At 40.1% G+C, this 72,089-nt stretch overlaps 1 protein-coding gene across 7 annotated transcripts; it reads left to right on the top strand.

Annotated features, from left to right (window-relative positions):
* The first annotated feature begins 16,635 nt into the window (after window positions 1-16,635).
* Window positions 16,636-68,481, top strand: INTS6L (integrator complex subunit 6 like). Of its 7 annotated transcripts, none has more exons than XM_031445674.2 (18): window positions 16,636-17,097; window positions 17,239-17,316; window positions 40,070-40,219; window positions 41,034-41,123; window positions 41,362-41,545; window positions 41,829-41,957; window positions 44,186-44,349; window positions 46,504-46,656; window positions 50,039-50,171; window positions 55,374-55,468; window positions 56,460-56,570; window positions 58,790-59,008; window positions 60,107-60,230; window positions 61,260-61,402; window positions 63,040-63,274; window positions 65,894-66,268; window positions 67,058-67,121; window positions 67,510-68,481. In XM_031445674.2, the coding sequence occupies exons 1-18, from the start codon at window positions 16,987-16,989 to the stop codon at window positions 67,616-67,618; spliced, it is 2,667 nt and encodes an 888-aa protein (XP_031301534.2). In that variant the 5' UTR covers window positions 16,636-16,986; the 3' UTR covers window positions 67,619-68,481. The 7 variants fall into 7 exon arrangements, with proteins under 7 accessions (XP_031301534.2, XP_031301533.2, XP_031301538.2 ...); XM_031445673.2 differs by having other exon boundaries at window positions 16,637-17,097; window positions 67,028-67,121; XM_031445677.2 differs by having other exon boundaries at window positions 16,638-17,097; window positions 63,040-63,142; window positions 67,028-67,121.
* The last annotated feature ends 3,608 nt before the right edge of the window (window positions 68,482-72,089 follow it).

Below are 72,089 nucleotides of genomic sequence, written 5' to 3'. Positions count from 1 at the left end.
GTATCTCTTTGTACAACTTCCTAGTGGCTGCTCTATGTATTTTATTATGCATACATAGCTTATCACAGTCTACTGATATCATCATTTTAAAAGTTCAGGTGAGTGTAGAAACTTCGTCTCCCTTTATGTCCCTTTCACTTCCCCCATCTATAATATAATTGTCTTAAATAATTGACAACCAGGTCAAGGTAGTGTTATATAGTTTTTGCTTCAACCATCAAACATAATTTAGACAACTCTAAACAAGACGAAAGTCATTGTCTATGAGTCTAGGAGTAAAAGTATTTACTCATATATTTTGCTCATTCTGCGATTCCTCCTTCCTGATAATCTAAGACTTCTTCTATTATTTCCTGTCTGTTGATAGAAGTTCCTGTAAACATTCTTTTCCACTGGCATCACATTCTCTTAGCTGATCTTCATCTGAGAGTGTTTTGATTTCACCTTCATTCCTGGAAGATATTTTTGCTGAATATAGAAATTTGGACTGCCAGTTCTTCTGAAAATGTTGTCACTTCCTTTTGCCCTGCATAGTTTCTGATGAGAATCCTGCTGTTATTTGAATTTTTCCCCCTATTGGAAAGGTGTTGTTTCTCTCTTCTTGATTTCAAGATTTTCCTCTTGTATTTAGTTTTTATTGAGGTTTATCTTGTCCTGAATTTCTTTGGATTTATCCTGTTTGGGGTTTGTGCAGCTTCTTGGCGTTGTAGGTTTGTTTCTTTTGCCAAATTTTGGGAATTCTGCCAATTATTTTTCAAACTACTTTTTCAGTCCCTCCCTTTTTCTTCTCTGTTGAGAGCCTATTGCCATAAATGTTAGATCTTCTGTTATAGTCCCACAGGTCTCTATTACACAAGTTTTGATAAAAGGAAATTTTTATTGCTTTATTTTTAACTTCAATGCTTTTTTCCTCTATCCTGTCCATTCTGCTGATTGGCCATTAACTGCATTTTTTGTTAGTTTTTGTATTTTCCAATTCTAAAATTCTAATTGCCTTCTTTTTTATATCTTTCATTTATTTTCTGGGATTTTCTATTTTTATTTGTTTCAAATGTGTCCTTAATTACTCCTTGAAGCATTTTTATGATGACTCCTTTAAAACCTTTTGTTTTTATTTTTTAATTTTTTTAGTGAAGTACAGTTTCAATGTGTCGACTTCTGGTGTACAGCACAATGTCCCAGTCATGCATATACATACATATATTTGTTTTTATATTCTTTTTCATTATAAGTTACTACAGGATATTGAATAGAGTTCCCTGTGCTATACGGAAGAAACTTGTTTTTTAAAATCTATTTTTATATATAGTGGCTAACATTTGCAAATCTCAAAAGTCCCAAATTTATCCCTTCCCACCCCCTCTCCTCCAGTAACCATAAGATTGTTTACTATGTCTGCAAGTCTTTTTCTGCTAATTCTAACATTGCTGTCATCTTGATATTGGCATCTACTGATTTTTTCCATTGTTGGAGATCTTCCTGGTTATTTGTATAACAAGTGACTTTTTTTTTTGGCTATGGACACTCTTTATTGTGTTGTGAGACTCTGGCTCTTACAGCTTCTGTTTAAGCTGGTTTCTTTTGACATTGCTCTGGCAGGGGAAGGAGAGACACTACCACCTTACTTACACGGGGAGGTAGAAGTCCAATTTCTCCTCTTGGCCTCCATTGACACCTGGGGTGGCTCCTCATTACTGTTATGCAAAGATGGTAGTTATGCCTACTCATATAGTCTCCATTGATAACTGCTTGGCTAGGAGAGGTTGGAGGGCCTTGATACTGCTCCTCACATGGCCTTTACTGACACTGGGGAGGGGTGGGTGGTGTGGGGTGACCGATTTTCCACTGGGCAGTGGTAAAGTCTTGACTCTTCACTAGGCCTCCTCTAACTTCACCCTAGCAGGGGGATCAGGGCACCTTGTTACAGCCTGAGGAGGGTGGAAGTCTGGGCTCCACACTAGAACTTCACTAGCATGGGTGGGTTGGGGCCACAGTATTTTTCTGTGGGGTGTGACTGAAGTAGAGCAGTTATTGTCTAAAAGGTTTCTGTCTGGCTAGGCTCCCCCTCTTTTTGTCCTTTGGCTGGGAGAGTAGGTTTTCCTTGGGGCTTTTATGTCTCTGCCTTTGGCATTTTGGGTCGCCAGCTTCTTCAGCACCCAGTCTGGGATAGAGGAGGCAAAAGGAAAACAGAATTCACCACTGTTTAGAGCCTTGCATCCCCCAGGTTCCTACTCCATCTGCCTTTTCCTCTCTACCTTTCAGTGTGTTTGCAGGTTTGTTTTTAAAACAAAAATGTCCAGAGTTTTCAGCTGTGCTTTGTGGGAGGAACAAGGGAAAGCACATCTATTCAATCTGTCTGGAAATGTGTTTTGAAATTCTGAATTTGGGGGATTTTAAGATGGTAATTTGATGCACAGTGGTTCTCATACTTGAGTGTGCATCAGAATTGCCTGGGGGGCTTATTAAAGCACAGTTTTCTGAGTGCATCTCCCAGATATAATGATAGGGTAGATGTGAGGTGGGGCTTGGGAATTTGCATTTCCTATAAGTCCTAGCCAATACTGCTGGTTCAAAGACCACATTTTAAGGCTCCTCCCTTAGGGATATCTCGCCTGATTATTCTCAATTCTGGCTGCTCATTAGAATCAACTAGTAAGCTTAATTAAAAAAAAAAAATGTCCAGTCACCACCTAGCCCCACTCCCACCCCTCAGATACTTTTATTCCATTGGTCTGAGGTGAGAACTGGGAATTTGGTAGTTCTAAAAGCTTCCCAGACATGAATGTTCATAACAGCATTAATCATAATAGCCAAACAGTGAAAATAACCCATACATGCATTGACTGATGAATGGATAATCAAAATGTGTTATATCCATACAATGGAATACTATCCAGCCACGAAAAGGAATGAAATACTGATACATGCTACAACATGCTTGAACCTTGAAAATATTATGTAAAGTGAGAGAAGTCAGATACAAAAGGCCACATATTATGTGCTTCCAAATAAATGAAATATCCAGAATGGACAAATCTATAGAGCCAGAAGTTAGATTAGTGATTGTCAAGGCTGATGGGATTGGGAGGAAATGGGGACTGAATGCCATGGGGTTTCCTTTTGAGGATGATGAATTATTCTGGAATTAGAGAGTGGTGATGGTTGTACAATCTTGTGAATATGCTAAATACCACTGAATTGTACTCTTTAAAAAGATAAATTTTATGATATGTGAATTATATCTCAATTAAAAAGTACTCCTCTTGGGTAATATCTAACATGTTCCAATAAATGGAATAGTGCAGTATTTTACCACACATGAAGTTGCAAATGCTGACAGGAGTCACAGAGATTTTTTAAATGTCCAGGTAAAGGATCTGTATTTATTTCTGTAGATCCCAAATTTAGTTTTATGAATTTGTCTGATTAGAAGAATTACCTGAAAGCTTGTCAAAAATGTAGAATCTCAGATCCCTTCAATGAGGATTTAGAGTCTGGGTTATAACCAGATTCAGGCCTTGAGTGGTGCTGGAAAACCAATTCTTTTAACAATACCTGGAGTGATTTTGATGTTCAAATGAGTTTGGGAAACACAAACATAAGTGATAGGGAGCCACTAAAAGATTTTTTCTCTTCTAATTAAAAAATTAGTTATTTTCTGAAATGTCTCATTGTTTCAGCAGCTTATTAGAATTTAATTTAATCAGAATTTTGATTTACCACAGATGTTTGCCAAAGAGCAATGAACTGTTCTTACTTATATTTGAGCTATGTTAAACAATGGGAAATGGTCTATGTATTTGTAAAGCCCATTTATGTTAAGTCTAATTATGTTTCTGTAGTCAGCTCCCACACTTAACCGATATGAATCGATGTCAACTGTAGATTTCGAACTGCTTTCTCATTGTTTACTCCATCTTGTTCCTTTTTTCTTTTATCCATGTGTAGCACATTTCTAACATTCACATCATTCATGCAGTGCTTTTCAAGATGAAAAATATCTTTCCTTTCTGACAATATTAGAACAAATTTTTTAACTGTAAAGAAAAATATTAAAGTTCTCCATAGACTTGCCTACTTCCCAGAAAGAACTTCTGCTAATGCTATAGTAGATATACTTCCAGACATTTTATGCATATATACTAAGATGGACTCATACCGTGCCTTCTGTCTTATTCGCTTATTTTGGTGAGCAACTTTTCATGTCAGTGCTTTAAAGATCTACCTTATCTATTTTAATGACTGTCCAGTATGTATGTGTACTCTATAATTTACTTAATCAGTACCCTTTCAAGAGACTTAACTTGTAATCCATTTGGTTGCTAATGTGATATGTGATATTTTTTGTCTTTGGAATAAAGATTCAATCATTTGAAAAATAAAACCATGAATGTACTGGGAGAAAATATAGAACACTTTTATAATCATGGATTAGGGAGAGCTTCTTAAACCCCAACAATACACCCAGAAGCCATAAAAAATGTCAATCAAACTTGACAGCAGAAAAGTTAAAACTTTTAGCAGACACCATGAACAAAGTTAAAACACATATCAACAGGTTAGATTAAATAGTTACAACATACAACAAATTGAGAGTCATACAGTATAAAAAGCACATAGAAAGTATTAAGAAATACTCAAAATTCAGTGGCGGGAGTGGTGTAGCTCGGTGGTAGAGTGCATGCTTAGCATGCAGAAAGTCCTGGATTCAGTTCTCAGTACCTCCATTAAATAAATAAATAAATAAACCTGATTATCTCCCCTCTCCTCCTCCAAAAAACTAAAGAAATATTCAAAATTCAATAGGAAAATGGATAAAGGATATGAGTCAATTCATGAGTAGGGAAATATAAATGGCTCATAAACTTCTGAAAAGCTGTTCAACTGCATTAATTAAATAAATCCAAATTAAAACAACAATGCATAGTACGTTTGCCTATTAGCTTTGCAAAGTTAAAACTGACTAATAGTATCCTGTTATGGCTAGTGTGGGAAAATGGCACTGACACTGTTATAAGGGTGAAAATTGGTACAGCCACATTGGAAGGACGATTTTGCCTTCCGTATCAACATGTAAATTGTCCACACACTATGATCCAGTGGTTGCATTTCTAGGACTCTAACCTACAGAAGCGGCACAAGTACATAAAGATATTTGCACAACAATAGTCATTGCAGCACTATTTGATAGCCAAATGTAGAAACAACCAAATGTTTTTCAATAGGGAAATGGTTAAATAAATGATGGTGCAATACTGTGCAACTTTTAAAATGAAGTAGATCTGCATTCTGCTGTCATGAAAAGATAACCAGGAAGTGATATTAGGTAAAAAACAAACTTGGGGAACAATATATGTGAACTGTGATCCTATTTTTATAAAGAATATTTCTTGAATGTATCTATCATATATGTAGCTATATCTATCATAATGTGCCATAAATGTATCATAACGTATAGCTAGCTCTGTCTCTCCCTCTTTTCTCCCACACACACACACCCCTAGAATACACACAGATACTCACATTTACCAAAAAAATGTCTGGAATGTAACATAGCAAATATGAACAGTTATTACCTCTCATGAGTGAAACATTCACTTTTTTTGTACATGTTTGTAGGGTAACAAATATGAGTTAGTTACAATGAACAAGCAAAGCATTATTTCTGTAAAAAAATATATATAGAGAGAACATATACATATTTAGAATATATGTATATATTCATATGTACATTCCAGGTGGAATTATAAAATTCATCTTGAAGTTGTGTTTCTGTGAAAGTTGACAGTTTTAGAGTAGGGGTATGAAAATGATTAGAGCTGGGCTTGAGTTTAATCTGGAGAGAGACAAGTACCAAGGAAATGTATGGACGGCAGAGACATTGTAGAAAAGAAAATCTATAGGACCTGACAACTAATTACATGTAAGTGGAGAGATAAGGGTGAGTTAAAAATAGCTCCATCACTGAAAAAACTTGGAGATACCATTAACCTGGGTAGGGAAGCTAGAGGGGCTGATTTGAAGGGACAATCATAACTTCAGAGGCTAGCCAGGTGCATGAGTTGTCTATCTACTGCTACAAAATAATTTACTTCAAAACTTAGTGGCTTAAAATAACAATCATCATGTATTATCTCTATGGTTTCTGTGGGCTGGGAATTGAGGCTAGGCACAGTAGGGAAAACTTGTTTCCACCACATGATGTCTGCTGGGAGCTGGAGTCATCTGATGGCTCTTTCACTCACATGTCAGACGATTGAGGCTGGTGTCGGCTGGGGGCTTACCTGGGACAGTCTGCCAGCACAGCAGCATGTGGCCTCTTCATGTGGCCTGGCTTCCTCACAACGTAATGGCTGAGTTACAAGAATAATCATCCTGAGAGGCAGAGGGTGAGAAGGGTGGGGGAGGGGGAGAGAGAGATCCAGGTGAAAACCATATTGCCTTTTCTGACCTTTCCTTGGACATTGTCCAGCATTGTTTCCACTGCATGCCATTGGCCAGCACAGTCTCAAGCCCCCAGCCCCAGATTTAAGGGCAGGAAGCATAGATTCCATCTCACAGGGAGAAGAATATCAGTAACAGTGTAAGAGCATGTAGGTGAGTTAGATACATAGGTGTGGCCATCTTTGGAAAATACAGTCTCTCACATTCCATCATATCTTAAGGTGAATTAGACTGGTAATGGCTCTAAGTGATGGATTATTACTTCCTGAGAGATTTGTATTTAACTAAGGAACCCAGTAGTCCCCCATGCCTCCACCAAAATGAATAAGTCATTAAAGGTGAGGAGGTTACATCATTAAAGGTGGAAAACATGATTTGAGGAAGAATGTTTTAGTCTTTAATATAAAAGACTCAATATATAAAGACAATATAAAAGTTAAAAAGACTCAAAGTCTTTAATATGGCATACAAGGTTCTCTATGAGCTGGTTCTCATCTAATTCCTAGATTTAATCTTCCAATTATTTCTTAACTCACACCTTAAATACAACGTATGCCAAAATACCAGGTATGCCAAATTTCTAGAAGTTCATCAAACATCCTATCCTAGGTCAGGTTCCCTGGGAGCAGAGCCTGAGACAAGGATCTGGGTTCTTGTCATTGACTCAAGGCGAGCTCTCAGGAAGAAGGAAGAGAGAGAAGCAGGCTAGGGAAGGGAATGGAGCTAAGCAAGAATGTGGCCTCATTCGGAGCCTAGCTTGGCCAGATCCCTAAAGCTGTGAAGCACTTAATGACACCACAAGGTGATCCCATTCTGAAGCAAGGGGACTGTGTCAGTCAGTCATTGGCTGCAGGCTGGGGGAGGGGAGGTGGGCAAGCTGCCCACATGGCATTGTGCCTAACCGCTGGGCCAAGGCGGCTCTCCTTCCTGAGGGTAATTTTCCGGAGCAGGGGGAGCAGCTCTGAGCCTTTAGCAGCCCACGTTCACAAAAGGGGACCTGGGCCAGGCACCAGCAGGGGCCATCACACACATTAATCTGTTTCAGGGCCTCAGACCCTGGCTTGTACTTGTCCTTTATCCTGGGATATCACTGCCTCTCCTTTCCTTCACTGGTATCACCTCCTCTAGGAGGCTTTCCCTGATAACTAACTGGCTACAGCCTACCCTTCTGGGCTCGAATAAAACCCTGTGCAACTCCCTCTCTAGCTCAACATTTACCATATTGTGTTGAAAGTATCTGTTTATATAACCAGCCTCCCCCAGGGGAGTAGAAGCTCAGATGAACAGGAACCATGTCCTGTTCATCTTTTTGCCCCAGGCACTTAGCCAAGTGCCAAGCAGAGCAGGCCTAAGTAAATATCTGAGGAACTGAACACCAGGTAAGTGACTTCTTAGGTGGTGGTGTAAGGCCAGCCTGCTCTGCTATCAAGAGCTCTTCCAGGGTTGCAGTGGGGAGGGTATAGCTCAGTGGTAGAGCACATGCTTAGCATGCACAAGGTCCTGGGTTCAATCCCCAGTACCTGGAAATCTAAAAAAAAAAAAAAAGTATACAAATGAATTTATCTACAAAACAGAAATAGACTCACAGACATAGGGAACAAACTTATGGTTACCACTGGGTAAAGAGGGTGGGAAGGTATGAATTGGGATTTCGGAAATTGCACCTCTCTATCTTGATTGTAGTATTGGCTTCATGGGTGTATATATCTATCACAATTCATCAAATTATACATTTGAAATATGTGTAGTTTACTGTACAGGAACCATGCCACAACAAAGGTGTTAAAAATAAAAAATTTTAAAAATAAATAAAATGATTTTTTAAAAAGAAAGTAGGTTCTAGGAATAGGGGTACAAAACAATCAGTCAGTCTTGGGAGGACTATACTATGTTGGGTAAGCTGTGAGACTTATGGATGTTATCTCGTTTCCTCTGTGATTAAAAAACACTGGGGGATGATTTCATTCAGTTAACAATCATTTATTGAGCAGATACTATATGTTCTTGCTTGGCATATAGGTATGCAATAAATATATTTCAAAAATCCTTAAAAAATACTAAACCAACCTTACAAAAAATGTTAAAGAGTCTTCTTTAAGTGAAAAAATAAATGGTTACAACAAAATAAGAAAATACAGGAATGGAAAAACCCCACTGGTAAATTCAAATATATAGTAAAGACAGTGGATCAACCAGCTAAATAAACTAGTACTAAGATTAAAAGACAAAAATTGTAAAATCAATTATAACTACAATAAACAGTTAAGGGATAGGAATGAAGATACCAAATATGACATCAAAAACACAAAACGTGGCAGGGGGAGTAAAAAATGTAGATTAAAAAATTTTTTTAAAAGAGCTCTTCCATCCCCATGTAGTGGGGGAGGGGGAACAGAAAAACTTGGTAATATATTTGGAACAAATTAAGTGATTTATGACAAATAAACTAGCTGTAGAGGTTCTTGCTACACCTAAGTACAAATACAGTTCTACCATTGTTGTATTTCAAAGGATATGTTCTAACATGTTTTAAATGCTGTCAATTGAAAAAAACAGTCTTAAGGAGAGGGGAGAGTTATGAAATCTATGCCTTAGCAGGACTAGAAATGTTTCACTTTTTTGTTGGTAGAAAGAGCTTGGTGTAAGGGATGTTGAAGAATTTTTCACAGCACTAATCCTCCCCAGAAATTAAAAGCAAAACTAGAGGTATGGCAGTACCATGGGCCAACTAGGATGCAAAGCGCCTAAACCAAGAGGAGTGAGATGAATATGACTAATATCTACAAGGTGAAAACTCACCAGTACTTGATGGCCTGGTGGATATAAGTGACCCATAAACTTCTGAAAATCTGTTCAACCAATTAATTAAATAAATCCAAATTAAAACAACAATGCATAGTACATTTGCCTATTAGCCTTGCAAAATTAAAACTGACTAATAGTACCTGTTATGGCTAGAATGTGGGAAAATGGCACTGACACACTGTTATGAGGGTGAAAATTGGTACAACCACATTGGAAGGACGGTTTTGCCTTCCCTATCAACATGTAAATTGTCCACACGCTATGATCCAGTGGCATTTCTAGGACTCTAACCTACATAAATGGCACAAGTGCTTAAAGATTATTTGCACAATACTCATTGCAGCACTATTTGATAGCCAAATGTAAGAACAACCAAATGTTTTTCAATAGGGAAATGGTTAAATAAATGATGGTGCTGCGTACAGAAGCAGAGGGTTCCGAGTGGCTGGAGGCTGAGAGGCACTGCCTGCCCCACCGCTGTGCTTGCGATCACTCCCTGTGTGTGACGTGCACCCCTGGAGCTCCACAGATGAGAGAGAATGCTCTTGCTTTGTGAGCTTCCGACTGACTGAAGTCCCATACCACAGGTGACATGGGACAGTGGCCTCAGGGCGAGGAGGTGGAAGGAGGGAGCACCATGGAAGACATGAAGGGGAAAGACAGAGATTCCATGACCTCCACTCAGAGGCTCCTATGCCCTGACTGCTGACAGGAGGTTGCCCAAGTGGCAAAACCCGCTGGGGAGCTTGTCTGGGGACTGCCCTGGGCCAAGTTTCATCACCAGCTATTTTTATTTTTAGCCTATGCCACCTCTCCGAGTAATCAGGTCTATAAATGTCCATACAACTTGCTGTCCCTGGGCCCAGGGCAGGAGGGAGCAGCTGAAAAAGCTTGTGCTAGCCTCATGCTGGGCAATTTGCTGCCCTCAATTGGCGGATGCCTGGCTCCCTGGTGCTGGGGTTACCTCCTGAGGCACGGCCCTAAATTCTTTGGGCACCACACTATCACCATCACCCATCACCCCTCACCATCTCTCCTCCAATCAGGTGTCAGAAAGAGGGTTCCTTGAGCACAGGTAAAATCAGTGGGTGTTAGTAGGCAGATCACAGCAAGCCCAAGTCCCACACCATCCACAGGATGGGTTCTCCAAGACCAGTCTTTTGGGGAAGAAGAGGGCAGTCTTCCAGCCTGGGTGATGCCTGGAGCTGGTGGACTGGTTCATGCCCTCCCCTCTCTTTTGGTCCCCCTGCCCCCTGCTGGCGAGCTGCTTCCACCCTGGGCTGCTTTGAACATGTGTCTGGGCTCTCAGGTACCCCACACACCCCTCTCATTCTGGTATTGTTCCTGCAGAGTTGGGGAGGCAGGGTTGGGCTCCGGCCTTGGGCAGGTGACCAGCTAGGGAACCTCAGTTTCCTCCCCTGGTAAAATGGGAAGAAAAATCATAGGCCTTACAGGATGGCTCCCCTTGAAATGAAGGACTCGCAATTCTAGTGTCTGCCACCCCCCCAAATGTGCCAGCTTCTCCCCACCGAGACTTATTTTTATGCTTTACTCAGCCAGCTTGTGCCCTTGCATGCAGACTGACATTTCCCCTCCTTAATTTTCCTCCACCACGTTTATCACCATCTGACATACGAGGGATTTGCTTGTTTATTCTCTGTCCCCGAGGGCAGGGATGTGGGTGTGTCTTGTTCACTGATGTGTATCTGGCTCCTGGAACAATGCCCAGCACATAGTAGAGGTTTAATAGACATTTGTTGAATGAACCCCCCTCCAAATATGCATCTCTTCTTTTGTCGCATGTCTTAACGAGTGGCCCCACAATTTCCCCACTGCCCAAGCCAGAACACTGGTCCTCCCTGACTCCTCCCTTAGCCTCACACCCCATATGCCGCCAATGGTTAAGACGTGACCAGCCTACCACCTCATGGTCCCTGGTCCTTCTCTCCATCCTCTCATCACCACAACAGTTTGAGCCATTTAGATGAAAGAAATAGACCTCTAGCTTGACTTCTGGAGTCATATTTTGCCCTCATCTCACTCATTCTCCATGCTGAAGATAGAATGATGCCACCGGCACATGATGGGCTGAGAATCACCCAGTGGTTCCTCATTGCTCCCAGGATAAAATTCCAACCTGACTCCTCTCACCTATGCACGCTCATCTCTAGCCAGCTCTCCCCCTATCCTACTCCCCTGCCCCCAGCTTCCCTACACTCTAGCAATACAGAATTGTCTTTCCTTCACTGGGTTTCTTTCCCTGTCTCTCCCCATCTGCCCCACCTCATCACTCCCTGCCTGGAACATTTTTGGTCCTCCCCGCACTATGCCTCACCTCCACCAGCCCTCCTTTGCTAGGCTGCTTCCTACATTTTCTGCAAGTCATATCCTCCAGGAAGCCTTCTCTCTATGTCCCCCTGACCTCTCCACCCGTTCTAGAATACATGCTCTTTCCAGTGCTCCCATAGCACTATGCATTTCCTTTCCTTTCTCTTAACATTTCATATAGCATTGCACCTACACTTTTATTTTCCCCCCTAGAATGTAATCTCCGAGGACATGAACTATATCTATCCTTACTTTTACTTAACACTTTTATAGAGCTTACTGTGTGCTAAGTACTTCTATAAATGCCTTGTAAATATTAATTTATTTAATCCTCACAACGATTCGATGAAGTGCTGTTGTTATTCCCATTATACAGATGATGACGCTGAGGCAGAGAGAGGTTAAGTAACTTGCCAAAGGTCACACAGCTAGTGAACAGCACAGCTGGGATTTGAACCACTGAATCCAAGTTCTTAACTGCTATAACATGACATGCCCCTTGTTCAATAATGTATTCTCATTGCCTGTCACATAGAGGGTCCACCCAAGGAACATTTGAATAAAACAAAGGATGACTAAATGAATGGATTGTGGAAATAACAAAGTCCTTTGTGGGAGCAGTGGGAGGAGAAGTGGTAGCCACAGACTGAGACAGAGATTAAGTTTGGGGTCAGGGAAGTTGAAAGCAAACAGTCCAAGGGGTAAGGAAGACGCCAGGAGAAGTGGCAGGCGATGAAAGGCAAGGTGGCGGGGGCAGGGGGAGCTCAGAAAGGCAAGTGACAAATAGCTCTGCCGTCAACAAAGGAAAATATAGAACAGACCGTTGGATTTGGCCAGGAGCTGGCCCCTGGGACCTCAAAGTCGTTTCCAAAGAGTGTTGGGGAGAGAAACCAGATTGCATGGGCTTGAGGAGGGAGTGAATGGTGGAGAAAGCAGACAGTGAGGTTTTACTCCCCTCTGAGCCATGAAAGGTGGAATTTGGGAGGGGGGTGTAATCAGGTTAAGTCAGGTCTTCTTGTCGAGTTGTGGTGATTAGGGCCTGCTCAAAGGCAAGAGGTAACAGATCTTTGGCGAGTGAGAAGTCAAACCAGCCATCACCAAAACAAAGAGTCCGCTGTCTGGTGGTGGACCACAGCGCGGCCAGCCACGTGAAAGGTAAACACGGGCACAGAATGCTAAAGTCTGTGGTCAAGGGAATGGAGGCCGGGAGAGCAGTGCTGGGTAGGAATTCCTTCCTGAGAGATGTCTGGTAACTGCAGACATGAGGTAGAAAGGTCTGGAAGGAGGGAGTCTGGTGAAGTATTAAAGTGAATTGATTTAGAGGCTACGAGCAGAAGAAAAGGGAATAAAGAGTAGAGACGTGAAGAGAAAAGAGGCAACTATTGTCAAAGAAGCTCAGCAGTCAGGAGAAAACCAGAAAGAAGTCAGGGTCATGGGTGTCAGTCATAGAGCTACCATGAAACAAGGATTCTGTCAACTGGCCAGAGGTGCCGGCGACAGTGAGCCTGAACTTTGGAAGCAGCTGGGAAGAGGATTTGGCCAAGGGAGCCAAACACTGAGCCCAAAGAAGAGTCATTTCATAAGGAAGCAGGACTAGAACAACAGGGAAGCTGCAGGGGTTCTGGATGGGGGGCGGGTGTCAGCTCAGGGGCTCGGTCCAAACTGGTCTACTGGGGCCCAAATCCCAAAGACCCTGCCTCCACAGGGACAGGGAACTGGCTGACTGCCCTGCTGGGGCGCAGGGCAGTGGTGGGGGAAGAGGGGAAGGAGGGGGAAAGGCAACGGAGGGGGGTTGGTAACAGGATGGGCCAACAAGCTGTGAGGAAAGGAGAGTCTGGGAAGACAATGAAAGGGTGGCCACAGCATGTGCAGCAACTTCTTTCAGCAACCACTGATTGAGCAGGCCCTTCACACCAGGCTGCTGGGTATTGGCTCAGCTTGCTCTCTGGGAGTTTATACTCTAGTAGCGGACAAAGTCAGAGCACAAACCAACGAGAACAGATAAAGTCAGAGCACAAATCAATCTATAACATGAGGGGGCTGATGTTCTGTAGCAGAGACAGATGCAGCAAGGCCTGGGGAGGGGGCTGTGGTCAGTGTCAATGTGTGCCAAAGAAATGCAAGACAAAGGTCTATACCCACTCCAGTAATACAGGGTTTACTTTCCTCTAGGGAGTGAAGAAGAGAGGCTTCAGACTAAGGGCCTGGAATTTGGTTTAATCTGAGTAAACCCAAAAATCCACTAGATGGTTAGTTTTGATATATTTTCACTTTGGTAGTTTATAATGAAGACATGGATATTTGTCAGAGTCTATATTTACAGATTTTCGATTTCATTTGCACTTAGGGCAGAAAAGATCAATAATAACATGCTGTGTTAGAAAAAAAATACATGAAAAGGCCTTCCCCAGGAGCACGGGGTGACTGGAACCACTTGTGTTTCCTTAGCATTTTGGGGAAAACTGTTTCAATAGAATTCACCCTGGAGGGATTTTTTTTGGAATACTTTGTAATTTTTAACATAACCTTTTTTCTGATTATAAAAGTATATATGAAAATGAATATATGTATGTATATGCAAGACTGGGACATTGTGCTGTACACCAGAAACTGACATATTGTAATTGACTGTATTTCATTAAAAATTTTTTTAAATACTTAAAAAAATAAAAGTAAGGCACATTCATTGTAGGAAAGTTATGGGGAAAGTATAAAGAAGATTTTTTTTGCCATTTTAAAATACTATCTGTGACCTGGGGCATATCACAGTCCATATATATATTTGTAATATAATATATAATATTTATTTACATGTTGTAATTAAATATCTTGATTATATTTATTTATGTAAATGTATATGTTTGTTTATATATATTTAAGTACATAAATAAGGACTGTGAAAAAAATAAGGACTGTGAGATGCCCCAGTTCACATATATATGTGTGTGTGTGTGTGTATAGATATATAGCTCCTTATAGGAAATCCTGTATTTCTTCACCAAAGGATAGTTCAAACAAGCAATCAACCCCATGTATGCGATCTGGTGGGCTGATAGTGCTATATTACAAGTTACAGTTGATTTCAACAAAAACTGTGAACAAGGCAAAGTTTGTTTCCAGGTAAATATCCCATCCTCACCTAATGCCAGGCAGAATTCTTAGATGGCCCCCATGAGCTCCACTGCGTGGTGATGCCTTTTGTGTAATCTTCTCTCCCTGAGTGTAGATAAGACCTGGGTCTTGCTTCTAGTCAATAGAATCTGGCAAAGGTGATGGATGCCACTCTCATGACTAAGTTAGGTTCCATAAGGCTTCGTCTTAGCAGACTGAAGTAAGTGATTGCCCTGCTGGCCCTGAAAAAGCAAACAGCCATATGGTGAACACCCTATGGAGGGGGCCTCGTGGCAGGGCGGCAAGCGCAGGCAGACCCGCAGACAGCCACAAGGAAATTAATTCTGCCAACATCCATTGAGGATTCAGCTTCATCTTGGAAGCTGATTCCCAGCCATGCCTCCAGATAAAAACCCAGACTGGCTGACACCTTGATTGCAGTCTTGTGAGACAGAGCAGAGAATCCAGCTGCACCTGACTCACAGCAACTGTGAGGTAACAAATGTGTATGTTGCTTTAACCTGTTGGATTTGTGGTAACTGGTTACACAGCAACAGAAAATGAACACACCGGCCCCAGAAGCCCTGCACTTCTAGCACCCAAGCCCATACAGGCATTGCTCTCTCTAATAGTATTTGTATCAGAATGAAAATGTGGACTTCTAGTGTCTTTTTCATCCTTATTTCCCCATGAATTCCTGCCAGGCATATCCCACCACACCGGCCTGAATTGTGCCATGCACATTACAATCTCTGGCTGAAATTTTGTTCAACCCTTTCAACCCAGAATCCCTCCCTTCCCACTTAATGCCTCATCCAGGAAACCTGCTCTTCTAGACCACCGGACCATTGCTTCCACCGCATTTTTTATTTGCATCTCTTTCTTGTCCTTGATTCATATATTACTATGTCTTTTCTGAGATCCTATTTTATGAAAGTGTTATTGAATATGAATTTCCTATATATTACAAGGAGCATATAAAATGAAGTTGTAAGTTTACTGAAATTCAGGATTCCACTTGTGCATAGCATACTGCTAGGAATACACTCCTCCGTATTTAAAATTCGTGTTACATGAAGCAGTCAGCCAGGTGTGGCTGGCCACTTACTGAGCCTCCCCATACAGCCAGACTTGAGAAGTCCATTGTTGCCCTCATCTCGCTGTGCTGCACTTTCCTTTACTGAAAATTGAATATAATGCTTTCTACCACAGTTATTTCAAAGACTAAATGAGACTAACGTGGGTGGCTGACACTTCATAGGTGGCTGAATCAGAATCCAGGTTGGCAAACCTTCCACGTGTAAAGGCTGTGCAGCCACAACAGTGGGTGGAATTATCACACGCAGGCCAATACTTCAAAGCGCTTGATGAAACTGAAGAAACGTGTGCACACAAAAGGCCAATTTAGGTAACCGTGTTTAAGTTTTACTTTCCTTTCTCAGCAGATATACGTGGAATGCCAGGCCAGCAACCGCCTTACAAATACTGACCGAGAGTGGGGAGGGATCTGAAGGAATGCGAGTAGGTCTTGCCAGGAAAAGAAGTTTGCTGCTTCTGAAATGTTTTGGTCTTAGCCACTGGCAGGACTGATCGATTGCAGCTAGCAAAGCGTTTTCTGAGCAGCCTGTCCAAGCATCTGTTTCTGTACTTCTGCACAACTGTTGCTCAGATTCACTCTTCCATTCGAAATGTCTTCGAAGAGCAAGAGAAAAAAACATCCAAGCCACCCTAAGTATCCTAATAGCTTCCAAGTCCTTTAAAGGAGGGTCCTTAACATTTCCCCTTACCCCCTGCCTAGGTTCAAACTTCAACTCCCAGGGTTCGCCCAAGTCCCTCCCCTTGCCCTGTCATCTAATGAATATGCAAATACAACATAATTGGCAGCCAATGGCGTGGGTTCTGGTCACATGGTGCCCATGGTAGGTGAGCGGACAGAAGTTGTGTGTCGGTGAACAGAGACAGCTCTCAGTCTGGGGCGAGCGCTTCAGTGAGCGTGGACGGATGCTAGGGCAGTAGTCCCTGCGGCGGCGGCGGCAGTAGTGGTGGCAGAAGAGAGGAAGGGGGAGGGCCCCGAGGGCTACACACACTCACACTTTCAAGTTCCCTTGGAGGGAGAGGAGGTGGGGCTGCAGAAAGAGGAGGCCAGGAGCAGTTCCATCCGTCCCGTCCCGTCTCCCCCTCTTCCTCTTGCTCCCTGCACCCTGGCTCTGCGAGAGTTGAGGGTTCGGGTGGCAGTAAGCGGCAGTGAGGGCAAGAGAGCCAGGAGAGTTGGGAGCGGAGCTAGGGGTGCGGGGGAAGATGCCCATCCTGCTGTTCCTCATAGACACGTCCGCCTCTATGAACCAGCGCACTGACCTGGGCACCTCCTATTTGGACATTGCCAAAGGCGCTGTGGAGTTATTCTTGAAGGTAAAGGGAGGGGAGGGGAGAGATGGGGACAGTTCCCGAGGGATGGGGGTGGTGGTGGATTTAGGTGCTTCTGTAACGTTGGTATCGCCCCCTCCTCCCTTCTTCCCTTCGCGGCCCCCTTCGTCATCCCTCGTCCCGCAGCTGCGCGCCCGGGACCCGGCCAGCCGCGGAGACAGGTACATGCTGGTCACCTACGATGAACCTCCGTACTGCATCAAGGTAAAGGGGCCATCCAGGGGGTGGGCCGGGCGGGAAGCGGTAGCAGGTCGGCGGGGGCTCCTTAGTCCCCGTGCCCCTCCCGAGGCGGTCCTGCGTCGCTCCGCGAGGCGGGCGGGGCGGGGTGGGGGCGAGGGCGGGGGGAGTGGTGCCTCCGGGGCTTCCGAGGAGCCGCGGCGCCAGGGGTCGGGGAGGGGGGCCGGGGAAGGAGCGGCCCCGGGGAGGAAGCGCAAGGGAGCCGGGCCGGTGGCGGCGACGAGCGCAGCCGCCTCGGAAGATGGCGGACATTTTGCTTTTGTATGAGCCGGAGAGGGAGACCGAGGGCGCTGCTGAGATGGAAAGGAGGGAGGGGAGGGAGGAGAGGGGAAGGAGGGCCGAGACCCGGAGGGAGGCTGCGGGCGGGCCCGCCCCTTCGGGGCGCACCGCGCGCGGCGGCGGCCGAGGGGCCAGGCGGAGCCGGCGACTCCGCCCCGAGGTGCTGCGGGCTAGGCGCGCGGGTTTTCCTGGAGCCCCGGCTCCTCCTCTGGCCCCTCCTCCCCCCCCCGCCCTTCGCCGCTTCTACCCACCGCCCCGCCTTCCTCCCGCCTCCCTCCCCTTCCTGCTGAGAGCGTGGCAGAGCCGGCCGCCGGCTTTCAAAGATTAGACTACTGCTTTTGCACTTCTGTGGTCTCTAACCCACCCCCACCCAATGGAAAATCCGTCCGCGGACCCAGCCTCCCAACCCCCAGACCCGGAGAAACTCTTTGCGCTTCTTCTCCGGAATCGGTTCGGTTAAACCCGGCTCTGTTACCTTAGCTACTGTTAGCGTTTCATTGGCGATTCCACCCAAGCCGCGATGGGCTGGGGCGGGGAGATGCTGAGTCGGAACCCGCGGGGACAGAGCTTTTTAGGGACCTGGCCTCCTATTTACATCATAAATTAGGTTTGTGTTAGTAGGGATTTGTCCAAGGAAAGAAAGGAAGGAAGGAGAGGACTCGGCTGCGCGCAGTTACAATAGTCAAATTCGATGGCTTGATCCACAGGGTTCTGACCTGCTGGAGGAATGTAGGGAGGACTTCACCTCCGTGAGGTAGTTAATTTACGTTCCTAATGGTGAGGCGATAAAGAACTGCTTGGCCTGCAGTGGCCCGATAAAATAGAACTCAGACTATTAAATCAACCTGCGTAAGAGTCCTGCTTGCACACTGAAATTTTAAAAATATATTACCATAATCCTTGACGTCTTTTGCTAGAAGGCCCTCTTTTCCTCAGAATTATCCTAATAGTGCCGAGGAGGCGCTGGATGTGCTGTAATCCGTTTCAGCCGAGTGAGGTGTTTAAAAGAATGGAACCTACTAAACTGAATAGTTGGCTAAAGAGAGCCTTCCTAAAGAAATAAAGTCAAACAGAGGCTTTACTTTTGTAACTCGAAGCTTCGGTTAACAGTTTGATTAGTAGGTTCTCCTTAAAACCCTTCTAATTTCGATGCTTTGTTTTCAGTTTTTGACTTATCTATTTAGAAAAATGAAGCAAGTAGACATCTTTAAAAATGCCATAAGCTTTTTTTAAACATGTCAGTTTCCTACACGGGTGTGACCATTTTTTCCACATAGAAAAGCAGATGTCTGTACATCCTAAGCCTGAAAGTCTACACCCTTTGAGTACTAATACAAATAAGAACCCACCGTTTGTAGTGTGGCCATTTGAAATCCTCCTTAATTTGAAGTAGTAAAAAGGATAAACTACAAAGCAGTGTGCCTTTTTTTTTTCTTTAAAGGGATAACTCAACGTTTTCCTGGATGCCAAGACTCGTAGTTTAAAAATGGTTTTTGAGCTATAAAATTTTCATGGCAATATTTACAGCATCTTTGGAAAGGAAAAGGAAAGTTTGGCCCCACTCTTGACAACCATCATTACAGCTTTTTTACCTAGCATTGTAATCATAGTGTACATATTACTTTGAGTTCTGTCTTTCCCACCTATTTTGTCCTATAAATTATTGCGGGTGCCACATAGTCTTCATACTTAAAATTTTTAGTGGCTGTGTAACTTACCCATGGTATTTTAGAGGCTTCAGATAGTTCTATGATCAGAGGGGAAAGGTTGGGTTTTGTTTTTCGTGGAAATTTCATTTGTTAGCTCTTTTTATCTTGCCATCTTGTACATTTTTTTCCTAAAGTAAAAAGCATTCTTCCAAGTTCAGTTTGCTTTTTTTCCTTATGCGGGGCAAGTACGAGAAGATGTTCTAATACTTTTCATTACTAACCTTAGTTTTCTTCTTTAGCCTTTTTGCTTTTCCAAAGTCATTCAGGCTTTTGATTTTAATCTTACATAATAACTCCATGTACTAGGAAATGTTTAATGATCCTAATGATGTTCTTGTCATTTTACTATCTGTAACTGAATTGCTAACGATAGGCCATATTTTGGTAGCATTTTCTTTCTCTGAGTCTCTTTCAGCCCCTCCCTCAGGCCCACCCCCAACCCTCCCCGCAGCCTGTGGTAACTATTTTGTTCTTTTGCTTTTAGGATCTAGCCATTTTGGAAAGTCTGAGACTTTAGAACATCTGGTGAATTTTTCTTAAAATTTAGTCTAATCTTTCACTTGCTAATAGCTGGAAGCCACAAATGTCTGTTTTCTGTCACACTGATTAACAAATAGGTCTTTATTTGATTGTCAGCAGGCATCTCAGCTCCTGCTTAAAACTGAGATCCTCAGTCTGAGATACTTTCAGCAAAGTGATGTTAGATAGGGTTTTATTTGTAACTTATTTTTCTGCAGAATAACATGAAGTGTATTTTCATTTTCTCTCCAGTTGGAGGGTGTATTTCTTCTCTGCTTACTTATTTCTCACGTCTTGGTTATGTCCAACTCCAAACACTGCAAAAAAATTTTTTTTTCCTACTAGAAGATTGACTTCTATTGGTGTTGTAACAGGCATGCGTTGTGCATTTGGTTGGAAGGTTTTTTTTTTTTCCCTAATAGGCGTGGAACTATTCCCAGTATATCCACTTACAAGCTCTGACAATAAATTTTGTTGTGAAAAGTTACTGTTACTGGAATTTTTCACTGAAGTATACTATTGAGTGTGTGAATATAGTATTTCTCCCGGGGCTTAGTAGCTTCTTGCTGCATACCCCTTAGGACATGGCTGTGTGCGCTTTTCAAATTCGTCATACCTGTTACTTACAGTCAGCTTGGCATGGATAGAATTAAGTTTGATATGGAGATCATATGAAAAGCACATGAAATGCAAGTATTTTGTGCTACATCTGCTTCAAGTGTGGCTTTGTAGACAGGTTTTATACATAGTGTCACAGTGTTAATACTACATTTATACAATGTATCTTTAGTGTACACAGCTAGGATGAAGCTGTTTAATATTTTAAAATTTCCAGCGTGTCCTTGTAAAACTAATACATGATTTTAAAAGTGGGGTGGATGGTTTTTTTTTTTTCTTTGTATAATGGTTCTTAATAGCTTTGGCTGAGGTTCTGCTGTCTTGTATGTTTTGTTTTGCTATGAGTCATAATTTCCTTTTATTCAGTGAATAGCAGAGGTAAGCTTTTCACTACTACTAACTTTGAACAAGCTGAAGGCACCAAGAAGAAAGTGAGCCATGAGCCTGGAGCACATAATAATATAAGTTCAAAATAGTTTGATATTTGAAGCTACTTTCTTAAATTGATTGCCTTTTTATTGAAGGAAATGCTTTTTTTAAAAAACATAAAACTGAGTCATTTTTCTAGAAATAGCTGAGACACATGTAAACATCGTGGACAGAAGTTTTGTGTTTTTTTTTTTTATAACTAGGAAGAGATGTTTCAAAGAAATATCCCAAGTCTGTAATTTGAAACAGAGAGCATTTGAAAAATTTCCCTTGAGAGATGCTTTTTCGCATCCTGTAGGCAGCCCTGCTTACTGGTATCTGCATGCCTTTGTCAACACGTATCAGCAAAAGACAGCATTTTGGCTTACAGATTTAGGAAGGAAACTGTGCTTTTTAAAAATGATCTGTGTTCCAAGCATTTATTGGCATTTTAACTAAGGCTTAATTTTTCATATGCCCATTAGTATATTTTATGGGCCTTACTTGGAAAAGGAGTGGACTTTTAGGGGAGCCTTTCATTGTGATTGGAAGACAGGGAAGTGCTTTTGGGTCAAACAGTAGCAGCATGGTCTGTGAGAACTGTGTCAGGTTTGAGGCAATGGCAGGTGTGTTGAAAACTCAAAATGCCACAAAGGTGGTACATTGACTTTTATGATTCATTGTTTCTCCCCTGATCTTGCTTCCTTTTCACCTTTCTCACTGGCCGTCTGAAGCATGCGATGATAGTTATTTCAAAATAAATAGGGGGTAAGAAATCATCAACAGAATGAAAAGGCAACCTGCTGAATGGGAGAAAATCTTTGCAAATTATATATCTGATGAGGGGTTAATAGCCAAAATATATAAAGAACTCATATAACTCAATAGCAAAAAACCCAAGCAATCTCATTTTAAAAATGGCCAGAGGATCTGAATAGACATTTTTTTTTTCAAAGAAGATATAGAGACAGACAACATGTACACAAAAAGATGCTCAGCAGTACTAATCATCAGGGAAACGCAAATAAAACCACAGTAAGATATCACCCCAGGCCTGTTAGAATAGATGTTGTCAAAAAGATAACAAAAAGAAGAGTTGGTGAGGATATGGAGAAAAGGGAACCTGCGTGCACTGTTGGTAGGAAAGTAAATTGGTGCAGCCACTATAGAAAACAGCACGAAGTTTCCTCAAAAAATTAAAAATAGAACTAACATACGATCCATCAACTATACCTCCAGGTATTTATCTGAAGGAAATGAAAACACTAACTTGAAAAGATATATGCACCCTCATGTTTATTGCAGCATATTTACAATGGCCAAGATAAGGAAACAACCTAAGTGTCCATTGATGTATAAATGGATAAAGAAAATGTGATGTGTACATACAATGGAATATTATTCAGTTATAAAAAAGAAGGAAATCTTGCTATTTGTGATGACATGGATGGACCTTGAGGGCACTATGCCAAGTGAAACAAGTCAGACAGAGAAAGACAATGATCTCACTTATATGTGGAATCTAATATAAAACAAAGCAAAAACAAAACAAGCTCATAGATACAGAGAACAGATTGGTGGTAGACAGAGGTGGGGGTTGGAGAGTGATCAAAGTGGGTGAAGGGGGTTCCAAGGTAGAAACCTCCAGGTATAAAACAAGCCATGGGGTATAATGTACAGCATTGTGACCATAGTTAATAAAACTATATTTTATATTTGAAAGTTTCTAAGAGTAAATCTTAAAAGTTCTCATCATAAGAAAAAAGAAAAAAGTGTAACTTTGTATGGTGATGGATGTTAACCAGACTTACTGTGGTGATTTTTGCACTACATACAACTATCAGATCATTATGTTGAACACCTGAAACTAATACAATGTTATATATCAATTATACATAGACACATAAAAAGTAAATGCTTGCAGACTTTCATCCAACCTATGAATTAAATATAGTTTACTGAAAAGAATTTTAGGAATGAGATACTCTGACTGATAACTCTTCCTTTATATAAGAGTAGAAGATGGAGGAATTAGAACTTTAGTGAAAGCTTATGCAGATAACCCTTCATATATCTGCACTTTTGTTTGTTTGTTGTGTTGTTTTGCAGTGAATAAAATATTCCTTGTTGAAAGAAAGGAAGGAAGGAAGGAAGGAAGGAAGGAAGGAAAGAAAGAAAGAGAAAGAAAGAAAGAAAAAGAGAGAGGGAGGAAGGAAGGGATAAAGAAAGAAAGAAAAAGAAAGAAAGAAAGAAAGAAAGAAAGAAAGAAAGAAAGAAAGAAAGAAAGAAAGAGAAAGAAAGAAAGAGAGAGAGAGAGAAAGAAAGAAAGAAAGAAAGAAAGAAAGAAAGAAAGAAAGAAAGAAAGAAAGAAAGAAAGAAAGAAAGAAAGAGAAAGAAAGAGAAAGGAAAGGAAAGGAAAGGAAAGGAAAGGAAGAAAAAGGGGAGAGTTATTGGTAGAAGACTAAATCTCTGGGCAAGGGAGTAAGTGCTATGTTCAGATTAGACACCAGCTGGGAGATGACTGGAGGGAGTGCTGACAAAGTTATGGAGTCCTGTGTGTTCTGTATCCTAAACCTCTCTTGTATCCATTAATTCTTACTTGCTCCTCCTTTGTTTCAGCTTTCATCATCCCTCAGCTGGACCACTGTTACAGCAACCACCCAGATGGTCTCCCTAATTCTGGTCTTGCTCTCCACTGACTCTTCACCCTCATTGCCACTAGACTGATTATTCTTAAAATAAGATAAAGTAAAAAAAAAAAAAAAGCATTCCCCTACTACAAATTCTTCAATGCCTCTGCATTGTATTTCAGAATTAACTCAACCTCCTTAGCCTGGCCTTTCCGACGTCATTCCATTCTCTTCTCCTGGACCTCAGGTTCCAGCCACAGTAAGAACTTAGCCCGTTGTCTCCAAACTCACTATGCCTCTTGCTTCTGTGCCGTTACATATGTTGTTCCCCCTGCCTGGGACACACTCACAGGTTGGCCTGATGTGCCTTAACTCTTCATTCTACATTCTCAACAGTCATCCTGCCCTTCTGCTCACCCAAACTCCAAACAGTGCAACAACTCCCACTGTGACCCCCTTAACACTTTGTCCAGACTTTAAGTCCAGCAATTAGTATGTTATATGGTGATTAGCAGTGTTCATGTAAGCCTCCCCAGCGTGAGCTCTTTAAGGACTCCACATTTGTATGCCAAATACCTAAGGGAGTACCTAGATTTTAGTAGCTACTCAAGCATTATGGAAATGTGTAAGCGATCCAGTCCCCCCTCCTCTCTCCCATTTCCACTGCTCTTCCCCAGAGGATGGTCACTTTAACAATTTGATGTGTTTAATGTTTGTTACAGCTAGCGTTTTCACTTAGGTTCAGGTTTATAACATGGTAGAACTGTATTTTTACAAGATCAAAGTATATGTGTTCCCTTTCTTTTGTTTATTGAAGTATAACCTATACATTGTAAAATACAACCATCTTAACAACTTGAGGCATTTTCATATCTTTATATATTAATGTAACCACCACCCCAGACTAAGATACAGAACATTTTCATCAACCCAGAAAATGCCTCTTGCTTCTTCTCGCAATCCCTTCTTCCTCCCCTGAAGGTAGATGTTGATCTGACTTTTATCACCATGGTAGTGATATGACCAAAATAGTGTTTCTGGAAGATAAGTCTGACAGTGGCTTGCAACTACTGCAATATAGGCTTTCAATGTACCATATGTTCATTGAGCACCCTCTGTGGACCTGGCTTCATTATAAGGGGCCTAAGGTGATACCAAGAAAGACTTGGCCCAACGGGAGATTGGAATAGTAAAAGATATGGTCCTAGTCATCAAGGATCTTGAGAATAGTCATTGGAAAAAGATGAGATGGAGAATGTGGATTAAGCTATGGGATCTGTCAAGAACAGTAGACTCTTAACCAATGGACTGGAGGGGAGGGAGGGAGGATGGATAGGGCACAGTGACAATTCAGTTTATCCAGTCACAATTGCAACTAGTTGGGACTGAATCACAAAAGGGCTTTGAAACGGACAAGCCAGAGTCTGTGCCTTTCTCCTGGGATGAAGAGCCAGGAGGCGGATTTGCAGAGGGATAGGGTGAGGCTTGTGGTCTGTATGCTTATTTGGTTAGTAGGCAGAAGCATATGTTGAGGTGGGCGGGGGAAAGGGAATAATAAAAGGTGGGGGAAGCTGAAAATATGTAGTTGAAATTGCCCAGTTTTGCCTGAGTTCTGGCCACTTGAGAGCTTTTGACCTTGAGGTTGCGATGAGGGGTAGGAGAGATGGCAGAAGGGCAGGGCACATGTAAGGAAAAGGGCAAATATTGTCCTTTTCAGTTTGTCTTTGGTTCAGGAAGATAACTAGAGCTGCTCAGAAGAGAGGGTTCTCAGTTTCAGAGTGTTCCAACGAAGCAGCTGTTGCACATCTCAGGGAGAAATGTGCTTTCCAGAGAAGGGCAGGATTGAAGGACCCTTTGTATGAGGGGAGGGAGGACAGGGATGAAGAAGGGAACCAACTGGTTTAAGTCAAGTACTTAAACGAAAAACTCTTTGTAAACATGGCTTCCCGTCCCCTTTTACCGAGAGTGTAAATGAGAGATCCAGGCAGTCCCATTGTGTGCCTATTGCAAGCTTGGAACACACTATCTCCTGGATACAATGTTCTAAATGGTGATTAGGTTCCCAGACTTTCCTCCCCAGGAAAGCCTATTTAACCCTTAATGTCACTTAGCCATAGAACTATTGTGTTTGCTATTGTTTCCACTGGGAAATAGATTAGGGTTTCCAAGGTGATTTGTTAAAAACACATCCTTTCCCCCCTTCTTCCTCACAACTCCAGGTGAACTAGTGGTCCCAGAGACGAGTGGGGACACTATAAGAGCTCCAGCAAGGAGGGTGAAGGGCTGAGGTGGCAGTGAGGGTATGCATGGCTCTTCAAATATACCAGTCATTCATATTTCAAGTTGGCTGTATTTGCACTGTTCAGTACAGCATCCTCTAGCCACGGGTGGTTATTGAGCCCTTGAAAAGGTGGCTCGTTTGAATTAAGATGTGCTATAAGTGCACTGGATTTTGAAGACTTAGTACAAAAGTATAAAATATCTCAACAGTTTTTATGTTGATTACAAGTTTAAATAATTTTTGATATATTAGGTTAAATTAAATAATTATTCTCACTTGTTTCTATTTTTAATGTGGCTATTTGAATATATAAAATTACATATGTGCCTTGCACTATATTTCTATTAGATAGCAGTGTCAGCTTATATTTTTTCTTAAGATGTTTAGGATGTTCATATCCTAGAGATTGTTTCTGAAGGAGGGTCCTCTCTCTCAAAGGTTCTGTTTAAAATGAACACCGCCATAATGGAGTCATTTGTGCATGAAAGGTTATCATACAGTTCAGAGTTGATGGGTTGATAACCCTTGGCCCTGAGGCAAAAATATGAAAGCATCCCGTTCTTGTTTGCATTGAAAGCCAGTTTGGTTGCTTTGACTTTTGGATGCAGTTGGTGATCCAACTGGTTGGGCTAGAAGTTTTTTTCCTGGGCTAAGTACAAAAGAATATATATGTGAACTCCTAATGTAACTACAGTAATTTAGAATTCTGTTTGTAACATGCTCACCAGTGGCACAAAATATTCTATGCATTTAGTGTTATTAGAAATATGTAACATATCCCATATTAGATTTACATGGCTACTTGGCCCAAGAATTCCCAGGAACAGTATTCATCCAGAAAAGTAGGATAAAGGATAAATTCTTTAACTTGGCATCGTGTAAAACCTAAGAAACAAAGAGGGGTTTGTGTCACTGCTCTTATTGAAGGCTTTCTTGAGGTTCCCTAGCAAAGCCCTTGTCTTATATCATGGGAAGTCATCAGTAGCATTAAAAGGAGGGGGGAGGTCCAAGAGAAGCCATGGGAAGGCTCCCATGATTATAACTTTCTCTAAGCTCAGTCCTCCTAAGGGAGATTACAGGACTGGTGATGTTATTTTTTGTTACTGTAATGGCTCCCATTTAAGGAATAAATGCCAGTGTCTAATTCTGAGGCTGGCTGAAAGTACGGATGTGCTGGTGAATAGCATGTGTGCGATGTGGAACCATTTTATAGCCTAGTTTTGGATCCTCCTAAAACCTGTCTTGTAGTCAAAGGTGTTATCTGGATTTTACAGATGAGATTTGACATATCTACTTCCTTACAATAATGAACAATAATATAATAGCTTTCTAATAATAGCAGCTGACATTTATTGAGTAATGCTTATGTACAGGGCAATGTGCCAATGAATGTACAGTGCCTGTTTCATTTATCTTCGCAACCAACTCATCCCCACTTAACAGATAAGGAAACTGGGGCCCAGAGAGGTTAAGTAACACGACTGAAGAGTAACCCAGGTCTGTCTCTATTTTCAGAGTCTTAAGTAATGAGCCACTTTACTTTTCCTATCAATCATGGTAGGACATTCTTTTTAATAACTTCTCAGTTGTCTTTTCTCATTATGATATATGTCCTGGAATCATGTTTTCACAGCAAATTATCTATTAATAATTATGCTATTATTTAAAGTTGCTTTTGATATAACTGTTTGGTATTAGAGCAAGCACTCAATGAAAGAAAATTATTACTTCTTGTGTTACCATTTTTATTATTTCTCTGACTTTTTTCAGGTGAATATCATGGTGTATTGTTTGTGCAGCACTTTGGTCTTTGATGTCCCACAGTTATGCCCCTACTCAGGGAAAGATGTGGAGTTGTTGGAAGTCTCAGTTGACAGAGCTTGAGATAGACTATTGTCTGTATGTGTGGGGGAGTAGAGGCTGAGGACCTCGGCCGAGGCCGAGTAGGCCCTGTAGGAAGAATGGTGGGCTTGAAAAAGCAACAGGGTGGTCTTCGGCTACCTAGTGGTCTCCAGAAACTGATATGTCATCTTCACTTCATCAATTTCCTGGTAAATGTTTTTCTTGTAGGGAAAAAAAGACATTCAGTGTACTCCACAGTAGCCATTTAGTTTCTTTCTTAAAAAAATTTAATTCATTTTTTTAAACGGAGGTACTGAGGATTGAACCCAGAACCTCCTGCATGCTAAACATATGCTCTACCACTGAGCTATACCCTCCCTCACCATTTAGTTTCTTTTAATCCACAACCTGTGGGAGAGGCAGAAGTGGTTTTGTAAAAGGCCTAAATGTACCATATCGCTTTCGCCGAGTTTTTTTTTTTTTATCAGCCTCTGCCTGATCTAATGGTGCCTCATCTAATGGTGTAGTCTTCATTTCATCCAGATCCCCCATTCTCCTCAAGCCACACCCCTGCCGTAACCAGATAGCTTTTTATTTCTTCCTGCTTAGTTAGCTTGGTAAGGGATGAGAATTTCAGAGGATGGGAGGTGCTACCAACTCAGCCACTGGGGTCTTAACCAGAGAAAAGTTACGTGAAGACTTTTGTGCTGATGTGCCAGATGTGCTGTTGTGCCAGAAAAAGTACACTCCTGTATCTTAAACTATATTTGCCTGATTAATGGCACTTGCTCTTTCGTTAGTTATATCATGCCCTGTAGGTCGACTAGTTCAGTAAACTTAGTCCTAAGAGCCAGACTCTGGACTTGAGTGTCATTGAACAAAAAACTCAAAACATTTGTTTGTGCAAGTAGGGAGTGGTACTATTGAGGAAAGTAAATATAGTGGATTAAGGTCTTAGGATTTACTATATAGCTACTTGGGCTAATTTACTAATGTTTATTCTTTTTGTCCTTGCTTATATTTGAAACTGTTAATGGTCTTTCCTTCAAGAAACTTACCACCCCCTATATTCTGTTTCTCCACCCCTCTCTCTGATAATCCATTCCCTGTCTTCCTAATTCTTTTCCATGGTGAATGCGTCCTACCTCATTCATGGTTCCACATATTCCTTCTCTATTCTCCATCTTTAGCTTCTCACCCAGGCATCTCTAGCTGACTACGGGACATCTCCACTTGCCTGTTTAGCTTGCCATTAGCTCATAGCACGTCAATTATGGCACGTCCTTATGGATTGAAAACCTATCCCCTCTTTCATATTCCCCATCTTTCAGTCACCCAGGATTGCAAGATGGACATTATTCAGCTTTAATCATGTACTTCCATCTTCTTCTAAGGCCTGTCCCTTTGAAATGCCCCTTACGTATGTTCCTCCAACTCAATCTCTGCTGCCTCAGTCCAGCTGCTGACCTTCATGCTTTGGCCACTATAACAACCTTCTTACATAGTCTCTCAAGTCCTACCAAATTCCTGCTCTCCACCCCAGCAAGTGCTAACTTTCTAAAAAAGCTGGTTTCATCCTATCACTCCACAAGCCTTCAAAGACACCCCAGCACCCATGGAATCAAGTCAGAATTGCTCAGCCTGCCATTCTGAGCTCTCTAGGCTCTGCTCCATGTGTCTGCATAAGGGTCTTTCCCATCCGTTCCCCACAGAAGCCCTGCACTCCAGCCAGACCTCTCTCTTCCGTCCCCCGAGTTCGTCTCCCCATTCCTGATGAACATCCCCATTCCCTTAGAACTTCAGTTAACCAGAGCCAGGGGAGCTGGAGGCCCGGGGGAGGAGAGAAAATGAACTGAAAGCATGCCAGTAAGGGTGGGACTTAAGGGGGAGGATGTGACAGAAGTTGCTTTAAATGCTATTATAATGTTGAGAAGTTGCAGAAGGAAGGGGAGGGGGGCTGGAGTCTGACCTTTAGTGGTTGATTAGCCTGAACTAGAGCAAGATGTTTTGATTTAAATTGGCCTTGAGTTGCCTGGAAGCCCTGCTGTTTAATCAGAAGCCCCAGTCTCTGCGTGTGTCTCTGTGGAAGGAAGCCAGAGTAACTAGACAGTAGACAGTAGGATTCTAGGGAGAATTATCTAGCCTTTAATACAGCCGTGACATTGGAAAGTTGGGGTCCGTCCTGCAGTATTTCTTGTAGGAGAATGGGGAAGAAGTTTGGAGCAAAGTGCTTCATTTTTCTTAAAAGCTTACCTATGTGCATGTAGACACTGTAAACTCCATTTCATAGTGATGGTTTTGAGCTATATGTTAGAAATCAACTTAAAGTACCTAGTATTCCTAGGTACTTTAATAAAAATTAGGTTTTAAAAAGTGGTCACAGTGAAGCCTGTCTGGTAGATCACACCATCCACGGTCAGGTGAGTCTAGCAAGTTGTATTTCTTTAGCCCCTCTGTAAGGAGTGCTGGATTGGGAGGCAGAGACCAGGGTTCTTAGCCACAGTCTGCAACTGATTAGATGGACACATGACCCCGGGCAAGTCACTTAGCCTTTTAAGGTGTCAGTTTTCTTATCTGTAAAATGAAGGGATTAGACTAGATTATTTCTACTATTCCTTCTCAATAAGTCCCAGAGAGAATTGTGTAACTAAAAGGCAGGAAATGGAATAATTCAGGTGTGAAAGTCATTGTGATATCAAAACCACTTTAAATTTTAGAAAGCGGTTCCTATAGGTGCTGATGTGCTGTATCGCACACCTACTGGTTAAAGTGGTGTGCGTTACCCCATCTTATCGGTAAATGTCACTTCATTTTATTGAAGTCATTTCTATTTGCTGCCAACAGTTTAATGTTCATAACAGATTTCTAGCAATGGTTACCTCTGAAGAGTGGAACTGAGAGTTTGGTGAAGAAATAGACTAACTTTGTATTTCTGTTGGGATTTTTGAACAATGCATGTGCGTTACTTTTATAATGTAAAAAACAGCTCATAACATTTTTTTGAGAGAATTTTTAAAAAAAGAATCAGTCTGCAGGAAAGAGATGCCATCTAATCTTTAGAAAGTAAGAAACGGCCAGTCTCCCATCTCCTCTGCTCAACTCCTTCTGTGATGTTTGGATGACTTAGTCACACTCCTATCCTTGTATATTTTTCCAAGGCCACTTTTGTTGATTTTTATCTTGTATATGTGTTCATAAAAATGTCTCCTATCAGAACCCCAAATCTAAACAACTCAACATGTGATCTGCACATTAGCAGTTTTTGTTTGTTTGTTTGGTTTGACTTGGATTGGTTTTTTCTGCTACTGGATATTGGTCAATAGCCACAGTTGAAATGGACTGGGCGTGAAAGGAAATGTAACATTTATACCTGACTGAGTTTGGTAATTTCTTTGCAACTCTATGGTATTTTTCTTTCAGTAACAGTCCAACTGGCTCTTGGACAGAGGAGAAAATTTGGTTTCTACATGTTAGCATCCTCTGGTGAAGATCAAATTTCTTTTGATCTTATGCTTTCACATGAACTCTGAGAGGTGCGCTGCTTCATAATTTTATCTTAATTCCCTGGAGTAAGAATTGAAAAGTCATAAAAAAAAACTTTGCAGATATTTTAGACTAATCCTTGTGATTGTTAATCCTCTAAAAAAACAAAACAAAACAAAAAAACCCCTCATACTAGGTATCTTAAAGAGACCAGTAACACAAAATGGCAAACTTTGGGAAGGTGGAATCAAACTAAATCATTTCTGTGCCCAGTTTACTTGAAAATACGTGGTTATGAGAGTCTTTAACTATCCACTGAATAAATAGTTCAGTGGGCTACAAACTGTCAAATAAGTTTCTGCGATATAATGGGGGTCAATTTCTAAGAACTTTTTTTAAAAAGTAGAAGACTCAAGTAAGCTACATTTCTTTTGTGTCTTGGCTGGTAGTATTTCCTGGAGCTTGTGGATGAAAATTGGTGGACCAAACCACAGAATGATAGCATTCAGAGTTCTCTGAGAGAAAGTTGATGTAATCAAATAAAATGGACTTTGAGCATCTTGACAAGTTCAGGACACTAAGAAGTGCCCCTGGGAAAGTAACTTTGAAAAAAGGAATCTAAGAGAACTGGATAGTCTTAAAACAAGTAATTTTATTAGAAAAAGCTATCTTCGTACACATAAAACCCAGAATAATAGAATGTTTCCTTTGAACCTAGAAGTGTATCAGTACCTTGAGTCAAGTGAGAAAGTCACAAAAAAAGTGAAATCAGGCTGAATTGCTAGAGTATTAAGGCAAAAAAATTGTCTCAATATTGGCTTGGAAAATATAGCACAAGCAGAGAGTTTTAAAAGGTGATACAAGAAGCAAGACACTTCTATTCTTTCAATGATACAGCATCTTCCTACTGTGTATTTCACAATTTTAACAACCTCCTTTATAGGTGCACTAGCTGTAAACACAATTGAAAAAAAAATTTGAACATATTAAAGTGTTTGGCTGTTACAGTGTTCTGTTTACATAAGAGGGCAAGTAAACTTTGTCTTATATTTATCAGAACTGGAGTCCATTTAGTTGTGAAAAGAAAATTCTTGAAGTTGAAAACTTTTAACCAGTACAAATATTCCATATAAGGCTAAGGGCAAAGACCAAGGGAAAAGTCATTTGTCTTCTCAGGAGACAGAGTTGATTGGAAAAGCAGGGCTTCTTATTTTTCATGTTCCACTGGTCCCACTGGTCAGTTTACCAACATAAGAACAGTTTGTGATGACAAAGATGATAGAATGTTAAATTGGAGAAGAAGGTTAAATTGGCTGAAAAATGCTGTTGAAATTGATTTATTCAGATTGTCTGGGTTGTTGCAGAGCAAGTTTCTCCCAAACTTGTGGAGAGCAGATGGAAAAAGGGAAATAGTTTATCTTTCAATGAGAGAAATGATAGCCCGGCTAAATTTAGACTCTGGCTTTAACTTGCAACATCTGGGAAAATACTCAAATCTGTTAATCATCTCATTTGTAACCACCTAGAAGAAGAGCCCAAGGTTCAGGATAGCCCTCTGTATGGGTTTATGAAGGGCCAATATTACCAGGCTGATTTCATTTCCTTTAATACAAAATAAAAAGTCTTGTCAAGGAGAAGGAAACATGTTATTTTCTCTCTGGAATCCAGCAAGTTCTTTTATTCACTGTGAAGGGCTTGCTAACAAGCTAGGAAGCCTTGGGCTGAATTGAACTCTCTTCAGGAGAGGGACCAAATAGGCTTTCAAGGGAGTGTGCCCAAAATGGATTAGCGCAGTGGCTCAGCACCAAGTCAGAGGGACAGAGCAAGTGCTGCCCTTCCAGTGAGAGTTTCTCTCACTGCTGTGTGAGACAGCCCAGCTTGTGACCATCTATAGTCTGGAAGGATTATTTTTGCTTTTTGAAATAATTCCCTGCCGTTCCCTTTCCGTAGCTGTCACTCTAGAGAATTTTAATTATTCAACTGTTTTTTGATTTACAAATATTCAATTTACCTGGTTTTTAAGGGGCACTTCTTTTGTCGAAAGTTAGATGCATGCAGCTGCCCTAAAAAATGTTCAGTTACCTTGGGTGGAGAAATTAATACTATGTTCATTAAATGTGCAGTATATACTAAGTCTAACAAGATTATTCATATTTTGGAAAAGGATTACAAGTGACAGGGGTTTACAGAAAGTACTCTAACCACTCCCACATCCCCTTCAAGGACAGTTGATCTGTTTTTATCTCTTTTACTTGTTTATACTTCCTGGCAAGATTTCCTTGGAGGAAAGGGTTCTTCCATTTTAAAAAATGAAAATCAATGAATCAGAAAAATGGTCCTGCCAAAGTGTAATGAAGTTCAGGAAGGACAAGTATTAGGATGCTGAGGTTTGGAGAAGCCACAAAATTAACACCCCTACCTTTCCCCTCTCCATTGAAACCAATGGAGAAATAAGACACAGGAGCCAGCCAGAGTTCTAAATAATTGCTTATTATTGATAAGAAGATGGAAGTAAGGGTGCAGAGGATAGTAGAAAATATTTCTTTTAGGTTTTGTCCTTCTGAGGAAAGGAGTCCAAATTCTCTTCTTTCTATGGTGATATGTTGATGGGCATTTAGGTTGCTTCTGTGTCTTGGTTATTGTAAATAGTGCTGCTATGAACATTGGGGTGCACGTGTCTTTTTGAATTAGAGTTTCCTCCAGATATATGGCCAGTTGCTGGATCATAGGGTAAGTCTATTCCTAGTCTTTTGAGGAATCGCCATACTGTTTTCCACAGTGGCTGCCCAAACTGCATTCCCACCAGCAGTGTAGGAGGGTTCCCTTTTCTCCACAGCCTCTCCAACATTTGTCATTTGTGGACTTTTGAATGATGGCCACTCTGACTGGTGTGAAGTGATATCCAGTTGTAGTTTTGATCTGCATTTCTCTGACAATTAGCAATGCTGAGCATATTTTCATGTGCCTATTGTCCATTTGTATGTCTTCCTTGGAGAATTGCTTGTTTAGGTCTTCTGCCCATTTTTGGATTGGTTTGTTTGTTTTTTATTATTGAGTCGTATGAGCTGTTTGGACTATACACATTTAAACCAGGACTGAATGAACATACTTACTAAGACAGGAGGCATTTTCTTTCTGTAAGTCAGACTTATATAAAGGATGGATACAAGGTATGGAATTATAGGATATGAAAACTGAAAGGGACCTTAGAGTTGGCTTTCAGCTTTTTCATTGCTTAGATGAGGAAACGGCCCCAGTATGGAGTAAACGACTTACTCTGGACCACTTGTTTTGCTAGTTACAGCCACAGGATTAGACCAGGGTCTTCAAAGTTCTAGTTCACTGCTTCCCACACCCAACTGGTCTGCATTTTGACATCAGGGAAAGTAAGCTTAAATTAATTGAAATTTGGAAATTCCATTTAACTTATGAACCTTTAAGCTAATATAACATGTCTATGAGGTGAGGATGTGGAATAGGTAGAGGGATCTAGTACAGTGAGTGCTTTACATTGGTGGGTTCTAAAGTTAGGCTACCTGGGTTCAAATCCTGGCTGTGTCACTTACTAGTTGTTTGACCTGGACAAGCTGCTTACCCTCTCTGAGCCTCAGTGTGATCATCTATAAAATGGAAATAATAATAGCACCTACTTCATGGGGTGATTATGAGGCACAGATGAGAAGGATACATATACAATGCTTAGCATAAGTGAGTTTCTGACACATAGGCACACTGATTGATATTACCTCTGAGTATTATTTATCATCATCATCATTATCATCATTTTACTTCTGGGAGACTTTAAAAACTTGAACTGTGAGAACAATAGATTCTTAGTTTAAGATTTCACCCACCCCAGGTTACTCCTTTGTCCGAAACCTCTACTCTTTAGTTCTCTCAGGTTAGAAGTTTTGTAATCATCTTTTACTCTCTCTCCTTTAGGCATATGGTCTGTCACCGAGTCCTATCTTAGTGGTGTTCAATGGTTCTCATTTGGGGAGAAGGTATAGCTCAGTGGTAGAGCATGTACTTAGCATGCACAGGATCCTGGGTTCAATCCCCAGTATCTCCATTAATACATACATATATACAAATAAACTTAATTACCCCCCCTAAAAAAAGCTTTAAGAAGATTCAATTTTATTTAAAAGTTAACAAAAATTTGTATATGTATGACTGAAACATTATGCTATACACCAGAAATTGATACAACATTGTAAACTGACTATACTTTAGTAAAAAGAATGCAAGTTTAAAAAATTAAATGGTTCTCAATTAACCCCTTCCTCTTCATTTCTATCTTAATTCAGGCCCTGATTTCCTCCAACCTGGATGATAGTCAGACCTCCTAGCTTCTTTTTCCTGACTACAGCTTCTCCTTCCCTAGTCTATCCTATAGTTCACTGCCAGACTGACCTTCCTGAGATGCTGCTTTGATCCTGTTTCCCTCTGCCTTGGAATCTGTAATGAGTCTATTTTCTGCTGAAGCAAGGCCAAGCTCTCCTGCCTGACCTTCAGGTCCCTCTAAATCATCTCTGTCCAATAATGCCAGCCACACACAACATTTACAGTTTTCTAGTAGCCACATGAAAAAGTAAAAATAAACAGGTGAAACTTTTAGTAGGATATTTCATTTAACTGAAAATTTTCAAAACATTATCATTTCAACAGGTAGTCAATACAAAAATAATGAGATATTTTCATTCCTTTTTGTTGTTCTAAGTCCTCAAAGTCCCCTGTGAATTTTACACTTACATCATGTCACAAGTCAGCCTAGCCATGTTTCAAGTGCTTGGTACCCACATGTGGCTGAGGGCTAATGTATCAGGTAGTGTAACTGCAGACTGTGCCCCTATAACTGTCCATTGTCAGCCCCACAAACAGGGTGGACCCAACTGTTACTTCTTCCTGGTTTGTTAACACAAAATAAGTATAGTAACACCATGCCTATTTTATAGAGCTATCTTAAGCAAATGTGAAGTACGAAAGTGCTTTATAAGCTATAAGGCTCCATAAAAATGTATGCACGTTATTATCAGGAGTAAAGGTTTTACTGACATGAGATAGAATACCTTTGGGGTAATTTGAAAGAAAAGAGTATGAAGAAGGTCAATGGGCTGTCCTGAATTCATTGATGAAAAAAATCAACTCCAAGCAATGAATGAATAATATCAACATACACTTTCTCCCACTGGCTCTAAATAATGAAATTTGGGAAGAATTTTTCACATTAATGAGGTTTTCTAGGTAGCTAAATTACTCTGTAGGCCATTTTCCCCCTTCAGCCTTCCGAGGACTGGATTTAGGGGCATTTAGTTCCTCTCTTGAAGAGGTCAGACTGCTAACAAAAAGTTGATTGCTTTGGGTAGTAAATGTAGCCCACATACTTTCTAGCACTGAGGTCAGAGTAGCATTCAAATTTCTTGTATTGTCTAATTCATTGCAAAGGATTGAAATTGACCTAAAAACAGAATGCCAGTGATTCAGGTGCAGAAACAATTTGTAAAATGTTTTAAATTCATATTATAAAGGAAATTTTAAAGAGCAATTATGGCATCAGATTGATTAGTAAGACTACTAACAATTAGGACACATTATTTTAAATATCATTGAGTTATAGGGTGTTTGCTTAAGTGGTACCCAAATCTTATCCCAACCCTTTACCAGATCAAGTAGTTCACTCATTTTTCTTTGGTCATGTCTTGAACTATCTTGTGGCTCTCAGGAGTTCAACACTGGCTGTGTATATAACTCAGATTGCTAAATGAAGTCATTCTGAAATAAAAAAGCCAACTTTGTAAAGTGGCTTCTGGGCGAAGGATCCCACCATTCACAGGTTTGCCCAAGCCAGAAAACTCAACCTAATGTATGACCCTTTCTCCCTCATCCATCCCCCTAATTAGCTACTAAATTTTTCTGACTCCACCTCTGAAATATTTCTTTAATCTGCAACCTCCTCTCCATCCCCACTGTCCTTGCTCAGGCTTTCATCACTTTTCTCACAAGCTATTGCAACATTCTCCAAACCAGTTTCCCTGCCTCCAGCTTCAGCTTCCCCTCCACCCCACAATTTATTCTCCACCCCACCAGCAGAATGTTCTTGCTAAAACACAGATTGGATCATGCCACTCCCCTAATTAAAAACCTCAAGTTATTCCCAGGGACAGTAGATAAAATCCAGACTACTGAGCACAATGTACAAAGCACTTTACAGTCAGAGCCCGACTAATTAGCTTTGCCTCCTGCCATGTACCCAGAGCAATGATCATCAAATTACTTGCGGTTTTCCAGGAAGCCCTATCCTTTCGTAAACCCCCTGCTCTCTTCCTTTGGCCTGCCCTCTCCACTCCTCACATCAGTGTGGGGATCCCATGATCTCCTCATGCCATTAGACTTCCTCAAGTGCCCCATCTTCTGTGACAAGCCTTCCCTAACGCTTGGACATTTGTTCTTCAGTCTCTGTAACTTCATTCCTTATTCCTTTGCGGCAGGAACTCCTCAAGGGCTAATTCCTCTCTATGTCTCCAGCCTGTAGCATTCCGCTCAGCACAGCAGAGTTGGTCCATAAAATAAAGAATTGGTGCTAAACCTCCCAGCTGTATGCCTTTCTCTTCTACTCTAAAGAAGAAAACTAAGTTTTGAATTCTGTGTGATTTATAATCATCTCCTGATATTTCTAGGTATTTGATGAGGAAAATTTAAATCATAATCCTTCCTTTAAAAAAAATCTTTATCGTAGAATATTTATTTATCCGTGTGAATTCTTTTTTTTTTAAGTTGAAGTATAGTCCGTTCACAATGTTGTGTCAATTTCTGTGGTACAGTATAATAGTTCAGTCATACATATAGATACATATATTCGTTTTCATTACAAGATATTGAATATATTTCCCTGTGCTATACAGAAGAAACTTGTTTATCTATTTTATATATAGTCATTAGTATCTGCAAATCTCTAACTCCTAATTTATCTCTTCCCACCCTCTTCCCCCTCACCAGTAACCATAAGTTTGTTTTCTATGTCTGTGAGTCTGTTTCTGTTTTGTAAATAAGTTCCTTTTTTTAAGGTTCCACATATAAATGATACCATATGGTATTTTTCTTTCTCTTTCTGGCTTACTTCACTTAGAATGACAATCTCCAGGTCCATCCACGTTGCTTCAAATGGCATTGTTTTATTCCTTTTTATGGCTAAGTAGTATTCTATTGTATAAATATACCACAACTTCTTTATCCAGTCATCTGTTGATGGACATTTAGGTTATTCCCATGTCTTGGCTATTGTAAATAATGCTGCTATGAACACTGGGGTGCATGTATCTTTTTGAATTAGAGTTACCTCTAGCATAATCCTTCCTTCTAACTAAAGTTTAGTTTGTCTAATTCAATAAGATTTTTCTTGGGCCACAAGGAATTATTCTCATGTCCTACTTTCCCCAGTGACTAAAAGTCATATATATAGTCTGGCCAAAGGAATAATACATGGAAAGGTTTTACCTTTGGATTCCTTGATTTATAGGATGTGTTAGGAAAAACAAAGCACATTTTTAATTTCACAGAAGGCCAGACTACTGGACTGGAGTGGATCTTCACCAGGATCACCTTCACCTCTTATGGTTATGGAGGTTGTGTACTAGTCAAGCCTAGGGAGCACCATTCTCATGGGACACAATGTGAACAGCTCTCCAGGGTGGTATCATGCACAGTCTTATACAGTTTCCCTGTTTATCTAATCCTCTTCATTTTTTCAGATAATGAAACTTAAGTCCTAAGAGCCAACAGATTTGCTCAAGGTCACACAGATACTTCATAGTAGGGTACAGGCAATCAGCTCCTTTGCTGCCTCTCAGTCATTCTGACCCAGATTGCTTTAGGAGACTGTGAAGGTAGAAAAGATAGTGTTTGCTATATTTGTATGGATAACAGTCTTTAGCTAAACAGGAAATTTAAATCATTTAGTTAACTCTGCATTATTTGTGCTGGATTCCCACCTCCATCTGTACTGGTCTGGTTGGCATGACTTTGACCTTCAGCATATTACACTGCTGCCCTTCAGGGCTACCAAGACTCAGATGGTGGTCTGTCTCACCAAGTTGCCAAGCTGTGTTGTCCACTCTCTCCCTTGCTGGCCTAGCCCTCTGTGTCCTACTGTTAGCTGCCATCTTCTTTTGGCATCTCTTCTTGGCATTTGGTGCTGCTTTGTTTTTATAGCCATCGATGACCATCAACGTGATCCTTTCCTTCTATTTTACAAACCATGCAATCAGAGCATGTTGGCTGTTGACCTTGGGTCTTTGGTTCTCCGCTGCTGTTCGTAGCTGCTGGGGGTGCCTAGGCATTGCTGCTTTTATGCCAAAACTTTTTGGTTTCTTTTCTTTCCCCTCTATTCTAGATTTAGGGCTTTCTGAATGCTTGAAGATGCCAGAAGGGTTGTCTCCAAATAGTCTGGGTCCATTCCTATAATTTCCCTTTTACTCTTGTTTAAAGTGAAAATATTGTTTGGGAGGAAGAATCTTGGTTAGAAAACTTCATGTAGATCAGACACTCAATAGCTAGTTGTCTATATCAGGGACAATACATTAAAAAATTACTCCTTCCTCTTCCGCTTTCTCCGTGCTCATGATCAGTGTCAAACTAAAGTAAATACTGAGGTGTTTTGGTAGGTTCGATTGAGCCTGAATAGAAAACTAGACTTCTTGAGCCAAAGCCCTCTAGCCATAATGGACTGAATGCATTGTTTGCGTATTTGCTTTTGATCATTGATGCTGGCAGATCTTTCTGAAACCAATTGCTTGCTTTAGTTCCACTTGATCAGTCAAGATATAGAATAGAATTAGATTAAGGAACTATAATTCATTAGAGGTTTGATACTTGCTATTTAGTGGTTGTTTGTACTTCATATATTGTTCATTGTATAATTGGGAATTTCTTTGTAAATGTTTGATTTTCAGGCTGGTTGGAAGGAAAATCACGCAACATTCATGAGTGAACTAAAAAATCTTCAGGCTTCTGGACTGACTACTCTTGGTCAGGCTCTAAGATCCTCATTTGATTTGTTAAATCTCAATAGATTAATATCTGGAATAGACAATTATGGACAGGTAAAAAAAATTTTGAGTGAGTACAGCTAATTTATTTTGGTGACTTGGGGTAAGAATTGGAAATTGGGCATGGTTACCAAGTTTTCTGCTACTTTTCATAAGTTCCAAAATGAGCGCCATGTATCTTTTAAATACATACTTTATCAAAAATCCTTTTGGGGGGTGTCTTTTATGTGGCTTGACCATAAAATAGTTAAAATTGCCTAACCCACCAGAACATCAGGTATAATGGGATGAATAAATTGCTGAGAAATATTAGAACAAGACAATTGAAGAGAAACTTTCAGAGCCCTTAACTCCCTCATCCCTCCCAATTCAATGAAAACAGGCTAGAGTAAGAGGAAGGCAGAATAGCATTTGCTGCTGCTACCATTGCACTTTTCTAACCGTAAAAACTCTGCTCACAATAGCCAGAGTCACTGTCCAGGTCGCAGAGCATTAGTCACTAATGTCCCCCTCTCTGTGCCAGGGTTTTGACTCAGGTGAATGGATTCACAGGTGTGGGTGATGCTGTCATTATAATCTCTTTATATCTTTCTTTTATGATTATTTGGAAAGCAGATGTAGAGAGGGACTTGGATGTTATAGTTTGGGGAGTTCCTGAATTATAAGACTTCCTCAGTTTATTCTGAATGTTACCTCTTCAGGGATTGTTATTTTGATTCCCACCCACTTCAGTCCCTAATCTTTTCCTTCTTATTTATCCAGGCAAATTTTCTCACACACTTGAGAGATCACTGGCAAGGCAAATGTAAAAGCTGAAGTTCAATTTTATTACTTGACATGGCTCTAATACTTTCTAAATGTATTTTAGGGGAGAAATCCATTTTTTTTAGAACCGTCTATTTTAATTACCATCACAGATGGAAACAAGTTAACAAGTACTGCTGGTGTGCAAGAAGAGGTGAGATTTCATTTTTTTTAATTTCGTTTAAATGGCAGAGAACATGTAGTTATTTCTGTGGGAGGCATAAATTTCCAGTTAAGAAAAAGTTTGATCAGATCTTCCATCTTGATAATCCTTGAAAGATGGCCTCATTTTTATTGAGTATGTCAAAGAAAAACGAACCCTTTAACTCTTTAACCTTCTTCATTTCTGTATGGGTGGTTATGATGAAACTTTTCTAATTTTGCTTTATCAGCTTCACCTTCCTTTGAATTCTCCTCTGCCTGGAAGTGAACTAACCAAAGAACCTTTTCGTTGGGATCAAAGGTTATTTGCCCTGGTGTTGCGTTTGCCTGGATTGGCTTCTACTGAACCAGAGCAGCTAGGGAGTGTACCAACTGATGAATCTGCCATCACACAGATGTGCGAAGTCACAGGAGGTATTGGCCATATTTACTACTTCTAAAGGGAGAATTCCGAGCAGCAGAGTATCGTTTTCCTTAAATGCCATATCCAGTGTCGTTTTCCTTCAGAATCTTAAAGCTCTGAGGCTGAAGCTCATCATTAGTGTGATGTTTGCTGCCCATGTAGTTTTGATTATTTCAGGTTATAGTTTAGGATTTCAAATGCTTGTATTGTTAAGTAGTATTTTATTTGATCAAACTTGGACTATTTGTTGTTGTTGTTGTTTTGTTTTGTTTTGTTTTTTTTGTTCTGGTACAGGTCGCTCCTACTGTGTTAGAACACAAAGAATGTTGAATCAATGTTTAGAATCTTTAGTTCAAAAAGTTCAGAGTGGTGTAGTTATTAACTTTGAAAAAACAGGACCAGATCCGCTTCCTATTGGAGAAGGTACAGTAGACAACTTTTTATTTTAACCTTAAAGTGTTATATAGGAGAGTGATCTGAGAGTGGGAAGACATTAAACTCATCACAATGGATACCATCTTCACTCTCCACATGCATTCAAGTGCTTACAGACATCTATCCAAACAACTGCCATTCGGTCATTGCCTATGTATATGTTTCAGGTGGCCAATTTCTAACTTTAATTCAATGTCAAGTCTTCCTAAGAAAATTCTTCCTTTTCCCTACTCACTTCATATTTCTGGTCCCAGTCTTGGGATGACACTGAATTCTTCACCTCTCTATTCATGAAATATATGGAGATTCACTATATGGAGTGCCTCTTAACGAGCCATCTGGTTTTGGTCTTGTGAGCGCCAAATGTGCCAAGCTATCTTTAGGAAATCTGCGTTTGTTACCATACATCAGCAAGAGATTGTGAATGTTTATCCAGGAACTGCTCATATTCTAAAAGATCCTACACCAGTATTTTCCTGGCCACTTTTAAATTTTAAATTTTCTCTTCAAATGAAATTTTCCAGAAAGTTCAACATCTCAAAATCTGACAGCAGAGCTACTTTTGTATCCGGAAAGGGAATCCTACCCGCATTGCAAGGCTTCCTCAGAGCAGCATTCTAGGCCATCACTTCTCCGCATTCCTGTCAGTTCACACACATACATACACATGTGTGCCTAGCCTCCGTCGTTACCATGCTGCTTGTCTGATCTAATCCATGCATTTTACTCACTGTGACTACAATTAGTGGTAGCTGCCTGGAGAAGCAAAGGGGGTAAGTGTAAAAGGGTAGAAAGACACACATTTCTTGCTGAAGCGGTGGATCCTGTGGTTCCTGACCTTTTTAGTTCCCAGAATCCTTTGAGAAGCTATTGGAAAAATAGAGACCCTTCTCCCTAGAAAAATGGCAACACATACACACAACATAATTTTGTATTTAATTTCAGGGATTCTTGGACTCCAATTTAAAAACACCTGCCATAGAAGACTGAGGCCTCACAGCCTATTTTAAAGTAAATTAATTGTAAAGGAAGGACATATTATATTGCTAATGACTGACTGCTTAATCCATAATTTTGTGTTTATTACCTTCACATGACCTGGGAACTTTCACACTGAAAACCAATTAGATGGGGTCACATAACTAGCTCAGATATTCTTTCTAGCTTCACTTCTCCTTTGTCCAAGAGTTCTTAACCTTTGAGATTCTGATCAAAGCTAAGAACGCACTCGTCAGAAAAATGCACATCCCCAGAATTGTGTGCTCAGCTTCAGAGGGAGGGGTCTCTTAATCCCCTGAAGCCATTACATATATTCTCTAGAGCCCCATGGACCTCAGTAAATCTCCTGGTCTAAGGTAATTACTTGTTTAAAGTAATGCTTAAATAAGTAAATCAAATGATATGTAATTTAAGAAGAAACATGAGATGATTCATTAACACACATCTTTTACAAATATAATTTAGACTAATGAATCATCACATTGAAAGTTATGTAACTTTGCCTTACCCTGTTCTGGGGGGCAAATGAAATATGCTAATTTAAATAATTAAACTGCATTCAGGATATATTATTCAGCATTATACAAAGCCCAGTATCCATGGAATTTTAATGGTGAATGGGGAACTATAATGAATTGGTCCACTCAAACTTGATGCATTTGCTGTGTTCCGTCCCCAGCTACATACATAGATTGTATTGTCAGCATTCCTCTACCTTTGAGTGAATTTGTCTTTGTGGTCATTGGGTCTGTTTAGTAAAGAATACTTTTTTTCCCATCTAATTGGAAATAGAAAATCGAAATGGAATTTATGACCTATTTTGTCAAATTCCAAAAATGTAGAACTATACCAGGGGATGAACAATTTCATTTGCCTAATTTGGAAAAATAACTATAGTGGTTTAGTGTGTTTAATTTATGTGTCCAAATCTCAGAAAATTGGAAACTAACTTTATATCAGTTTTCCACATATTTTGGTTGTAGTTAAGGATGAGGGGGGTGGGATGTTGGATTAGATGGGATGGATTAGATGATGAAAAGAGTTGCTGGAAAGAACATTCAGAAATCCTACTAGAGTCACTGTTTTATTCCTTCCATTTTTCATGAGTCACTGCTTTGGTTTTGTTTTGTACTTTGCTTTTAGCTGAAAATTTTGTACAAGATCAACAGCTGTAAAAAGAAATTCATGCCTTAGTCTGTCTTTTGTTTAACTTCTAGATGGACTTATGGATTCATCCAGGCCAAGTAATTCATTTGCTGCTCAACCATGGCATAGTTGTCATAAGCTCATTTATGTACGACCCAACTCTAAGACTGGTGTTCCTGTTGGACATTGGCCGATTCCAGAATCTTTTTGGCCAGATCAGAATTTACCTTCACTAGTAAGTGTCATAAAACAAAAAAGGTAAATGTCATTCTGGATTTTCAATTTACTGATACAGAGAACTTTTAAAATAGCTTGGAGGCTTTTAAGCCATGCCTTCTGAATCTTACTGGGAAGTCTAGCTTGTACTTAAAAGCAACAGAGGACTTCCTTTCTGTTCTACCATTCTTTCTTTCAGTTGCTTCTGCTACTTGAACTGCCCTCTTTGGATGTTAAAGCATTGTTATTTTTGATGCTGTTGCAATCTGTGACTTGGTTTTTATTCCAGAGCAGCTGACTTGATTTACATGGTAAATACAATGTCTAAAGAGCACTGCCATTGATTTTCATGTCCATCTTCAGGAAATTAGAACTTCATTTGCACCTTGTATACATTCTAGAAACATATTCAAAGCAGAGGTCATTCTCCTTCCTCTCAGGGAGTCATTAGACACCAAGTGGAACTTCGTGGGCCTCCTTTTCATCTTTTTACAATCAGTGGACTTGTGCTCCTTGGCAATGCACCTTTCAATACTGGGTCATTTAGCAATATTTTAAAAATGATTTCTAAGCCAGGATTTGTCTTTTTGTTCACTGCATTTGGTAGAAGAGGGTTTGATTTTGTAGTTGCTCCTAGCACCAGATGAATTGGCCTGGGGGGTGGGGCGGAGTCTAGCAATAAGAGAAACCATATGAAACCTGCTCTCCCTTTCATCTTCCTCCCTTGCCCCAGCCAATATAAAAGGGCCAGAGTAATCCTCGTGGGGAGGATGGGGCACGAAAAGATCACTGCTGTTCCAGTTTAGCGTTTTCCTGGTTCAGTTAATCTCTAGTTTAAGTTTTAGGCATTTTTGACATGAACTGTGTTTTCTCCTGGATTACTATTTTTAGGCTCCTGCACTATATTCAGGAGTGGCCATGAAAGTCCAGAATGTATGACTGAAGAGCCATCCTCAGCCCCTGCTGGGGGTGAGGGTCCATCTCCTCCTCTGTCCCTCCAGGCACCAAGGTGTCACACTTGTCGAACCTCAGGGCTCAGTTACTCTCAGCCCCTTCAAACCCGAGTGAATGTTTTAGTTCTAAGTTTACTTCATTATTGTTGGTGATGGGTTTCACGCATGTCTTTTTATAGATTTCAGTATAATAAGCCAGAAAGAGTTCACCAGTTTAATTAAAATTAAAATCAGGGAAAGCTGGAATGGAAGATATTCCAGGTAACTCATGCATAGCTTGTGTTACCATTCCTGCAGCTTTAAAAGCATGTTGGAGAGCTAGTTCTCTCAGCTTCCGAAACATCTTGTAGGTTTGTAAATCATAAAGGTGAATAAGCACGTTTTTCCCTTTCATAAAGGAAACAGAGATGTTTTGTCATATTCACATTAGCCATACAGATCTCTCAGCAGAGGTAGGTAGGGCCATGTCTGGCTCTTGACCCAGGGACCTGTCCTGTCTCCTCTCTCTCTGGCGCTCTCCATTACCACAGGCTAAACCTGTTAATAAAATGGCTGCTCCATCAATCTGCTCCGGTACCCTAGGTGCATAGGCCTTTCAGCCCAGCCAAAAGCATCCCCAGCTCTAGCTGTTCAAGGAAGCTTGTGGGTGTGAGAAATGCTGTAAAAATTCATCTGCAAAGAAAATTTTAACCGGGCCCGGGAGTTCTGACGGGCTCACTGTCAGTCGCTATCTTGCCTTTTTCACACCCTTACAGTTTTTCATCTTGCTTGTTAGTGGCTCTAGCTCTGTCATGACCTCATGAGAAAGCTTCACGGATTTCTTCTTCCCAAGCAGTGTCTGGAATGTCTGTAACCTCATGATACAAAGGAGTGAGGGGCACATAGTCCTTGGACATCACAAAGTGGATCTGAATTTCAGGGTTCATAATGACTTCTTAAGCATATTCAAAGCAGTTTTATTTTTCACTTTGCTGAAACTGTAGTTATGCATGTTATAATTTATCTTTCGTCTCCCCAGCGCCAAGTAGATGGTGAAGAGAAAAAAGCTGAGTCCCCTCCCTGCATGGTAGCCATTGGTGATGCGCAGAGATCAGCAGCTTTCTTTCTCAAAACAGTAGTCTGTATTTCAGCGATGGTGTAACAAAACAAAAGGATTGCAGAATTGTCATAAATGTAAGCTGTCTTGATAACAGACCATATTTTCTCCTCTTGTTTTTTAGCCTCCACGAACATCTCATCCTGTTGTGAGGTTCTCCTGTGTAGATTGTGAGCCAATGGTAATAGACAAACTTCCCTTTGACAAATACGAGCTTGAACCATCACCCTTAACTCAGTACATCCTGGAACGAAAGTCTCCCCATACCTGCTGGCAGGTACTTATTCTTTCTTGTGAGCCGAATGTCTGTAACCACTCTGAGATCTGGGAATTGTTTTAAGTTTCAAAGGTTAATCTGGGAATAGTTGGGCTGAGTCTGTTAATATTGTTTCTCACAAGTGCTATCAAATAAGCAACAAGGCCAAGCAAATAATTTCAGACTGATATGAATCACTAGCCTACTGTACGTTGCCAGTATAATATGATGAAACCTATGTATCTGAGGATTCGGAGGACTCCCCTGAAGCCTATCCAAGGATGCCAGATTAAGAATCCCTAACCTCTAAAGGATGTAATTCTTCTATTCAGCTGTGGCTTCTACAGCTGAAACAATGTTCTCAGCCCTTATTATGAACTTGACAGATCGGAAGTACAAGATATTTTTTTCTTTCTTTTCTTTTTCTGTTTTTTCTTTTTCAGTTTTATTAGGTATAATTATTTCAGTTTGACTGCATATATACATTATATTGCATGTAAATACATATATACAGTATACTGCACATTTTTAAAGTTTACATATATGTACTGATCATTGTTTGTAAGAACAGATAAGAGCTTTAGCTTTTTAAACTTAACATGGTTATCAAAGGAATAAAGCCAACCACAAAATAAGAATCAACAGAATGTGGTAATCCAATCATAAAGGACAGTCAAATGGAAGTATAAGATATTTTTGACAAAAAACCATAAGCCTGAAACTACTTTCTGTATTAGTGTAATGTAGTCAGACTCTCCTTTCTGTAGTACAAACCACATTGGTGTGTGTAGTGTGGATTTTACTTGGATGAGGCAAATACCCAGGCAAATGCAGTTTGGCAAAAAACACTGGTTTTCTGAGTGTTATCCTTCAGCCAGAAGGGCTCGCTGATTTTTTAATAGACTCACCTTTGGATTTTAATTCATAAAAATCCAGACGTGGCAGTCACAGCATTTTTATTTGGATATAATAAGTCCTACACTGTAAGGATGTTTGTTCTGTTTCTAAACTACAGCACCATATAGCAATCAGTAATTGTTAGGTTCTACTTATGCAATGAACACTTTCAGACTGCTGTCTGTTTCATCTGAAAATGGGAAATCATTGCTACTAGTTGTCTTTAAGCTACTTGAATTCTCAAAAAAATTGAGTAGAGAAAAAAAAGGAACAAACATAAAGCAAGGATGTAAAAATGCAAGAAACAGAATGATCTCATAAATATAATATGGAGCAAAATAAGCCAGGTATAACAGATTACATATCATATGATTCAACTTTATATACATTCACAAAGAAGTAAAACTGCCTTACTCTGTTAGGAGTCAGGATAGCGGTTTCTCTTGGGGGTGCAGCATCCTGACCAGAAAAAGACAAGAGGGGGTTTCTGGTTAGGTTCTATTTCTTGATCTGGGTGCTGATGACATCTGTGCATTCATTTTTTGAACATTCTTTGAGCTGAATACTTATAATTCATGCACTTTTTTGAATGTATGTTTATACTTCAATAAAATACACCAAAAATGTACTAGAAATGTAGAGATATGGATAATAGAATGCTAACTTAAAATCAAGACAGGAGGCTTGAATTTTTGAATTGAAAAAGATTTTGCAATAAAAGCATATCAAATTACAAATTATGCTTTTTCCCTAAAATAAACCCTCTTTTCTATATAGCACATTCCTTGTAAATCTTCTCCAAAGGAACTTAAGAAATCCTGTCCTCACTCCCTATACCACTCCTCAAATATGCCATATGCCTTTCTCCTGCACCTTATGTTACTATGGTTTAGAGTAGTTTAATGCGATGAATTAGTGGGAGTGAAAAAGAGTAAGATGAACCAGGAGCCAGGAAATTTGGCAAAATCATAATAGAGACTGGATTCTAACCACCCTAGCTCTGCCACCCACTATGTGGTCTTGGACCAGACAGTTTCTCTGGATTAGATGTTCTCTAATGATCCCTTTGAACCCCCAAATTCTATGACACTGCAGATGAAAAGGAATTTGGAAAAGCTCAATGGGTTTATAGAAGGAAGGAAGGCATGAAGGTAGGAACGGAGGGAAGAAAGAGAAAGGGAGTGAGAGAGGAACAAAAAAACAGTACCTTTCCTTTCATGGGAATTACAGCTCTGATCCTTGCCAGCTGTAACTTTTTTATCCTTTATGATCATTTTTTCTCCTTTTCTATCATACACGCATAGGAAATAGGGGGAAATCCAGCATGTTTTACTACAATTATCTGTTTCCACTAAGGTTCCAGTTAAGGCATGAAATCAAGTAGATGAGTCATGTTTTAGCACAACTTGTTTTGTGGAGTCATAGATTACATAGGAAAGATTTAGTCTTAGTTATAGCTAAGTAGAGCAAGAATTTAATGAACTGGTAAGTTACATTGCTGGTACTAAGAATTAGCAAAATAAGTGGACTCTGTTCGCCACCAAGATTTGACTTTTGTCTTAAATGATCCTGCTGAAAGACTTTGGAAAAGGTAAAGGACTGGGTCCCTAAAGACACATGCTGGTGTCCTGACTTGGGCCAAAGAGTGAACATGGGACACAGAGAAAACATGATAGCTAAAGGACTCCAGAATAGCATATCAAGTGTATGAGACCAGATAATATAATATAATATAATATAATATAATATAATATAATATAATATAATATAATATAATATAATATAATATAATATATATATAAATCAGAAATATCAATAAGGAATAAGATGTTTTTATTTTTATTGAATGTTTCCTCTACCAGGGTCATTTACAAGAGAAAATGCCTTCCAGATGGAAGCAAAGCATCTCCTTGCTCAGTATAATTGCCTCAAAATAATTAGCACCAGTGCCTGGCTTATAATAGGCTCCTCAATAAATATTTATTGGATGAAAAATGAATAAATGGATAGAGAAATGGGGCATCAAAGGGAAGTAGAGCAAGACTTAATAGTAGTGCACATGAGGAGTGTTAGCATAACCCTTTAAATGGGCTTTGTTTTTATAATTGCATGCTTTAGGCGTGGAGCCATGTTCCATTTTCCTAAAAGTCTCCTCTCTGGTCACCACTTGTTCTTTTGAGAATTCATTTTGTTTTAATGGCTGGTATCACTTAGTGGTATTTCAGTCTTATTTTCCATTGTGCTAACAAAGTAAATATTTGGGTACTGTCGATGCAGCCTGTGGTCTCTGAATGGTTACTGCACAATACAGCTTCATTACTTAACACAATTTATGAACATTCTTATTTAGTATGATACATTTTGACATAACCATAGTGAAAGCACTATTCCCATTTTTAAATTATAATCAAATTGTGCCATTGATGTGCGTATGGAATGTTGCTGTGTTTGGTTTTATATAAAATCCTTATTGTCACAATTGTACATTACTTCATGGTCTTCTCAGGTATTTGTTACTAGCAGTGGAAAATACAATGAACTTGGATATCCATTTGGTTATTTAAAAGCCAGTACGACTTTAACTTGCGTAAACCTCTTTGTGATGCCGTACAACTACCCAGTTTTACTTCCTCTTTTAGGTAAGTAAAGCATGTGCCATTTAATCATCTTAAAAATAGAACAAAAAAGAAAAATAAACGACGAATGACGCATTTTCAGTACAGAGTAACGGATATCGGGATATATAAAAGTCTAAAAGCTGTATTGGGAGGATAGAATTTGCATACTGTTTTCTGTTTTGTTCATTTTCCTTTTGTTGTTTTTACATCAAACAGAAGAGACTCTTAACCTCTGGGGCGTGATTCTTAGGCTGCCATTGCCCCTCTTCTACCTGGTTTTAAGCACACTTGGCTTTTGGTAGACGAGTTTGGGCCAAAAAAAAATACCGTTGATTGGGGTTAACCCTTAAAGAATCTGATGATTTTCTTCAGAAAATAGGGTTTCTGTGGGGCTATTGGCTTGCACTATGTTCTTCCACAAAAGAATGTTAAATGCTCTTGAAGCATCTGTTTTAGGCAGGGTAGCAAGAAGAGCAAATAGATACAAGAGTGAATTCTACAGTAACTGCAGTTGTAGAAGCTGTGGTTTCCATGGCAAAATTCTAAAAGAAACAACTCCAGAAGCTATTACTCAGACATCACTGAAAATGTGTGTAGAGATTTTTTTTTCTCATTTAAAGAGCCACATCTGTTTAGAGTGATATATTGCCACATGGTCTCCTTCTAGTTGTAAAGTTGTGAACATTTTTCGTTGGTGGGATTTCTTAATTTTTGATAAAATGATCAAATCTTTGCTAAGTTTTAACATAGACATTAAAAGCATAAGATTTTTAGTGCTATAAATACTGTATGTATTAAATGTACTGAAAAAGCAATTCTTTTAAATGTTGTAAGTTAGAAAGTGTAAAAGTGGGTCATCATAAATATATTAGCATGATTGTTTTGCATAGCCTATCTAATTTATTTCTTAGTCCAATCTAAAAATATAGTCACTGATACAGAATATAGGTTATGTCTTTGAGATTAATAAGACTACCAATAAAAAATTATTTTGTGGATTTATTTACCCCATTTTCTTAAATAGACCTTTATAACCTCAAGTTTTCACTATAAAGTAAAGGTTTATACTTCACTTAGACTGTTAATAGTATTATTTTTCAACTACACTTTTTATTTTGAGATAATTATAGATTCACATGCTGTTGTAAGGAATAATAAGAGAGAGGTGATACCAAAAGCACAGACAACAGAAGTGAAAATAAACACACGGGACTACATCAAACTTAAAGATTTTTGTGCATCAAAGGATACAATGCAGAGTGAAAGGCAACCTATGGAATGGGGAAAATTTTGCAGATCATATTATCTGGTCATTTTGGGGGGGTCTATTTTCTGTTGTTCAGATTGGGTGATTTCTATGGTTCTGTTTTCCAGTTCACTGATGATTTCCTCTGGCCCTTCCCTCCATTCTGCTTTTGAGCTGTTTATTTTGGCTACTGTATTTTTCAGTTTTAAGATTTCCATTTGCTCCTTCTTTGTATCTTCTGCTTCTTAATTTCTCTTTCTTTGCTGAGGCTTTCTCTTTTTTCATTTGTTTCAAGCCTGTTTATAATTGCTTGTTGAAATATTTTTTATGATGGCTCCTTTTAAACCTTTATTGGATATTTTAACATTGCTATCATTTCAGTGTTGGCATCTCTTGATTGTCTTTTTGAATTTGTTTTGAGGGCTTCCTGGTTCTTGGAATGCTGAGAGATTTTCAATTAAAACATGTACATTTTCAGTATTATGTTATGAGTCTTTCCTTTCACACTCCTCTGGCCGACTCCCCAGTACTATGTAAGGTCAAATCCTGGCACTGTCTTTCTGGTCACCTCTTAGTCTGTATTACTCTAGTCCCCAAATGCCAAGTTCCTTTCTCTCTGAAATGTCTTCTGTCGCCAGAGAAACATGTGTGGCATTTGTTCCTGGTCCTCCTTAACCTACAACACTGAGAATGCAACCCAGCCTAGAGCATCACTAGCCCTTTGCAAACATCCTGAACCAGAAACCCCAGAGGTATCTTTTATTCCTCCCCCTTTTCTAACCCCATACATCCACTTGAGGACCATCCCATACTTGACCCAGTTCACATTCTACTCTTTGGCTTCAAATATCCATGTCTAGGCTTTTCTATAACCCATGTCTTCCAAGGACCATAGGATTTCACACCCTTTGAGACCAGAGGTCCTTGGGCCCCTGAATCCTGTGAATCAAAATGAAATCGACATAAATTGGCATGAGACTCTCAATATTTCCACCATTGCCTCACTTTCTGGATTGTGTAGCCTCATGGTGAGTAGGAGTATGGACTATAGGGCCTAGCTGCCCTGATAGAAATCCTGGTTCTGCTGTTTGCTAGCTTTGTGACCTTGGAAAAAATACTTAACCTCGCTGTGCCTCAGCTCTTTCATCTGTAAAGTGGGGATAATGGTAGTACCTACCTCAAAAGGATTTAGTTGGGATTAAATTAATTAATACAGTTAAATTGCATAGGAATCACCTAGCAAACAGTAAGTGCTCAATAATGCTATCAGTATTATTATTATTATTATTACTGTTGTCATTATTAATATCTATATTATCTTAATAGGTCTTGAAGGCACTGCAATTTCATACTAAGGATATAATATAAAGATATAGGACAGTTTTGCAGTTTTAACAGGCAGGGCATTTAGTAAAAAGTCAAGTTAAATAACATATACTTTATAATCTCTGGAACATCACTATAGTACTGCATTGTACAATAACTGTCCATAAAGGTGAGCCCTGTTTCTTCTTTATTAATTCAAAATTTCTGTCAAAAGTAGTTAACAGATTTCTATTTCCTAAAAGTCAGGGTCAGCTTGTGAAAAGTTGTTAAACAATATGCTAAGTGTGAAATGTCAACCATCACTCTAAACTTTCCCTGTTCAGAGCATCACATGAAGACTTCATTGGGTTTTATAGTGGCTTTCTGATTTTGGTAGTCTATTGAAAAAGGAAGTTTGTTAAAAATTGTCTGCTCATGGCCTGCCTGAAATACCATGATTGTTTATGAAAAGTGTCTTTAATAAAGCCAGATACAGTTTGGTTTGAAAAAAATTATTTAATTTTAATTATTTAAGCACTAGAGGGGGAGGGTATAGATCAGTGGTAGAGTGCATGCCTAGCATGCATGAGGCTGTGGGTTCGATCCCTGGTACCTCCACCAAAAGTAATACATAAATAGATAAACCTAATTACCTACACCCCCCAAAATTAATTATTTAAGCACTAAAATTTACCTGGGGTAGATAAGTGACGTTTAATTGCATCAATGAGCTACCATAACAATCATGTCAGCAGGGTGCTAACCAGATTATTGCAGTTGGCAGGATTATCTCTCAAGCAGGAAATTAGGAAATTATTATTTTTTTCTATCAAGGGTCAATAACTACACAAATTAAGGCATTTGAAGCAACTTTTCTTTTTTTCTTTTTTTTAAAAACATACCACCTTCAATCACCTTTTTTTAAAATTAGGAACTAGGGATTTGTGTAAAGAATAAAGTTCAGCTCCATATTAAGACCAGTTATTATCAAGAGGAGGAAAAGAGAATAATCAAAAGAGAATAATTTGATGTGTATTAATCGCTGTATATCTGGTGCTTCACAATTTACACCATTTATAAATTTTATATAATGTTTTCATTGCATGATCTAGTTCCTCAGAACAATCCTGTGTGGTAAGGCAATTATCATTAAACTCATTTTATAGATGAAGGCACAGAAAAGGTGAAGTAATTTCTCAAAGCTCACTGAGCTAAGTACATAGCATGTGGCTGAGCTTAGATTCAAACCCCTGCCTTCCTCCTTTTTGAAGCAGGAAATGGGCAGAAAGGAACCAGAAAAGAAAATATCTGTAGTTTTTGAGGTGTTGGCAGTGTTATTTTACCCTCATTCCACACTCTCATCTCCTTGTCTTTCAGATGTGGATGAGCTAATTACTTATGATGTCTTTACTGTACCATCCTAGAGACTCCATGTGAATGGAAATCTAATATCATAGAAATCATTCTCTGAGCTACAGAGATAGTGACTAAAGCAGTGTCACCCTAACTGCTCTCTACCCTTAATCTAGACTGTGGAAGGTTTTCTTTCTTCCTCTCACCGCTGTTAAAAAATAAATCTGAGAAGAAATTAATTAGACTAAATTGGCTCCTGGGTGGAATCATTGCAATTGCTATTGTTAGAAATATTACGACTATTATTGACTCTCATTAGATAACCTATTTATATCTAAATGTCTTTTCAGTCTTGTGGTATTTAAATTTGTCAGTTAGTTTCCAAAATCTGCCTAATTCCCCACAGACTTCACGCAAAGACACGGTATAACAGGATATTTCCACGGTCTCTCATTCCTTTCTGTCAAGATATGAATGGTCTTTAAAGGACCTGCAGGCTATAATGAGCCAGAAATCTCTTCAGATCTTTTTCTCTTTGTTCCTTCTACTCTGTAATAAAAGAACAAAAGACCTACATTTTATGACTTTGTAAATTCATTTAAATTAGTTTCAGTAGGAGTGAATAATTTATTATAGCTGTAAAAGGAAGAAAATATGTGGTTGCCTTTCTTAAGTAATTCAGAATTTCAAAGAATAGCCCTATTTCTAGAGAAATTATGCATATGGCATAGGAATGGTTTTGTCCCTGGAAGTACAGCATTTGTTTTTTGGATAATAGCCAATAAAACTTGAAGAAACAATATAGAGGATGAATTTATAATATCTTTGATATTTATAGTAAGTGTGGCAGGTTCATGTTAATGTCTGGGGACCACCAACCTGTTCTCTGTATCTATGAGTTAGTTTTGTTGTTGTTTTAACATTCTCTATTTAGATAAAAGAAATATTCCATCAACCAGGGACCATGGATTCCCCCTCAGGTGAAAATTACTACACTAAAGTTACCAATATGCAGGAGGTCAGAAAAATATTTCACATAGATCAGAGTTAGTATTTTAATATTATATTTTATGTAGCTTCACAAATGGAAGGTGAATGTGTACCTTGAGAATTTATTTCATTTTATAGAAAACTACTGTATATAATTTTGGTCCATAGTATGAGAAAAGATAATCAAATAAACTCTGATGAAAGGTTCATCTAATGTAATTGAAACTAGAAATTTCTAGGAATTTATAAAATAGATGTGGGTTGCTTGATTTAGAGCTTGGAATTTAGGACTGGAATAATGTAATATTTTATTGGATTTTCTCTTGCAGATGACTTGTTTAAAGTTCACAAGCTTAAGCCAAATCTGAAGTGGCGACAGGCTTTTGACAGCTACTTAAAAACTCTGCCTCCATACTACTTATTAGTATGTATTTATGTGTATATATTATTAACTGTATCAGTGATGATTCTTATCACAAGAAATTTCAATGAACCAAGACTTTTACCCCTGAAATAAGATATTTTTTTTTAATTTATAAATCTGGGTCGCCATTGTCTTCTCAAATTATGTGTAATAGCTTGGAGATGTCATGGCGGCACAAAAGAGCTGTTTATTTCCTTTAACTGCCATGGTTATTGTTATAAAACACATCTATGTTTCTCTTATAAAAACTAACCTTATGAAATTGTAGTTTTGGAATTTAAGAAAAATAGGTCTGGATTCATGTATTTTATTAACTTCCCTTTTTAACTCTAGAAATTCTCAATATGGGTTTTTTCTCTGGGGGAAAAAATCTGAAGACATTATATTTATTTATTGCCTGTTAAATGTGTCCTAGACACAGCATGACACAGGAGCATTGGTTGGGGGGATCCAAAAAGAGTAAAAAATTACTTGGCATCATTTGGATGTTTACAATTTGAGAAAAATATTCATGATTATTTTGAACTGGCCATATAATCTAAATCAAGATTATCAAAATCATTTCAGAGGTGGATGTGGCAAACTTTAAGCCAAGTTTCTAGAGGTGAAAAGGCAGAATTTTAAGTAGCACCATTGGTGTCACTGGGAGGAGAAATTGGGGTGTGTTACTATTTACCATGGCAGGAATGGGGTGCACGATAAAATGCAATGTGAAATGATTGTATAACTTGGGAATTAAGCTGAAAGCAATTTACCTGTTTGAATTTGCTGTTACTTGCTCTTCTTATCCCACTCTCTTCTGATTTTTTTACTTTCTGCTCCTTACTTCTCTGCTATTTTCATTGCCACTTTTTAATGTTCCATGTTTGGTTTTATGTGCAGCACCTTGACTTCTAAGAAATGAATCATGTCCCTTTGCCCCTTATAACTGAACTTTGAGTATTTTAAGATTTATTCTATTCTTACTGTTGTGTATTTTGTTTCCTTATAGCCATTAAAGAAAGCACTAAGGATGATGGGAGCTCCAAATCTGATATCAGATAATTTAGATTGTGGACTTAGTTACAGTGTTATCTCTTACCTTAAAAAACTCAGCCAACAGGTAGTATTGGTAAAAACAAACAAACAAAAATCCTTTGCCCTCAGAAGTGCATTTCCTTATTCTTTAGTGTAATTGTAATTTTCAAATTAAATGTGTATATATTTCTACACTTTATGGATTAGTAATAATGTGATTCTCTATGGCTTCTAGCTTCACCATTTAACTGCAGTTAAGGGTCTGTCAGTATCATTTGATGCTGTGCCATTTCTCCTTTTGCTTGCCAGTTTGTTCTACCCAACAAGCTGGTTGATATTTTGTGGCCTAAGAGGGGCAGAGGCTTAATAGAATTATCTCATGGGTCACATTTTGTCTATCCTCAACCTAGTTTCTCCTCAGATCACATTGGGCTAGAGCATCCCCCTTTTTTAGGTCAGCACCCTGAGGCGTGCTGTGATTAAATGACTTGCCTGAAATTAGTTTTTAGGCAATAAATACCAGTCTGCTTTTTCTTGGAGTGGAGGCGGTGAGACCAGTGTTCCTCACACAGGAGGGTGACAAGCCCTCCGTCTGTTCCTTTGCACCCCCACCTCATTTACCATTATTCACCTTGTCCCTTGCCTGCCCCTCTCTATTAGTACCTCATCCTCCACTCACCCCTACTTATCATACTTCTCACCTCTACCAAGCCCATTCTTGCAGGGTGAAAATGTTTGAGAACTACTGAGTTAGAGTTTTACCGCCATACAAATGTGTTATGTTATATGACAAATGAATGCAGCACTCTCAGTTTCTTCTTATGCACAAATGTATTCCCAGGTAGGGAATAGTAGTAGCATGTGCAGTGACAATAATGCTTCAAGTTGGAGATGTTTCAAAGTTGGGCCTTTAGAAAACAGAGAGTAGTAAGCAAAAAAGTCTCAGATTTCTGACACTAAAGAACCAAAGTGACTCCACAATTTGGGATGCTGACATACCTGGCTAGGAACTGCAACAACTTAAGTATGGTCTGGAGTTTACCAGCTCCTACTAGTCCAGTGTGCTCATAAATGCAAAAGAATGTAAAGGCAAACCCAGATTTTCTAATCTACCAAGTGTCCCCTTAATCCCTTTTCCTCTCTGCTAATAGATTTTTGTTGTTGTTGGTAATGTTTTGTTTTGGTTATTTATTTATTGATCTATTGATTTATATTTTTTATTTGATGTTTACCTTAGGCCTTTAAGGCTGTGTCAGCAGGGTATGGCCAGAAGGAAGAATAGTGAACAGAGTTGAAACTCATGCAAGTTTTGGGACCTTCTGAGACACATTGCTTGTACAGTTTCATAAATGAGCTTTCAAGACCATTTATGGAAATAGACCCTTCATTTGGTCTTATCCCTTATTTCATGACTTATTTTTAAAAAAAAGATAATACACATACTTAATTCCAATAATTAGGGAAAATTAATGAATATCTCTGACCAAACCACAAGAAATCCAAAATTATTTTGTGCTTACTGGACATTGGTGGAATTCCATCTTTTAGAGAAAAAGATCATTACTAATTTATACTAGCTCTAATTACTAATTTAATTACTAATTTAATAACTCTATGTCACCAGTGTTCTTTGAACATCTCAGATGTATGTAAATCACAATATATGCCCAATATATTGCTACCATACACTCTCCAGCAATACTTATCAATATGGTATAATAGTGTCTATTAAGAGGATTTTTTTTGGTTCTAAGTAAGAAACTTATTGAGTACATATTACAAATTATTTACTTGGTAATATTTGTTAAATTAAGCATTACGTTTTTTGGGGTGGTCTGATATTAGAAATAAACAGTATAAGTTTTTTTCAGGCATATAATGCCAATCTATATAATCTGAATTTTAGTACTAGTGTACTTTTATAAACACAGAGTTTTACCCTTTATGCCTGGGTCTAAAATGAATATGTTGACTTAGACTAGACTTTATAGTAACAAAATGTGATCTTAAATGTCTGTGAATGTAATTCCTACCCATGGTTTCCATTCTCTCCATGAGTCAATCATAATTTTGACACTAGACAAGAGAAAAAACTATATTAAGTTATTTGTCTTCCTAGTCCCCTCTCTCTGTTTGCTGTGGTAGTACAGAGAAGCACAGGAAAATGTTTAATTATCCATTTTTCTGTGATCTGCAATTGCAGTTTGTTCAAAGGGGTTCTTAAAGTGTTATCTTTCTTAAGTAGTAAGAAAGGACAGTGGCAATATAGATCTTTTCATAACATACTATGTACTTTCATTTTAGACCAAACTAGAGTCAGAACGAATACTAGCATCAGTGGGGAAGAAACCTCCCCAGGAAATTGGAATCAAAGTGAAAAATCATCCTGGAGGTGGTGTGTCCTTGACTTACAGTAAAAATTTTAGAAAACTATTGAAAGAAATCATAGGAGAAACTGCACCGAGACTGACAGAATTGAATACCAAAGAATTTGCTGGCTTCCAAGTAGGACTCTTAAACAAGGTAAATTGTGACATAAATAGGTTATATGTTTGAACTTGTCTGATACATTTAGGTCTGTCATATTAATTTAGTTTTGAAGTAATTACAATCCTGTTTTGGACTTCATAGCTATTAATGGACCAGTTTAGGAATTATCCGGCCAGCAGATGCCAATGGATTTAAATGATGTATTTGCGGGGTAAGGTCTGTGAAAGATGAAGGGGAGAAGGAACAGGAGTGAGCAGGGAGAGCCTTCAGATCCCTTGATCCTGTCCAAAATGTCCATAAAACATTTGGTGCACACCAAAAGGTCCTTGAAATGTGGTCCGATCCAAAACATATCCATGAGCATATTTGGTTCATGCCAAATGGTTTTGGACAAGACCAAATATCAAGGACCTTTTGGTGTGGACCAAATGTCTCCATGGACATTTTGGACAGGACCAATGTCTGCTTAACCTTCAGATCACACTGCTGAACTAGCACCTGTGAGAGGATGGGGGAAGGAAGGAAGAATGGGTATGAAGCACCTCAGACATTAGTATAGCTTCTAGAAAGTCTTGGCCAGCTCAACAGGGACCTCTGGCACCATTATTTCCCAATAGAGGAGGTCCATGTTGGGCAGAACTGGCTAGGCCCTAACATCCCCCTGACCATTCTCAGTCACTGGCTGGAGGCATCCTGGGAAGAGCATGGCCCTGGCTCAAATGCTGCAGCAGATCCCTAAGGTACTGCAGCTGGAGGTGCTCGGCTAACTGCCCTCCTTGTAGGATTAGTTATTGCTTCCTGGGTGGACGTCCCAGCAGCTCACCTCCATGGCTGCCCAAGGAATACATCTAGATTATGAACAGTGGACCTGCAAGGCTGTCACAGGCATAAATCTCAGGATTTCATGTTTTAGTTGACATTCAAAAAATGATATCCCCAGTGGCTTTAATGCTATGTGGGTGTATTAGAATTCAGAACAGGGCCAGCAAAGGGAAATTTTCCACTGGGAAAATTCTACTGTATTTAGTTTTAATGAATATCCCTCTCTTCGCAAAGATTTTAAGAGGATTAAGAATTACATTTCTATATTAAGAGCCTCAGGAATAACTGAAATTGTTTCATTTCAAATAGGATTTGAAACCTCAGACATATAGAAATGCTTATGATATTCCACGTAGAGGTCTTTTAGACCAGTTAACCAGAATGAGATCCAATCTGCTGAAAACGCACAAGTTTATTGTCGGACAAGATGAAGGTAAGTGAATGTAGAAGTATTTTTTGGTGATTAGGAAAATGTCAAACCTGACTTACACGAAGATGTTTATTGCATAACGAGTAAGTTATTTTGTAATCCTTTAATATATATAATGCCTCTTTTCCCTGAATCCCTTCATCTACCAGGGCACAATTTATTGTTCTAGGGTTTAAGAGAAAGTGTGTGTTCATCAGCACATATATTACACCACGCATGCTTTAGCTCTTGTAAGTCTCAAAACAGCCCCATGAGATAGACACTGTTTTATGCCCATTTTATGGACATTGGAACTGAGAGTGAGCACTTTAGTAGTTTGCTCAGGTTTAGAGAGTTGGAAAGTGGCAAAACCTAGGTCTATCAGATTTAGGAAATTGCCCACCCCAACGCTATATCACCCAGCTTACTTGTGATGATTTCAAACTGAATTCCTCATTTACATGAAGAGAATGAACCTGATATTGTCCAAGATAATTGGTGATGGTGTGCAATTCTCCTTTATTCCATTCTGTTCACTTTAAACAAGGTCATTTGTCCATTAAAATGAGCAACTCTTAGCCTGGCCAAACTCCTGAAATTATACACAAAGTTTTTTGGAGAGGAGGGAGGGAACTTTTCTAGAAAGAGAGTCCATCAATTTAATCAAATTTTCCAAGAGGGTAAGGCCCACTAACCAAGGTTCTCTGGATGATAAGAGAAACCATGGAGCCCAGACTCTTCAAAACACAGAAAGTATGGTGGTTTGAGTTGGGATGGTGGTATAAAGAATGGCAGCCCATTCTCAAACCTGGTATGATAAGTAAGGGAGTTGTTATTAGCCTAGTGGTTTGAGCTTGTAGGCAGTAGTGATGGTATACTGAGTAATGAGTAGGATGAAGAGAGAAGATTTTAGATCCTAGAATACTAGATTTGAGATTTTAGACTATCAGTTTCCAAGATACACAATGCTAACCCAGACTATGATCATGTCCTCTGAAAAGGACCATACCCTTCAACTGTATACCATCTGTTTCTTTTCCGGTGATTTTGCAGATTCCCTTCATAGTGTTCCAGTCGCACAAATGGGTAACTATCAGGAATATCTTAAGACATTGGCTTCTCCACTTCGAGAGATTGATCCAGATCAACCAAAAAGGCTACATACTTTTGGCAATCCATTTAAACAAGATAAGAAGGTAGGATACTTGTTTCTATGTCTGCCTGAATAGTGATATTCTTGCTATAGTTCCTTTCTTCTTGGCAAAATATGTATAAATCAGAGGTTCTCCTTCTGTTTGTGTAAAAGATAAAATATGATGCCAGGGTTCTTTGTGAATGGAAAGTGGGAGCCTCCTGATGCAAGAGTGTGTTGGTTAAAAAAATGATAGCTGACATTTATTGAGCGCCTAGTAGCAGCGAATGTTTTAAATGACCACAATTAATGCTCACAACTATTCTGCAGATGAGTGTTACTATCTGCCCTCTAATATGAAGAAATCAAGGCTCATGTGGTCAGTGGCTTACCTTGAGTGACACAGCTGAGAAGAGCCAGGATTTGAACCCACATCTTTCCAGCTCCAGAGTCTGTATTTGTTCCCACCTCTACACACCAATTCCTTTAATATTGAGGTCACCATTTATTTCCTCTGTTTACATTATTCAGATTTCTAGTGCTCTATCTAGACAGTGATGAAGTATTCCTCCTGAAATTTAAAGACTAGGTAATGTTGCTTTATCAGATTGTCCTACCAGAGATACAAATGTGAGGGGTGTGTGTGCGCGTGTGCGTGCGCGTGTGCGTGCGTGTATGTGTGTGTATCTCTGTGTGTATATATGAGAGATATACTGATTGAGCATATAAGCATGAAGACAAATGGGGATTATATCTGCATTCATGGAGGAGACCATTGTTATTAAGGTGCAGACCACGCAGTAATGTCTTCTGTAACAAAACTAGAAGGAAAGATATTCCACTTCACCCAAATCCTCAGTTAACTGGAGTCTTTCTTAATCTTTCTGTGTCTTGGTTTCCTCATTTGTTGCACTGGAGATAATTATTACACCTAACTAACAGAGCTCGGTGGAATATTAAGTTAGTACATGTATACCATTTAGAACATTACCTGACATGTAGTACATACTCAGTGAATATGTTTTCCCCTTTCGGTACAGTTTTGCTTTGGGCAATGCTTTGGAAAAGTAATTTGTCATGATTTTATTCAACTAATGGGTTAGCCTTGGATGAGAACAGCTTTTAGTTAACCTATACTGCTGGCTCTCATCTTTTATATACCCCCCAGGAGTAAAAAGCCCTCTCCTTCCTTGTTGAACATCCCCGAGGTGGACATACTTGAATCTCTGTGAGGTTGCTGTTGGGAGAATGACGTTTTCTATCTATCTGCCCTTCACCATTGACATGCAGCATTCTGTACAGTGATTATCAATATTTCCTAATGATGAATATAAAGCACAAAAGCACACAAAAGGGAATTAGTTGCCTTACCAAGGGTTGATGCAAAATGATTGATACTTCTTCAGAAAGCTAGCTGTAGGTTTATTCTCATTTTGGTTTATGAGAGTTGCTCATTCCCCCAAGCTTTCTGATTAATCATGATTGATTTATGTTTGACCTTGGACAACACCTTCCATCTTAGTTTCCTCCTTGTTCCACTTAGATTGAATTAAAATTGAGTAGCATTTTCTGTGTGGGGCATGGCACATCTTTGGCCCGTGATTAAGGTCGGTATTGCTGATGTAAAGCATGATTGTATATGCATATGGAGAGTGCTTGCAGTGTTGTCTTCAATGGAATATGTTCATTGATGTTTTTTAGGGAATGATGATTGATGAAGCAGATGAGTTTGTAGCAGGGCCACAAAACAAAGGGAAACGTCCTGGAGAACCCAGCAGTCCTCTGTCATCTAAGAGAAGGCGGAGTATGTCCCTGCTGTTGAGAAAACCACAAATACCACCTACTGTAACTAACCATGTGGGCGGAAAGGGACCACCCTCAGCCTCGTGGTTCCCATCTTATCCAAACCTCATAAAACCCACCCTTGTACATACAGGTATAGAGTAGTGGTTGTGATTTCCTTATGGCTCCTAGAGGATTAAGACACTAAACAATTTTCTTTTCATTTGTATTCATTTCTTTTGTATTTGGTTTTTGTTCATTAAGTAAACCATTATTAAGTCATCGATGTGGTAGGTACCAAGGGCCCCGTGGGGATCAGAGACCCTGTTTCAAGGATCTCAATCTGTATGAGGGGAAGATCCCTACTTACATAGTAATTAATGCAAGATGGAGAAATGGAGAGAAATGTGCGTGTTTGCTTTGCCAGGGCGTGACATAAGGAGGTGCAGCCATTTGGAGTGGCTGCATGAGTCAGAATGATGAAGCAGGTTCCCGAGGCTGTAGGAGCAAATGGGCTCAATTAGAGGCTGGGTCTACATATGATTTCTGTGCCCTCATCTCCCCTCCATGCTCTAACTCCGTGCAGTCTAGCCCAGCCTTCCCCATGCCTCTGAAACAGGTCTCATCAAGGTCTCCAGGGTCAGCCACGAGTTGCCATTACTTCCTAGCATCTTTGGACACAGTTGTTCACTGTCTCCTACATGGAACCTTTCTTGGGTTCCCAGACACAACAAACTCCTGGTTCTCTTTTGCCTTTAATAGTGACCCCTTTTCATCCTCCTTTTCTGGTTTCTTGCCTTCTTTCCCACCTCTAAATAGCATAGGGACTGAAAGCTTGATTCTGGACCCTCTCCTCATCACTGTACCCCCTCCCTAGATGATCTCATGCAGTCCCAGGGTTTTAAATAAGATTTACATTTCAACAACTCAGATATTTATATTTATACTAAACTACAACTGGCTCCAAACTCCAGACTCAAATTTAGCTGTGGACATGGTATCTGTACTTAGATGTCCAAGCCACTTAGATAACTAATCCACATGCAAAACTCGGTAGGTTTCACATGTTTCAGCTGAACTCCTGACCTCTCCTTCCTCCAAAACAGATCTACTTGCAGCCTTCCCCAGTGGTCAATGATACCATCCCCATGGGGGTAAAGCTGTAACAGCCAGCAGTCCACAGGTGTGGGGATTGGGAGAGTGGAGAAGCCCTTGACTGTAGTGTTTGCAGATTGCCACACTGTAAATAATGCCAACATTGTTGATGCCAAGCTAACAGCATGTGGTCACTGAACCAGCTCAGGAAGAGTTGGACATGACACACTCTCATGAGCAATTAGGCCCTGGCACCTGCACACCCCACCATGATTATTTACCCAGTGATTCAGGTGAAAAACCATACAGTCACCATGATCTCCCTATTATTCTTCTCTCACTTCCATCCCTTGGCAAATCCGGGCAACCTTATGACCAATATAGTTCCTGTATCCCACCATTTCTCTCTCTCCCTCAGTCCATGCTGTTGAGCAGTGCTCCTTTGACCAACCTACTACAATAGCTTCTTAGCTTACATCTCTATTTTCCCACTTGTCCCGGTCTAGCCCATTTTCTGCCCTGTAGTCAGAGTGATCAAGTTGACACAGAAATCAGATCATGCCACGTTCATCTGGAAAACACATCATCACCTTTCCTGGGCACTCAGAGCACAATCTGAACTCCCGACGCTGGTCTCCAAGCTCTGCGAGACCTGGCCCCGCCGTCCTCTCCTAACACGTGTCCTGTCGTCTCCTCCCTGCTCTCTCTGCCTCTGTCCTTTACTCTCTGGTCGCTGGTCAGTCCCCTCCCCGGGGCCCCGCGCTTGCCCTTGCCGCGGCCTGGAGCTCTTGCTCTGCGTGTGCACAGGCTGGCTCTCTCTCCTCCTCCAGGCTCTGCCCACAGGACACCCCCTGAGAATCAGAAGGCCCTCCCCGACCACGTGGTCCTCTGGGGCTCCCTCCCCTCCTCTCTGTCCCATGCCTGCCTGCTTCTTCCCTAACATGAGTTCACACTGTAATTGTTCTGTGGGATCATGGCACACTTACTGCCTGGCATCCCCACGAGCATGTAGGTTCCAGAAGGGTGAGGATGGTTTCTCTCGGTCCTGTTGGCTGCTGCTCCCCAGCTCCTGGCACGGTGCCTGGCACAGAGGAGGAGGAGGAAGTGAAGGAGAGCTGCCAGACTTGGGAGTAAAAAGAATTTCACTCTTCTGAGACACAAAAGATGGATGAGGAGGATCCTGTACTGACAGGGACTTTTGGTGATGGACAACAGAGAGAGCCTTCATTCAGATCTAATGGCCACCACCTCTGTTTCCTCAGAACTTTTGAGGTAGAGAGGAGGGAGTTTGAGGGGGGCACATGTAGGCCGGTGTCAAGCTCAGTGGAGCATGGCATTTTATAGATAAATTACAGAAATCATGAGATCACGTGAGACTTGCTGCTTTTCAGCTGATAAAGCACAAGCTGCAGCTAAACCCTCCACTCCAGGGAGCTGAGAATGTTTATTAGCTGTAGTGTCTCACTTGGTTCCGTATGTATTCATGGTGCCATGATGAGAAGAAAGTAGTTTTTCTCCTATTGGCTTCCTGAGCTCAATTTGAGGAGTCTCAGACTCCACCTGGTACATCCCCTTGCTTTATGAAATAATTTCCTCAAACCTGAGGAACACTGGAATCTACCTATGGGTTGCTATAATGCACCTGCCTCATATCTCAACTTCTTAATTTGGTTTCCAGATGTTACTGTCACTCACGATGTCCATGAGGAGAAGATGGAAAATGGTCAGATCTCACCTGATGTCTTCTTGTCAAAATCTGCTGCACCAGAGCTTATGAATATGGCAGGAGATAGTATTCTACCCAACCAGTTGGATCCTGTGTCTGATGACTTCACTAGTCTCAGGAAAGATGCCCTCATCCACAAGCCTGGTAGTAATGCACTTATAGGAGGAACCAAAAACTGCAGCGTCTCTGTAGATGATCAGAAAGTCTTAATAACATCTGCTTTGGAAACTGTGCCAAATACGTTGCAAATAACTCCTGCTATGGCGCAAGGAATCAATGCCGATATAAAACATCAGTTAATGAAGGAAGTTCGAAAATTTGGACGAAGTAAGTAGTGAAAGAACGTCAATCAATAATAGAATGGGAGGTCCGTCTCATTTTATGATTCAGAGGAGATTCAGGCTATCTCTTAAGGTGCATTTTGGGGAAGTATTGGGTTTTCACATAATTTAAAACGATTCCTCTTGCTTCAGCTAAAAATATGCAATACCCCTTTTTCTCTTTTTTTCCCCTCTTTCTTATTGTAATAGTTTCCTTTTGCTGCTGTAACAAGGTAACCACAAACTTTGTGGCTCGAAACTGTATTATCTTATAGCTGTGGAAGTCAGATCTGAATTATTTTCAGTGAGCTAAAATGAATGTGTTGGCAGGCCAGCATTCCTTCTGGAGGCTGTAGGAAGAATCTGTTTCCTTCACTTGTCCAGCTTCTACAGGCCACCCGCATTCTGTAGCTCATGGTCCCTTCCTTCATCTTCAAACCTGCAATGTTAACACCTTCTCTTTTCTCTATCTTCCCATCCCAAGATCCATAATTTAATAACATCTGCAGAGTAAAGTCTCTTTTGCCACACAAGGTAACATGTTTACAGGTTCCTAGAATTAGAACATGGACAACTTGGGGGCCATTATTCAGCCAACCACATTTGGGTAGTGTTTACGGAGTTTCCCTAGCAGATATGGACAGATGTTTTGATTTGAGTGTTTCAAATACGAATTAGACCCAACTTTCCACGCACAAAGAATGATTAATGACTGAATGTTATTTTTCATGCATATTTTAATACTAATTTTTAAAAATATCTTCAGAGTATGAAAGAATTTTCATTTTGCTTGAAGGAGTGCAAGGACCTCTTGCGGTCAAGAAACAATTTGTTGAATTTACCATCAAGGAAGCCGCAAGGTAGGTGTAAAGGGGAACGCTTCGTTGTTTTCTTTCTTTGTTTAAGCAGTAGGGCCCAGTGCAAGACAGGTGGAGGAATTCGTGCTGACTTGCTTTCCTAAGCCCTGGTCCTCATTCAAGGTTATGGCTGTCTCTGGAGGCATTTAGATATCCTCTGTGTCCAACTCATTCACCCAAGTCTGTGGAGCCTTCTAGACGTTTCAGTCTGAGGTGTGCTTGGGCTCTCAGTTGGCACTGTTGGTTTTTGCTAAGCCCTATCTTTACATGAAGATACATTTTCTATTTCCTATGTAGATTGTCAGTTCCACTTTGCACCCCACGCAGCATTTGCCCATTATAAGTGCTTCAAGGACCTTTTGGTTAATAAAATTTCTCTTTATATTTTTAGGTTCAAAAGACGGGTCTTAATTCAGTACCTCGAGAAGGTACTAGAAAAAATAGATTCCCACCACCTCGTCAACAGCATTAACCACATAGACAGCAGATCATCATGTTAATGCAAAGACCAAGGAGACAAAAGGACAAGTTTTCTCTGCCGTAGGATGCAATGGGATATTGTTGAATATCCTATAATGTTTTAGTCAAGGGAATTAATTGCCTTCCAGAGGCTAAGAAAAGGCAGTGAAGCTTTTTGTTTTATGATTCCCTAGCAGTAAAACCTGACTTTTGCCTTACAAGTTTTCTTTGAAAGTATTAATTTGTTGTTTTGGTGTTACGTTTCCCAGTTGAGAAAGGTGATGTTATTAGTCCAGCAGGTTAAATTCAGTAAACACTGTCGCCCCAACCAGAAATGATAAGGGTTCACTCTTGAACTTGGCTGTCCTGGGCACTTCCAGAGTGACCAGGGGCCACCTGTAGGTAGAGCACTACTTGGTGCTCCTCCTATGTCCTTTAGAAAGAATAAGTGTTCAGATTCCAACTGGTTATCTTGTGTGTGCTGAACAAAGGTTTTGACAATTCCTAGTTGTGCCTTTTAAACCATGCAATATTCAGGACAATTTGAATCAAAGAGCAAGAAAGCTGCTATTTGGGTAACTTATTTCTCCATGGGAGTGGGAAGGGAGAGTCACCAAACAGTCTACCTCCAACTCTCTTCTATTTTGTCTAGAGACATTACAAGTGCACCTGAGGCTGCCCCAACCCCTGACATCTGTTCTCACGTGTGACCACAGAAAGTCTTCAGGTGGACTTGTGCATTCTGTGCTTCAGAAGCACTAAAAGGAAAAAAATGTATATATTTCCTTTAATGTTTATACAAAGGTTTATATGGAGCAATATTGTTGTTTGTATTAATTTGCAAAAATTTAAGTGTACAAAGAGATTCTGACTTTGCATATATAAAACAAATCATTTTATTGAATTTTCACAAGTTCGTTAATGCTAGAGAATGTCTTTGTCTTTCTTGTGATGTGTTATTTCAGAAAAAAATTTCACACTGTTAAATCAAAATATTAATATGAGGATTTAAACTTCAAGATGGTACTCACAGAACTGAGTGATATTGGTGAGAGTGGTGGAGTAGGGTACTCTGGGGGTTAACCCCTCTCCAGAAACACTGAAAACACAGGGGAAAAATGATTGGGGTCAAATTTATTGGAACGCTGGAAGACAGTCAAAAGTTTACATCAGCCAAGCGAATGTTGAATCAGGAGAAAAGCCATTGAAATGTGATAGAATTTTGTGGCATTTTAACTTATTCTTGCCCCTGCCCCGCTTCCCCCCACCCCTCAGTGTAGCAGTGGCCTTGAGGATGTCCGCCTGCATTTCAAGTGTGAGTTCCTGGCTCTGGAGGGAGGAGAGTAGACCTTATTCCCAAGGATTGTGTTTGTCTGTTTAAACCTGTCTAGAGGCCTCCCTGAAGGACTGACCAAGGGGGCTGATTGCTTTTCTTTTGCTGAACTCCAAACTCTCTTAGGGTGGAGAAGCAGCTACATGAAGGATGTTCCTCAAAGACATTGAAAGGCAATTGAGCAAGCTGCTGATGCCTATGGCAAACAACAGACATGCCAAAATTCTGGAAAGAGAAACTGGGGAGTGAATATTTTGGAGAATGAGGGCTTTGAAATGTTCCCTTGTATACCAGGGGATCTAGAAAACCATGTGTGCCCAGGGCAGAACTCAATCAGAAAAGACTGGAGAAGACCATAAGATTTCACCTCTAGCTAATCTTTAGGTTGAGCACAATAAGGGCTACAACTAGTCAGAAGATGAATAGGGAAAAAGAGGACTTGAATAACACTGTTTTATAGACACCTATAAAAAACCCACACCGAGGAGGAGGCCAAGATGGCAGAGTAGTAGGACGCACGTAGCTCACCCTCTCCCACAGATACACCAAGACTCACATCTATGGACCCACTCAGCCAACCAGAGCACCTGCAGAACTCTGACAGAACATTGTCCTCTTCAAAAGACAAAGACACCAAAAATCTGGTAGGAGAAAGGAAAAAAAAAAAAAAAGGAAGATGAAAAGGCAAAGCAGCGCGGGACTGGTCCCGGGGGAGGGAGCGGCAAAGGAGGACTGGCGTTCGTTGGCTGGGTCTCCCCCTCTCCAATGGAGAGGCCAGCGGGACGGAGGGGGAGCCTCTGAGGCTCGGATCTGTACGCAGCAGCCCTTGACTGATAGAACTGGGTTGAATGGGCACAGAGGGTCCCTGCGACACCCAGCCCGAGACCCGCTGGGACCTGGGGGCTGGGACAGGCTCCCTGAGCCGGGCGGAGGATGGGGATGGCTGCGCTGAGGCAGCCCTGGGGGACTGCAGGGTGCTGCACAACGTAGATGAATGGGTGCACAGGGCAGAACAACCTGGGCCCTCCATGAAACAGCACAGCTGATGTGCTGGGGCGGGGGCGGGGGTGGGGAGGGTGCATACCCCCATCTCTGAAAACCCAGGGAAGGTTTTCGGTGAGGAGAGGCGGGGCTCAAGCACAGCCGCCATATCCTCAGGCGCTGAGTACCCAGGTGGGGGCGGGGGCGAAACCTGAGTCCGCGCCTGGGGGCTCGGCAGCCTCGGAGGCCAGACAGTGACTTGTTTGCAGCCCGAGTCAGATAGGATCCTTCCGCCTTGGTGCCTCGCGAAGTTCACGCCGCCAGAACAAACAAGGAGCTGAGTTTGGACACGGAGCAGGGGGCGGGACTGATTCGCGGTCTTCCCGGGGCCGCTTGCGGAGCGCAGACCTGGGGCGGAGCGCGTGGCGGTGCGGAGCTGCAGAGAGACCGGCGCCTGGAGATGGCGGGTGGCCCCCCGCCTGTCTGGCAGGAATGCTGTGCTGAGAGGGGGCGCGATCTGCTTGCCGACAGGCACTGGGAGCAGCAGAGACGAGGGCTCCAACGGAGGGCCTCGGGAAACAACATGCCGAGCTAGCGAAACTGGGCGAAGACAGAAAGACTTCTCATTAAGAGCACACAGTCTCCAGAACACCCCCTGCTCCCCCCCCCTTTTTTTTTAATCTGTTTTTGCCTGTTGTATTTTCTGTTACTTTCTTGATTTTTGCTTTTTAAACAGTTGTATATCCTCCCAGTTTTGGTCCCTTTTGAATTTTTTTACATGGTATTGTTATTTTGAAATATCCACGTTGTGTCATTATTCTCTCTCAGTTTTGATCGCCTGTTGTTGATTGTACACAGGTTTCAAATGTGTTTTTTTCTTCTTTTCTCCTATTTTGGAGCTTTTTGGGAGACGTCTCAACCCGATTGCTGTTCTGCTTCAGCTTACTCTTCAGTTGTTCATTGTACGCTGTTTTCAGGCCTTTTTTCCCCTCCCCTTCTTCGGAATTCTCTCTTTATCATATCTTTTTTTTTTTTTTTTATCTGTTCTATTTTTTATTACCTTTTTGATTTCTACCTTCTGGACGGTTGTGTATGCTTCTAGTTTTGGTCCCCTTTTTGAATTTTTCTTTCTAGACAATTGTGTGTGCTTCTAGTTTTGATTCCTTTCGGGTTTTTCTCTTAAAGTTGTATTGTTGTTTTTTTAAAGAGAATCCACTTGATAGCATTTTCACTTCTTTTGGGTTTGATCTCCTGTTGTTGATTGTAAATGGGTTTCAGGTGTCATTTTTGATCTTTTTTCTTTTTTTTTTTTTTTTTTTTTTTGGAGGGTTTTAAACAATATGTCATCTCGAATGCTACTCTAATTCAAATTGCTCTTCTATAATTGACTATACACTATTTTCAGGCCTTTTTTTCCTCCCTTCTCTTAATATTATCTCTTTATTTTATCTTTTTTTTATCTGTTCTATTTTCTATTACCTTTTTAATTTCTACTTTCTAAACAATTGTATATGCTTCTAGTTTTAATTCCTCTTTAAATTTTTCTTTTAAAGTAGTTATATTATTATTATTTTTTTTTAAATCCACCTGATTTCATTTTCATTTCTTTTGGTTTTGATCTCCTGTTATTGATTATAAATAGGTTTTAAATATCGTTTTTGGATCTTTTTTCCTTTTTTTTTTTTAAGGGTTTAAAAAAAAAGACGTCTCAACTCGAAAGCTAGTCTGATTCAAATTGCGCTTCTATAATTGATTATACACTGTTTTCAAACCTTTTTTTCTCCCTTCTTTTAAAATTCTCTTTCTCTCTCTCCTTTTTTTATTTTTTAAATTTTATTGCTACATGGTATTATATAGATAAATAAATAAACTCCTTTAAGGACCACAATAAATAACTGATACTCCATAAGCCACAGTGCCAGAGACATAGGAGCAAGATGAAGAAGCAGAGGAACCACTCCCAGTTAAAAGTACAAGAGAAATCCCCTGAAATAACGATCAATGAAATAGACACTGATAGCCTACTAGATAAAGATTTCAAAAAAGGAGTTATCAAAGTACTGAAGGAACTTAAAGAGATAGTGTTTAGAGATATAAAATATGTCAAAAATGAAATTGAAGCTATAAAGAAGAGCCAAGTAGAATTGATAAACTCATTGGCTGAGATGAGAACAGATCTAAAGGCTGTGCAAAGCAGA

The sequence above is a fragment of the Camelus dromedarius genome, chromosome X (assembly GCF_036321535.1).
Source record: "Camelus dromedarius isolate mCamDro1 chromosome X, mCamDro1.pat, whole genome shotgun sequence".
NCBI lineage: Eukaryota > Metazoa > Chordata > Mammalia > Artiodactyla > Camelidae > Camelus > Camelus dromedarius.
Note: the sequence above shows the minus strand (reverse complement) of the source record. Positions and strands in the feature narration are given on the sequence as shown.

What these genes read in the sequence shown, in the direction of transcription:
- INTS6L (XM_031445673.2), top strand. Translation starts at nt 16,987, where the DNA reads ATGCCCATCCTGCTGTTCCTCATAGACACGTCCGCCTCTATGAACCAG. An exon ending in AGTTTTACTTCCTCTTTTAG is followed by an intron (nt 50,172 to 55,373) that starts GTAAGTAAAGCA and finishes TTTCTCTTGCAG; the next exon opens with ATGACTTGTTTAAAGTTCAC. An exon ending in AGTTCGAAAATTTGGACGAA is followed by an intron (nt 66,269 to 67,027) that starts GTAAGTAGTGAA and finishes AAATATCTTCAG; the next exon opens with AGTATGAAAGAATTTTCATT.